Here is a 60948-nt window from a genome sequence, read left to right as displayed (position 1 = left end):
GGCAACTTGTTCGTGACTCAATCCAGTCGCGAAAATCACGTGTTTTGCACAATGAGGGTTATTTCCAGGACAGTTTCACAAACTTTTCAGTTTTCCCTCACAACTAGTGACTATTCATCTTCTTGTCCTTCTTTCCCTCTTTCAAACTCACCATGTTCACACACAAACTTTCTATATTCTTTAACTTTTCTTCACCAATCTTCAAGAAAAAGTATGGGCTCTATTAATTTCCCAATGTATTTCACGTTTCTTTCCTAAGATTTCTTGATTTGGGTTCTGTTGATGATAATTGTGAATATGTTGCTTGAATATGGGTATTTTATGGTTGGGTGAGATTGTTGTGTGGGTTGTGTTGGATATATGTTGTTACACTCTACCTTTGGTTGCACAATGTGTTATTTGTGGGACACACACATTCAGTGACATGATTGAGACCTCAAGATTTTAAGGTTTTCTTTAATATTCTTGTTTTGGGATTAACTCAATGCTAATAGAGATTGTTGTCTTATGTGGCAACTGTTGTGTTTTGCTGTACCATGATGCAGCCTAAACATGTCCCCGTTCTAAAGATCTGTTGTGAAAGGAGGCAACAGAAAAGGGAAAGAGCCTGTGATTGATGTCGATGATCTTTATCCTAGGTCAAAAAGGACTCGATCACCGACGGGAGTGTATGACCCTAACAAGTTCAAATATTTTGTTGCTTTTCAGACTTATGAGAAATTCTTTAGAGAAGGCTCACTGCTGGTTGAAAGGGCTGTTGACGAGCCGTCTCTCCTAGACACCAACATTCCTAAATGGTTTGCCACCAAGGATTGGAACTTCCTTCTCTCCAACCTTGATGATGCATATGAGAATTTGGTAAAAGAGTTTTATGCTAATGCCATTGTTGAGGGAGATGAGCTCAAATGCTGGGTTAGAGGAAAGAGTTTCTCAGTGACTCCTGTTTATCTGGCAGATATCCTATACATCAACCGGCCAATGTTCTCTAATCCACCGGTATATGATGATTTAACTCCAGATGAATATTTACTTCAGGACACTCTTGGACGAAACTTGGAATTCTCCCAAAATGGGAACTCAATCAATGTTTCCTCCCTATCTCCAGAATTAAGGGTGCTTACAATAATCATGTTCCACAATCTCTATCCAGCATGGGTACATGAATCTCGAGAGAGCTTTGTGCCTTCATGATCTGATAAGTGATGAAGAGATCGATATTTGCACTCATATCTTTCATATTTTGCGCAAAACTACTGCAAGAACTGAATCAAAGATTTGCATTCCTTTTTGCTGTCTCATCTCAAGAATATTGAAACTCAAAGGCATTCATCCATCAGTAGATGAGTCTCCCTACCCAAAGCCAAGTCCAATCAACATTCGTACGCTCAACGCTAGCATTGGTCATAGTCGGAAGGGAATCAAGACAGAAACTTCGACTTCTTATAGTGGTTTACGCTCTGGTTCATCCTCCTATGATGAGAAGTTAGACAACATTATGGCATCCCCCCACGACATAAATTCTAAGATGTCTGGACTTGCCTCTCTCTTACACCATCACAACATCCGTTGTGATACGAGTTTCACTTCTCTCCAAACTCAATTGGATTATATTCAAAGACAGTTAGAAGAAAATGAGGACTAGCTATTCCATGACAAAAAGGGGGAGATGATGATGATAAGGGGAGTAAGAGTCTCGATCAAAGGGGGAGTATTGATGTTGAAGAGTAGGAGATTGAACAGGCCTATGTTTTTTTTTTTTTTTTAACCTTAGCTTTGTAGCTCAGTACTTTTAGTTAATGTTATCCATTTCTTTTAGTACATCACTCTTGTGCCCTTGTTGAATTTTATATCGTTGATGCAATTACCTTGTGTTATTGTATCGGTTGAGTGTTGGACATGCAAATGATACTTTGCATTGAGCTTAAAAGCTTGCATGTTCGGATGTTCATTCCTTGTGTGAATGATCATTGTAGTCACTATTTATAGTAATTGCTCATTTTTGGCTAAGCCATGCTTTATTGCTGTTATTCTTTATTGCTTGATTGCATTGTGCTTGCTCCATATGCATTTCAAGTTTTCTGCTTACAATGATCGTATAGTGTTGTTGTTTTCAGGAAACACTTGTCCGTATGGTTCAAGAGCTTCACAGATTCTATAGTTAGGTGTGAGTGAGTTTTGTTCAACTGTTCCCAACTCACATGTTAAGTCTAGAGTTTGTTTTAGGGTTTTGTCACGGAATAGCCAAAGGGAGAGATTGTAAGGTTGAATTTATCCAATCATTTTGTTGGCTTTATTCCGTGCCAAATTTTCTTGTAATTCAGCATTTAGAAACCCTGTATTTAGGTGGGAATCATGTAAGGGTAGTGTGTGAGAGAGTATGAAGAAAAGCTCAAGAGTGTGCATTCAAGAAGAGCCTCGCGACTGGCTAGTCGACAGAGGAGGCACAAGTGTGAAGCATGCAGGGGGAGCTGAAGGGTCACGCCAACTGTTGCACTATAGGAAAAAACCTCCAGCTGGCCAAGCAGTTAGCTCGCGATTCAAACTCGCGACTTGTTCTAGTCGTGAGCTTGAGTCGCCAGAATGCCCTGTTTGGCTGTAACTGACTCTTCGCATTCCATACACACCATACTATAAATACTCTTATACTTATGAAATGTAGAGAGCTAACCCTAGAGAAAAACAAGATTGACTCATCCACAATCTTCATCCTTTGATTTTCCAAATTCCTCTACTTTCACCCTCTTTATTATTACATCCTTGAGAGGTACATTAGCCAAATCATTATCTCACCATACTCATATCTGTGAGGAGGAATTTTGGTACTTGGGAAGCAGTTAAGAAGGGACCAATTCATTTTGGTTGATGCAATAGGCTTATTGCGAGATTCAGTAGGCTAGAGAAGACAAGGTTTGGCATAACCCTGTTGGAGCAAGAAGCTTGGAGGGCTTAAATGCATTAGGTAGATTAGGCTTGGAGAGTCTTCTGCTATTCATGTATCCCAACTTTATTCTCTAGTGGATTATTGACCGCTTTGAGGGCGGTAGAAAGGTTTATCGTCAAGGACTTCAGTTTCCTCTTCGATAACACATCGTTGTGTTGTCTTTGTGTTTGCATCTCTCTTCCCTTAATCTTACATTTTAATTGCTGCTATGGTTGTGATTAATTTCGGTTTAGATTGTTTTACCAATTCTGATTTAGCTTATTTTCATATTCCGCACATACATTGTTTGATAATAAGCTTGTGTTGGTAATTTGTAAATTGGAGGTTTAAACGTTTATATGTGTTTTACACACTTATTGAACATTCAAGTTCTTAGTAGTAGTTATAGACTATGTGTACGTCATATTTGTCTCCTTTTTTTAGACACATGTCTCGATGTGTTATCACCCTTCCTGTTTGGAAAATTTAGACCCCGATTGATAGAATTAACAAGTTTTAAACCCAAGTTATTAATTAGATTTATTATGCATAAAACTTGTTAAAACAAACAAACATCAATATCATGTCAAAATCATATGCAGCGGAAAAGTAAATAAGACAAGATATGGTGACCTAGAAAAATCAATGAAATCAACCAGTTTCACAGTAAAACAACCTGAGGGGAAACCTTCCCGAAAAGCAATTCACTATAGTAAAGAGAAGTTTCAGATCTAGTACAAAATCTTTGTCTCTAGACTCTACAATCCTCGTAGATGAACTCACAGTAGAAACCTTCTACCGCTTCAGAACATCTGAAATCTTCAATATATGAACACCACCCTTTGATGCACGGATCCCAATACGTGACTCACTCCTTTGCACGAATCCCAGTACGTGACTCACTTACCAACTTGATAAAGAAGAATGTTGGCTACAAATTCTTCACTTCATCAACAATGAAGATCAAGAAGCACTTGGTTACAAAACCCTAAGGCGCAAAGATGCAGTAGCTTCTTTTTGAGAGAATAAAGTTTCGATCACCTTTTTCATATGTTCTCCTTGTATTCTCTTATATGACGGCCTCTAAAATAAGCTTTATATATGTCTAGGATTGTGAGAAAAGAAACCCTACACAAATACATAAACATGGGCCGAAAATTAGATCTAGAAATCTGAATTCCCGTAACCTCGATAGACACCTCGATAGATAGCAAGTGTCAAGCCTCATTAAACCTCGATAGATAGCTATCTGTCGAGCAGCTGTCGAGTAGGTGTCCGCAGGTGTCCAACATGTGTCCGGCTATCTGTCCAGCTTTAGTAAACACATTTTCTTCACCTGTTTCTTGGTCCAATTTTCATGGCTTTAATATTAAACTTGAACAACATATTCTTTGAAGTATTAAACACATCCTAAATCTATCCAAATACAAGTAAAGTGCGTTTTGTCAAAGGATTAGCCAACTACATAAAATATGTCCTTAACATTCCTTTGAATTTTAGGATAGTTACCCAATTAAATTTTAACCTACTTTTATTTTAATTTATGCTTATTTGTAATTACTTACTTAGCATATATATGGCGGTCATGTAATTTCGTATATGTTAATTATGCACCAGATTCACATGAGGCACATTATAATCCCCTTGTGTCACATGCTTGTTGTTAAACTAATTTAATACTATATATAAAAACAAAAGTATTGCCCTATGTGAAGGTCGGTTTTCGGACAGTATCCAAGGCCAAGTTTAAGCAAGGACCCTGAACCCTCTAGTTGTAGTTTGAAGGAACTGGGCTTGGTTCACCGCAGCTAAATGTGCTGTTTACAGACCAAGTGGTACACAGGGCAAGACTCCTGCAATAAGCATACACTAGCAAGCGAGAATATGTGTATCGATCAACAAGAAAACAGCAAAGGAAGACAAATGTAACAAAGAAAACACAGCAATAATTGTTCAGGATCCTCAAATCAATAGGAAATACGTCATTGGTTTTCTTAATTATGGATTACAATATGCTCACTAAGATATAATACATGGTTCAAATAAGCTCAAAAATTACAAACTTAGATGACTATCTAAATCTCTAAGACTTGCAAAGTTTGAATCCTTTTAAATCCAAGTATATACTGTAGTGGCTATTTCTGGGATACTGGGAGATATTCCTTATTTTCTATGAGTTTTACAGAGTTTTTTCTCAATGATTCTATATGATTTCCCTATTTCTGAATGCCCTTCAACGTTGGCTGTTTCTCCCTTTTATAGTGTCACTTTAGGGTTCTAGGGTACCATTGATGCTTCCCCTTTGGCTCCCTGGGTACTAGAGCCCCTTGTTTGTTCCCTATCTCCTTTTGTGGGTATCTTTTATAGGTTCCCAAGGTACCGGCCTCTTGTTCCTAAGTCGTTGCTCTTCAAGCCCTTTGGTTTTGTGCTGCATCGCTAAGTGCTTCGAGAACGATCCATCTCCCTTTCGTTCTTGGTGCCTTTTGATCCCCTTTTGAGCTGTCTTAATCCCACCTTGGCTGTGCTGCACACCCAGAGGTCCCAGGTACCCTCCGGTATCCTGGCCCAGCCCCCTTTCTTCTGGACTTTCTTTGGTTCCTCTGATTCTGGCAGGCTGACTTCTTTCCTTTTCTCCCTTTGTTTTATGGACTCTAAACCTTGCCTCTTCACGGATTCAGGGCCTCAAATCCATCATCCTTCCTTTTTTTGTAAGCCCAATCTTTCCTCAATTTTTTACTTCCCATGGGTTGGCCCAATGTGCCATTTGTTTGGGCCTTTTATCATGATTTTTTTTTAGACCTCAACACCCTACAAGGTTGCTCTATCCCGTTGGATATGTAAATATAAGAAATATTTTATTAAATTATTATTATAATTTTTTCCCATATGCATAGTGTTTTTTTTTTATTACATGCATTGTATGTGAAAGATTTGAGTGCTTCTTCTACCCTAATAATAATAATTATGTTTGTCTTTTTTATTCTTTTTATTCTCTTTCCCTCAAAATATATGAGCCATCTTTTTTACCTTAATCACTGGGGAAATTCTATGGCAACTTTGTATTAAACATTTTTGGGTAGATTACATTAAACTACCTTGAGGTTTGAGGAAATACCAAGCACATCCACAACTTATTAAAAATGGTCAATTTAATCCTTCAACGCAAATGGTTTTCATCTGCTGTTAATAACAAAGTTATCTCTCTCTCTCTCTCTCTCTCTCTCTCTCTCTCTTCTTTTCTTTTTCCTAATTATCTCACTGAACTCTCTCTCTCTCTCTCTCAATAGTTTTTCTACTTTTCTACAAATCTGACTCTCTCTCTCTCTCTCTCTCTCTCTCTCTCTCTCTCTCACACATTTTTTTTTTGCCTTTAGTTGTTTGAATCTTGCCAATGAAGGATGATGGATCTGCTTTCTCTCTTGCGGTGATGGACTAGATTTGGGTTTGGCTGACATGGGTATTAGGAGTTTGATATTTGCTTGGTGGTTGATGGCAATTTTGTGGTGGAGTTAGGACCTTGGCTGGTGTGATTGAGTTTTCTAGGGTTTCTTTGTGGAGGAGAAAAAAGCTTGTTTTTAAGGAGCTTTTTCTTTTGGTTTTCTTAGCTGCCAAACTCTACATGGAGGAGATGAGACTTTTTCCATGGTTTTTCTTTTGATTTTCTTAGCTACCAAACACAAAGTAGAAAGGAATTAGCTTTTTTTGTTAAATTTTATTTTAGGAAAAAAGAACTAAAGAAAACCACTGCTATGTTGTTGATTTTAAGAAGAAAATGGGAGGAAATTTCAGAGAATGAATCTCTTAGTCCATAAATGGACTATTCAAAATTTTAAGATTTGGATAAGCAAATAAAAAGAAAGTTGAGAGAGAGTGAGATGGTGAGATTATGAAAAAGAAAAAGAGAGATAGAGAGTCAAATCTGAGTTTCATATTTTTTTTTTTTTAGGAAAACTTTGTTATTAACGGCAAACATTAACATTGTTTGTGTTGAAGGATTAAATTGACTATTTTTAACAAGTTGTGGATATGTTTAGTATTTCCTCAAATCTTCGGGTAGTTTAGTGTAATTTACCTAAATTTTTTTGTCCCATCACAATAACATGTTTCTTCTTTATTTATTTCCATAGAGTTATGAAATGGTGCATTGAAACTCTTATTCTTCATTATTTTAAACGGATGTTTATTGTTAAAAGTTTGGTAGTTCAGCAACAATGCCTTTACAAGGAGAATTAAGATTCAAAATTTTCATCATCTATTTGTTAAAACTATCAAATTATCAAAGAAGAAGAATAATAAAGTATGCTAATTTTCCCATAAATAATGAATGGAGGAGAGAGCAGAGTTACACATATGGCATTTTTCTCCTTTGCCCTTTTAAATATATTGTCTTCACAAACACATATTTTGTGACGCTTTTTCTCCTGTTGCATTGCAAAAGACGCTATTTAAGAATACCTTGTTAACCTATCATATAGGTGAATGCTTAACAACTAATGAGTCCATAATTGTTATGAGATTTTTTTATTTTGGTGGCAACGTCTATAAGCTCCTCAAATTAAGTTATAGAATAAACATATTTTGTCTCATTTTGAATATTCTACTTTATATTTCAAATAAAATAAACCGACATTCAATCACACTTCAAATAACTCCGAAACTTGCTTAAATCATCTATAGTAATAAGTTGGGTATGTGACACACATGGTCCCAACTCTGATTCCTATCCTTATGCCCATTTGAATTATTGGGTTCCTAAAAAAGGTATAGTGGCATACAAATGTAGTCATCCATATTTGGATTGCAGCCTAATAGAATGGTTGCTCCACATGTTGGTATAACATTTTGACCAAGAAATAAACACATCATTAGTAAAACGAAAGTTTGATTATTGGCATTTTTGATTGTTAGTGCTGCTATTTCAATCATGAATTGTCTGAATAGTGCAACTAATTGGAGCCATCACTTCCTATCAAAAATTCAAATAATATCAATCAACCACAAAACTTTTGACATTGCAAAGTTGTGTTATAACAATCAATGATGTGGCACTTTCCTTGAATTAGTTGTTTATTCTTAGGAATAAAACCTGTAATTTTTATCTCCTCTTAAGGATTCATACATGTCCATTAGGTCAATTCACAAAAATTAGACTTTAACAAACACAAAAATGATAAAATTAGATGGTCATCACTTTCAACGTAGACTTTGTCAATTTAGAATCTAACAAAAAAAAAGGGGTTTAAAGGGCCCACTAAAGATGGTTTTCCTACTTTAATGTAATCATAGTAGTATCATACTGGTTGGATTAAGTGAGTCATAGTTATCTCATATCCACTAGAGTATCAGTGGGTACTAAGTTAGTGTTTCACCAATAATCCATAGGTGCTTTCCATTCAGTGAATCGAACATAAGACCTAGTGCCCACCACACCAGTTCAAAGTAAGTTCACTAACCATTGATCCATCACCTAGGTTGATGGTTAAACAAGTTTTTTCACACTTAGAAGTCCATAATCGCCAATATTGCTTGAAGGGGGGCTTATTTACTAGCATTATTCATTACCCTAAAAGGATTTTCCTCTTGGACAGGACAAAAGATTTGTATATATATATATATGTGTGTGTGAAAATGTCAAGACTTTGTAACTCAATTGATATTTGTTGATAATATCCTGAGATATTTAAGATTTAATACTTTAAATTCCCTTTTTTATCTAATTATCATATTATAAAATAAAATAAAAAAGTAGTATCATGACTAGAGGATGTGGTTGTGTTTTACCTATAAGACAAAATCCATATAACAAAGAAGTATAGTATTTCACTCTCAAAGCAAGTCATAGGCCCACAGTGATAGGCACAGTAGAGAAAGCCGCCTTCATTTAGTCAAGCAAGCAATTTGAATAAGGATTATGAATGGTCCCTTTTCTCGCCCTTACCCATTCGATTGACTATTCAGATAAAGTCAAGCTCATTGATCTGATCATAAAGATAGAATAACTGTACTTTGTGTTATGTGAATATATTATGTATATGTTGGCAAATTTCATCCATAATTTAATCTTACCTTTTCCAAAGTTTATTGAATTTAGGAATTTGAATTAAATCCTTTGTAGGCTTGTAGCCCGGGATTGAATTAAATTTGAATTTCTACTCTCAAGATAGCTATAGCCTATAGCCTATGCTTAAATATTTTAAATGTGCATTCAAGGTTAGGATCAAGTTACACGTGATTTTCTTTATTAAAAAAAAAAAAAAAGATCCAGATGATATAACTATTTATCAATGTTATACTATTTCAAAACTTTTATTATATTAATATTTGAAAAATCCATTGTTGTATTTCACATTTCCTAGATGTTGTCATGCAAGTCAAAAATTATATTAATGGGATCTTATTTATTATTTGTACTATAAACTCAAGTTTTACGTATAATTTAGAAGTGAAAAAAAAAAACTTGAAATTGTATATTTTTTAGATGAAATAGTTATTAATTTCCAATCTTCTTAGTATTTTGTAGGAATGATTGACACAAGGAGATGAAATAATCTAATACAAAGTTTTTAAGTGGTGTAACTTTAAATTAATCCCTCTCAAGCTTGTAAAATTTTCAAAATCATGTATTACATTTTCTTTTTATACTCTCAATGCTTATAAGATTTTAAGATCATTAAAGATCAACGACCATCTCACTTATAAAATTTAGTTTTTTGTATATATAAAACTATGTATAAAAGGATGAGTATATAAATAAAATTATAAAAAAATTATGAGGAAATTTGGTGTGTGCATTAAGAACATAAAAAAAACATGTAATGAAGTGATATTTTCAAAATATTAGCTTGAATTTCACCTATCTATCTACAGTTTACACACACATGACACACCCCAATAGTATGCCTGTGCAAAACACAACTCAATTAAGAATAGAAAATATTTCAATATTATTGATTAATAAAATAAATAGTAAAAAAACATTAATCCACTTTAAGAATAAGTCCAATTTTTTTGATTGAAAAACCAAAGATTATAATAAAATATAAAATAATTTATAATAAATAATGGAAATTCTAAAAACTCTGTATTAGAATTTTAATGGCATTAGTATTTTTTTTAATTTATATATTTTTGCAATAGAGTTTCTGTAGGAAAAACACAAGGAAAATACAATTTTGTATCACATACAAAATATATGCAGCGAAAAATTAACGGATCTACTTCATTCGTAATTGATAACATGCACTATGTTTCAAAATTTAAGAACAAGAGAACGTACCTTTGTGCGGTGAAATTCAAAACCAAAGATTAGAAGTACTTGGGAACACTTTTAATCTTCACTCCAATTCCACTTATGCCCAAGAAGTGTGGTCTCTCAATCAGTTTACACGTATGTGTTTAAGGAAGAATAAGAGAGTGACTTACACTCACATATACACCATTTCATCTATATAAAATTTTGTATGTTTCTTTCCTTTTATATATATATATATATATATCTGATTATCTAATGGGCTAGCTTTTTGGGCCATTTCAATTGGGTTTTAGTATATGGCTTGGAGTGGGACCAAAAGAGACAAATAAGACACTAGTTCCAATGGGTTTTGAACCTTTTTGTCAACTCTTGATAAGCCCAAAATTATCATTAATTATATTTAATACCACTATATAAATATAATTGCACTCTAGGCCTTATTAATAAATTATATCCCAAGACTATATTATACATTCAACCTCTTCATTAAAATGTTCGTAGTAATACAAAGTCATGAATGCTGACTGTCATTTTGAAGATTACTACATTTTAATCCTTGAGTACTTGGTTTAATTTTTTAAGTTATTCATCATATATTTATGAAATTCAATTTCATAAATATATACTTTAGTAACTTTTTACTAAAGTAGTTAAGTATAACATTCTGAATAACCAAATCCATTAAACTTATCTCAAGAGAATATTTTATATTCCCATTAAGAGATTATGAATTCCATCATGAGAATATATGTTCCTTCAACATTAAATGTGGCTGCCTAACATACTGAGGTTTTGATCGTGACTTTAGATCTCACTTCTGATATATCAAAGCAATCTACACTTCATGATTAGGTTCATTATTCTCTTAGGATTGAGAGTTCATGTAAATAGAAGTCGTGAAATTTATTATTTATTTGACAGTCGTTAGTAGAATAATAAATCTCATAACGGTCCAATTCAATATGTTTTAACACTTAAAACATATCAACTAGAAGTCTCTACTTCCTTGATCAAGACAAATCATCTTCATTGATATGTTATAGTATTTGCAAATGAAATGTCCAATTTCATCACCAACCACGAATTAAAATTTTGAGTTTACAAAGATTTTGTGATTTATATTTTCTGTGACTAAATCACATAAATCACATATTATGCATCTCATGGACTATATAATAATGTTCAAATATTCATGTTACCATTATTTTAGAAAATAATAAAACAACTTTATTACATAGAACATAATGTCATATGTGGCATACAATAGGATTTTAGGGCACTAATCCCAACAGTTTCACATTATTTTTAATATATAACTTGATGCAACCATAGAGTGTAAGACACAATTTGTATTATATAATATGGAATGAATTTATATCATATTATTTTTACTAAAAAGATCATGTTGGTGACAATAACTAAATAACAAATATTAGAGCAAAGGTTTTATACTTTCACATGGAGAATATATGTTTGTATGTGTTTGTTAAGTTGAATCACAATTTATGTGAATTAATTTTAAAATTAAAAATAATTTATTGAAATTGTGAATTGAAAAATTAAAATTTTATGGTCAGAATTAAAACTGTTTAAATTTTATGGTTTTATTTGGAAATATCACAAGTTATTGGAGAATTATATAATTTACCAAAATTTTTAATGAAGTTTAGGGCATGTTTGGTACATTGAATGAAGATTACAACAGAAATTGTAATTTTTATTACCGAAATTAAAATGTATTGTAATGGAACAACTAAACAAATTCATAAGTTTAGATGTGAATTGTAACATTAAAATAAAATTTAAGATTTATTTTAGGAAATATCTTACTCATTCAATTATATTTCCTTAAAAATAATATTTTTTAAATTTGAGAGAGAGATGAGGTATTTTTTATTACATTTATTTTTATAATTGTTATGTATATATAAATTTTTTATTTTATTTTGAAATATATTGATTTTAGAAATTATTGCACCTATTAAGTAATAGCTATTTAGAGAAGAATAATTATTCCTTGTCACAACGTTTGCTGATTGAAGACACAAAGAACTTGTCACAACGTTTTGAGGAATTATATTACTCTCATACAAGGAGGGAATATAATACTTTAGCTCATAGTTTGGCTAGATATGCTATAGGCATACCAGATTTTTTAGTATGGATGGAAGAAGTTCTACCACAGTTTCAAAGTGTACTTCAAGCCAATTCATTAGGCTTATTTGAATAAAAGAAGTTCCATGGCTTTCCCCTAAAAAAAAAAACTATTACATTTAAATTACCTAATAAAGTCTACCAAACACCCTTAGTCACTTGCTAACCACAAATTTTAAGAACCTAACTTTTATATACAATATATAATATGTGAGAATATAATAGTTATTCACATGTGCATTTATGTGCACATGTGAAGTTTAATCACAATTTATGTGCATTTATTTTACAATTAAAAATAACTTATTGAAAATTTGAATTAAAATGATTAAAGATTTAATGACTTGAATTAAAATTGTTTAAAATTTATGGTTTAGTTTGAAACAATCACAAATTATTGGAGAATTATATCATTTACTAAAATCTTTAAATGAAGTTTAGTCACTTTGCACAACCACAAATTTTAAGACCCAAATTTTTTATATATATATATATATATATATATATATATATATATATATATATATTATATATGAGATATTAGATAAATATAATATTTCATATATTATATGTGATTTTTTTTCAACCAAAAAAAAAAAAAAAGTACTTAAAACTAAAAGGGCTTTCCTAGATAACATGGGCTGAATTTTGTATAATGGATTACATGGTCCAGGCCCTTAGCTAATCCAAACCGGGTTTAACCCGTATTTATAATCCGAAATATTCGGAAATCGGGCCACCAAAACCGAAGATCATTTTGCTCCATTCTCCAGAGTCAGCCAGTCTTGGTCACCATGGAAATATAGCAAAAAGTCCCTCAGTTCAGTGCCAGAGGAAAAGTATGAAGAAAATGGATTCTGGGTTTCTCATATTGCTTCTGTTTTTCAATCTTCTCCTCTCCTTTTCATTTGGTAAGCTTTCTCTCTCTTTGTTTAGGACTCTTTTTCTTGTAAAGATTTTCTGTTTACTTTTTTTTTTTTTTTTGATGGGAAGATTTGCAGTTTTCTGATTCTTGATAAAACCATTTTCTTTAATTTCCATTTGGGTATTAAAACTTACATTCATAGGAGCATCAATATCTAAAAAGTTATCACTGTTTGTTGTTGTTGTTGTGGGGTTTAATGTTTTATGGATTTGGGTAAGTTTTAAATTGTTTATTCTCTGATGGGTATTGAAAATTAGGGATGGTTAGTTTAGAATATGTTGTCTTTTTTGGTGTAAGTTTACTTTACTAATGGTTGGTAGTAGAGAGAATTTTAGGAAGAAAAGAAAAGAATTGGCTTTAATAGTAAAATGTTGTGTTTTTTATGTTGTATTAGCCAAGGCTAGTACATTATTAGGGTCAGTTGAAGTGAGGATTGTGTTCTCTATGGCGATAAATTAGGAAGAATTTGAGGGTCACAATTGGGGTCTATAAAATAGTGTTGGTTGAGGAATAAAATTGTAATGAGATGGAAACCGTTTTTGTGGCATTGTGCTTTCAAAGAAAGCATATTTTCCCATATATTAGTTAGAATCTTGCAGACGTTGCTCTTTAGTTGTAGCCTTGAGGGATATGTTTTCAGAGAATTCACTATGTTGGATAGAGGTGGTAATTTGCTATGTGAATGTTTGCTGAGGTGGTAATCTTGTTTCAAGTTCTGGATTCATGTTTCAGGAAGCGATGCTTTCATGTTGTTTTAGCAACACTGGTTGCTGTTGTGAATGATTATTTTCTTTTTGAATTCATTTCCTTAGGTAAAGAAATTTAGACAAGTTTAGATGTCAAAAGCTTGTTTTTTGTGGTAACTGCTAAAGCAAGTGTGTGTGTGCATATGTAGTTTTGCTTTTTAGATACCCTTGTCTTGCTTTATGAAACTTCAACCTTCTTTCTTCAATCTTTATGTGGCACACGTGTGCCAGTGAGCAAACAGATAAACACGCACACAGGCTTGCTTCCACCAAGTTGGGATCACACCTCTCTTTCTTGTCCTTATAACCTTATGATAGGTACAATCTATCTAGCAACTAGTGGCAGCAACTTTGTCTTGAGCTCTGTTTGTGGAAATTGACTGTGGGCTTAAGTGGCATTAGGTTAACAACCCTTGAAGAGGCACACTTGTGGTTAAAGCTGAGTTAAGTGGTATGTCTATGGTGATCAGTTTGACTTCAATGCAGGCCTACAAATTGGCCTAGAAATGTGTGTTGGGCTGCCCTTTTAGTATTATAGGTTTCTCTTAAATGACCAGCAATGGAAGTGACCTTGACCTTTCATCTCCTAGTTTTTCTACTTTATCTTGTATTCTGTTGGTGTGGGTGTAATAATTTTTTGCAAATAAGTATGGGATCTGAGTGCTGCTGGGGTCAAAATCTGGATTTAATTTTTAATTATTCTTGAAGTATTAGTTGTTGGCCTAATCACTCTGGTGAAATGGGATATATAAATTTAGGGAATTCATCTTAAATGATTTTGAGTTATAGCTTCTGTTAGACAGACTAACTTTTGTCCTTTTGAAGTTAAAGTTTTTTAATAATATTTATACAAAAAGAAAAGGAAAGAAAGAAGTTGAAGTTTTTTTAATTCTGAAAAAACCAAAATGTAATTAAATTATTGAAAATTCATTAATTCTATTTCATCGTAGGTAAACCTGATGGAGTATGTGTCTCCCAAGGTGGTCGCTTTCCACGTTTCTCATCTGAAGGAAAACCTCCCAAAAAGGTAAGTAAGGGAACAAAAGATTTGACCCTTTGTAGGGTGTTCCGCAAAAAGACTTGCTGTGATGTAGCCCAGACACATCCTGCGCTTCTATCAGTTAGGAGGCTGGCTTCAACAGGAGAAGCCAGCCAAGATTGCTTGGACTTATGGGAATTATTGGAATGTTCGATCTGTGATCCACATGTTGGTGTTCAGCCTGGACCTCCTCTGATATGTGGTTCTTTTTGTGACAAAGTCTATAAGGCTTGCTCTAATGCTTACTTCTCTATGGATACAAAGACACAGGTGTGTGGATAACTCTTTCACTTCTACACTGAAAATATATCAAAAGATCAGGATTAAAGGTTCAATTGGGGTGTTATTTATCAAAAAAAGTTTCTGGATGGTATGAGATTGTGCTTGATTTGTCCACCTAAAACTGGAAGCTCTCACTTCTTTATAGCAATCTGATAAACTTACAGTTCACATTTTAAAGTTTTGGTCTGTTTGAACTGAGACTTGTTTAGGTGCCAAGAATGCTTAATGTGATAATGCTACCTATATCCGGCAGGAGTTGAGGGCTCCTGGCTTGGGTATATTAAGCTATTGTGCTTTGCATTTAATTTGTATTACTTGTGAATACGTGAACAAAAGCATGTCCTGATAAAGTTTTACCTGCCAGGTCCTAGCACCATGTGGTGTAAATGACTTTGTCTGCGGTAGGGCTTTGGAATGGGTATCAAATGGCACAGCACTATGCCATGCTGCAGGTTTTTCTGTTAACCCATCTGACAAAATGTACACTGGAACGGAAGAATCATCTTGCTATGGTGGTAAAGCCAGCCTAGATTCTGTTGCTGACTCATGGAGGGCTTCACATTCTGAGGTGCCCCATAAAGCTCAGACTTTGGGGATATTTGAAGATTTCCTGCAATGGATGAGAGAAATGCCATTTAATGAAAGAGTTTCTTGGGCAGTGGGAGGGATGGTTCTTACAGCAGGATTATTGTATATGAGGTCAGAGGACTCTCTTTCTCATCTGAGATCAGTTTTTTATTACAATATTCTTTAGAATGTGCTTGAATGTTTTTTATAGGTAGAATGTGCTGAATTTTTTGAGGCCGCTGGTTTCTTCCCCAAGCTTTTTATATCACTTTTTGTTAATTATGGTAACTCCTCTTCATGTCTTGTTCTTTTACCTACGCCCCTTTTTTTATTAAAAAGTTGCAGTGAAGGATGAAGCCAATTAGCTCTAGTTTGAATGGCTTCTCCTCCTCTAGAACGTAAGAGCAGGGTGGAGGGTGAAGTAAGTAACAGAAAAAAGATTGCAGTGAAGGGATGACGCTAAGATCAATAGTTGGTTTTGTTTGTTTGTTGTTTTCCTTCTAATAGTTTATGCTTTGAGATGGGGTTAAACTGTAATGTATAGCACATAAAATAGCGAATTCCCCCCCCCCCCCCAAGTAATTCTGCACGTGTAATTTGTTCATATCATCCTTTCAATAAGAAATTGTGGTAAGGGCTTATCAATAGCACTTCACTGTTGTTAGAAGAGCATTGATCTTTTACTTATTACTGTTAATGATCATGCAGCAAAAGGAAGAGCCATAGCCAGCGCCAGAAGCTTGCGGCTATTCAACGCACTGCAAGGAAAATAGAAGGCAAGATCAGTGACCAGAAATTGTCTAGTAACCATGGAAGTAGGAAAGGAAGTAGAAGATGACTCTTTTTGTATGTGAACATAAATAGTTTTTGGACAAATAACATGTGAATCTTCATCTTTTTTGTTTCAACTTATAATGTTGTAAGTGAATATTTTTTGTTATTTTTATTTGCTCTTCTAAAAGGTAGATTATGCCTTGGTTTTGAAGATTGATATACTTTAGATGTTTCACATCCTTGGCTCTTGTTTAGAAAGGATTTTTTGGTTATCCCTCTTACTCTTCCTTCCATAATATCACGGAAAGACAGAATAATGGGAAAGACGTTGAATGGCATTGGAGGAAATGGGTCATTCTGTTCCATTCCTATAGATGTGTTCACTGTTCAGTTCAATTTGTGTGAAACACGTCATTCCCTTAATTAATTGAGGGGAAATTATGCTTTGCTTCTATTTTATATGAATATAAATAAAAGGTCAAGTAGATAAATTAATTAATAAAAGGTCAAGGATATAATAGAGTAAAATTATATGTTTATTTCATTTGTATTCCTTTATTTATAAACCTCTAAAGACAGACATTAGAAGGATGAGATCCTAAAGCTATTCTATTTCTTTATTATTTTCCCAATCCTTTCTTTTATTAACTTACATAGCACCATACATTTTGTTAGTTTCTATTGGGGCAGAAGCCACCTGTTGTTATTCCTAGAGTTGTATTAAGAATCATTTGAGGACTTTTGGTATAGCCCAATAGAATTTACCCTATCGTCTAATGGCACCTCGTCGAGGTTTTGAGGTGAGAGAGTATTATCATTCCTTATCTTCATCTAATGGCAATGCCGTTTCCATGGAAATTAGAGCAGGATAATGTTGCCAACTATTAAGTCGTCCACGGATTAAAGGCCTCTTCAGCTATTTTTTCCCGACTTTCAAACTCATGCCTCTCTTGTGCTTGTGGAAGTGATGGGTATCGTTCTATCTCCACAGTTCAGTGCACAAGACTTAGGAATAGACCTACCATTGACATTGGTCCTCCTTAAGAGGATCCAAGTATCCAACAATATATCCTTTAAGCCATTCAAGTAGGGGCCATCTCTTGGAAGGCAATCTGGAGGGGCACAAGTACACTCCTTTGTGGATAATTGTAGAGCCTTTAAGACTTAAGCAAGGGAGTCATGACTCGTGAGTTTCATAGGCACAAGACTCTTTTTGTGCCTGTGGCCGAGGTTGAGATTCAAAGAGTCATTAAATCATTTCTGCTCTGTGCTGGTTGAGGCAATGCCTGGTATATTGTAATATTTACTTGTTTCCTCTTATTAAAATTGTTCATCTAATTGCTTCCGGTCATTTCAAAGCAGCACAACATTCAAAAGTTCCACGAGAAAATCCAAGTTTGAATTGTTCATCTAATTGCTTTCAGTCATTACAGAAGGATCACAGTCTTCAGATGTTCAATGAGAAATTCAGGTCAAAAGTTCTGTGCTTATTGAAGCAATGCCTGGTATATTGTGATATTTTTACTCGTTGCCTGTTATTTGAATTGTTCATCTGAATTGCTCCATTGAAATGAATTGCTTCCAGTCATTTCAATGCAGCACAATATTCACATGTTCCATGAGAAAATTCATGTTTAAATTGTTCATCTAACCGCTTTCAGTCATTACAAAAGGAGAAAACTCAGTCAATGCAGCACAATATTCACATCTTCCATGAGAAAATTCATGTTTAAATTGTTCATCTAACTGCTTTCAGTCATTACAAAAGGAGCACAATCTTCAGTTGTTCAATGAGAATCCTAGTCAAAAGTTCAACTAGAATTCATACATGTAATTTAACTATCTTAACAGGTTTTTGACCAATAAGGAGCCTCTTGAACAACTGAACAAACCACAAATGGTTCTAGATGTACAAATGTGCGCAACAAAAATCAAGGCAGGCGATTCTTAATCAATACTCCCAAATTGCACACTAATGCAAATACAGTGATGAAAAGGTGTTTTAAAGCAAAAATCTCTACTTCTGCACAGAAGCGAGTCTGGTTGTCAATTTACAATTTTTGTAAATATCTCCTGTGTAATCATATTATCAGCAAGATCGAATATAACAACAGCAATGCTTCTTCGCCAAACCTGTCTACTAACACATCATTCAAACGCTAACACGAAGTGAGCTTGCTGTATCACTTGCTGTGCCTCCTATTTGAACAGAAGAAATCTCCAAATAATCAGATGGTTCCAATTTTAGGTGGCTGTGCAGAAACAAGAAATAGAGATCAGAGCTTTTAGGTGCATAGTTAAGTTGTGGGGGGAGAAAAAGAGAAAAAAAAAAAAAGGAAGAAAAATCATTGACATCCAACATGCTGATGCTTTAGTATCCTATGGCTTCAATATTAGCAAAATAAAAAAAAGGTAGGAAGTATATAAATGTGCATTTACCTTTTTAAGTTTCACCATTGTATTAGACCCGCTTGCTGATGCTCTAGCCTCCTTTGGTTTCAATATCTCAAAAGAACACACTAAAGATTCATCAACACTCAATAGAGCACCTGCATTATCAAACTCTCCACCATAGTTTGGAGCTGAAAATATTGTGACCAATTTTCGTTTAGCGAAAAACTCATATCCATCCTCCACCACCTGCAATAACATTTAAAAAGTCTTAATATGGAACGTTAAATGAAGGTCAGTCTCCTTGCAGTAGATTTTGCAAATGATGGCCAAAATTCATTTTGCAAACATAAGTATACACAACTTTTTTCACAACTGTTGAGGTGATAAGTTGTCAACGATACACAATAAAGTGGTATCAGTAGTGTATCAATGTGCAAATCAATAACTTACCATCTTGACAAGTAGTAAAAAATGTTATATCCATAGCATTACTATAACGCAAAAGAACGCATATAGATACTAAGTTACTAACTACCAACCATAAACTGCAACCTATTCTGTCACATTTGTTTCATAACACTAGGACCTTTGGAATGGCGGCTAAATTTTTCACTTCTTGCAATATTTGTATTATAAATGAATCTCATATTTGATAGAAAGAAATAAAAATTACTATTAAATAAAATGATTCAACAGTAGAAATAGAATCAAACAATGTGATGTTACTATGGTACATAATTTTTTTAATTTTCCAGGTTACAGATGCTCTAAGGGTTTCTCTGGTTTAAAGTGGGATGGCTGTTTCAAAACCATAATATCCATATTCTATTTAAATATGGCATCCTTTTGGCTAAATTCTAGTGGGTAGGATCCAACTGTTAAACTTAAAGGGATTTCCTTCAAGAAGCTATATGGAAAAATAAATAAAAAATAAAAAATAAAAAATCAAGAAAAGAAGGCTTTTACTGCCTGTAGGTTTGGGCTTGCTCAAAATAAAACTGTCTTACCTGATGACCTCTACAAATGAGATCAAGGTCATTCTTGTCCAAGAACTCGGCGACCTTATCAGGTCCAAAGGTACATGAAACACCTCGATCACTCTCTGCCCATCCCAGAACATTTTGATCAGGATCAGACCATAGCAGATCACAGAGGAGACCACTATCTGGTACATCAGTAGGCCTTGAAATCTCCTTTATTTGATCCAAATTTTGCAACTCCGGAGACAGTCCCCCGTGCATACAAAGTATCTTGCCATCAATAAGTGCAGCCACAGGCAAACAGTTGAAGCAGTCGGTAAATATTTTCCATAGCCTAACATTAAACCTCCGTTTACACTCGTCATAAAACCCATAAATCCGATTGATCTTTGCGTCTTCATGGTTTCCTCTCAACATGTAGACTCTGTCAGGATATCTTATTTTGTATGCCAGGAGCAAACATATTGTCTCCAAACTTTGCTTGCCTCTATCAACATAATCCCCAAGAAAGAGGTAATTTGCATTAGGAGGGTAGCCACCATATTCAAAAAGCCTTAGTAGGTCTTGGTATTGCCCATGTATGTCACCTGTAAAAGGCCTGCAATATTAGGACCAGGGGGAGCAAGGTAGATAAATGTCAAGTAACACCAAGTGCATGCTATTTGGTTGCATTTTGTCTATGAATTCTTCCCTCCAGTTCATAAAAATGAGCTGTGAGGTAATAATCCACATCAAATGGCAAGTTGTGTACACAATTTGAATAGCAGAATACTAACACAAATATTGAACTAATAAGCTAATCCTCAAAAACAGAAACAAACACAACACAATGGTCTCTCCCCAATTCAGGAACACAAACCAGTCCTTGCAACTCACCTATAAATCCACAATCCCTTCACAATTAGAATTTCTATTGCCAAACACCACCTCAAAAGGGCACAAGACTGCCAAACCTTGATATTAACATGGTATACAAATTATCTCTAATATAAGATTCTTCCATAAAAAAAATTACATGTTCATTCAAATTATGACAAACCCACATCATTCTTATAATCATCCACAAAAAAAAAAAAAAAAAACATATGAGCACAAACCATCCTGTAATTACATAATTCCACAACATCATAAACACCATCATCATGATCAACAAAAAGGTTACAAGAGAGCTGACCGCATATGCGAACCGGGGCATGAATCTCGAGGAGATTAGGCTGTGAGAGGAAGATTTGCCTGGCGTTGACACAGAGTTGACGGATCTCCCCCTCAGATAGCTGCACCTGTTTTCCTCCTTTCCCTTCCAATAGCCTCCTTATTATATCATCCAACACACCCTTATCCATCATTCCCTCCATTGTCATCATCATCATCTCCTGCTTCAACAAGGCTAAGAGATGAAAAGGGTAGCTACCAAATTGAACTTCTTTTTGGAAAGTGGGTGAGGAATGAAAAAGCTGATCAATTGCCAAAAAAAACAGACAGAAGGAGGTCAAAGAAGAAATGGGTATTTGAGAAATTGAAACAAATCAACCAAAAAACCCAACTTTATAGATACAGGAAGAAGAAAGAGAAAAAGGGTCTACAAAGAAAACCCAAGATTTTATTGATAAGTTAAATTGAGAGAAAGGGATCAAATTGAAAACTTTACACAGAAAGAAAGAAAGAAGAAGGGTATATAGGAGAACAAAGAATAAAAAAAAAGCTAAAGTTTTTAGAGAATTTAGAGATAGAAAAGGCTGAAACTTTTTGAAAGAGAAGGAAGAAGAAAAAAAAAAAAGGTCAACAAAGAAAACCCAAGAGTTTATATGTTGGATTAGGATAGATGAAAAATCAAAGCCAACTACCAGAGAGAGAGAGAGAGAGGATATTTGTGGATTTGTGGATTTGTGAGAGAGAGATCAAAAGGAAGATATGAAGGAGCTGGTTGAGGAGGGGGAGGCAAGCAAATTAAGATGGGTATGGGTTGTCATTTTCTCTCTGAATCTTTCTCTCTCTAAACAAAGTGTTTTTTTTTTCTTTCTTTCTTTCTCTCTCTATTTTTTTTTTTTCTTTTCTTTGTGAAAAGCCAACTGCCAATTACCATTGCGGTTGAAACCTTCAAAGGTGGAGGACTAAATGGCGCGGAACAGGGGACCAGCGCATGTTAGCAAATAGAGTACATGTGGAGGTGTGGAGGTTATTTGTTTTAGTACGAGGAATGTTTATCAATCTATAATAAAAGAGTAAAAAAAATGCCTTTTTTTTTTTTTGGGGTTGTTGAAGGTTTTACTTCATTCAATCAAAGTTGTTGAGTTTTGATTCTCAAAAAAAATAAAGAAAAAAATGTTGTTGACTTTTGTTTTGTTTGTTTTTGTACAAGCCATCTTGAATATAATTCAATTGATTACAAACTGAGATCAAGCACCTTATTTATTATGATAATAAGAGTTCTTGTTTTTTTCGAAAATTCAAGTATTCAAAATTTTATAAAAAAAGAAACTAAATGTGATTGACTATTATGCTTTCATTTTATAAAACCTTTTTGAATTGGCTTCTAAGTTCTAACTGTGTTAAGCACAAATTAAACACAGATACCTAGTATATCCAAAAATGCTAAAGCTTGTCAAATTGAATTTTTTTAAAAAGAAGTTAACTGTGCTTGACTATTAAATGCATTAATTTTATAAAACCAGTTTGAATTGGCTTCTAATTGTGTAATCAAAAATTAAAACACGGATACCTATTCTATCCAAAAATACTAAAACTTGTGAAATTAGCATGAAACATAAAATGAGTTAGATTTTCATTTTGACAAATTTGATACAAACTCATAAGTATAACTCACCCTAGAAAACTAGTTTACAAGAGAAAAGTGTCTAAAAGCTTATATACATATGATTAAGCTTGCACTTAATCCATGTGGAATACTTGGATCATAACATACTATCACACTCCACAGCTGACGTCCACTTCGGCTCACTCTATCGACTCTAACCCGATGGTAGTCTTTTCACTTTATTTTTGGGAGCATCACTCACCTATTAGATATTCAATGACTTAGAGGGTGTTTGGATTGGGAGTATCTTAAAACTCAAAAATCATAACTTAAACTCATCACTCATATCTCAAAACTCTATTTCACTAAAAACCCAAAACTGAAAATTTTTGTTTGGCTCCAATATCTCAAACTCGTGCCCTACATCTCAGTACTCAACTTTTTCACTTTTTGGTGGAGCCACACAGGTCAGAAAAACAGTTTTCTCTCGCACGTGTCCTCTTCTCTCTCCTTTCACCTAAAATATTGTTTTGTTTTCCTATCTCCACACACACACTGAATGTTAGAACAAAGAGCATGGTTTTTCCCTTTTCATTTTCCTTCTCTACACTTTTGCCTCCATATCCCGAAGACCCATCGCCTACAAACAGCCAACTAGATTTTTGCTAGTGAGTTCCTTTTCCTTCTCTATTTTATGGGCTATGGTGGACGAGATTTGCTCTTCTTCCTCTATCCCAAAAGAACTCCTAAATCCCCAAATTTTGGTTGAAACCCATCTCCATCAAACCCCTTTCTCTGTTTCTTCTAGGCCAATCGTATGTAGTAGTGCCCAAACCCCATGGGTTTTTCCTTTCCTTTTCAACTGTAGGCCTTTGTTGTGTCTGATTTTCCCCTTCTTACTCTACCCCTAAAGTACCTGAAAATCAACCAGTGGGTTACTCTTCTTCCTCTGTCCCAAAAGAACTCCTAAATCCCCAAATTTTGGTTGAAACCCATCTCCATCAAACCCCTTTTTTCTATTTCTTCTAGGCCAATCGTATGTAGTAGTGCCCAAACCCCACGAGTTTTTCCTTTCCTTTTCAACTCTAGGCCTCTGTTGTGTCTGATTTTCCCCTTCTTACTCTACCCCTAAAGAACCTGAAAATCAACCAATGGGTTATCCATCTTAACAATGTAATAGGTATATTTATTCTCCCCACTCATTTATTTTCCCTCCCTACTCATCTATCGCAACCAATGAGTTGTGATCTATTAAATACAGCTGAATTGGTTGTGATCTGTTATGTTTGAATTGAAATTGTTTAGCATTCTCATATTCCAAATCATTGAATGCACTTGGGTAGAGTTCGGAGTTGATGAACTGACTGATGTCGGCGCCGGTGAAAGATGAGCTTGTCAGTGGTGCTGGGTCTTTGCTGGGATGGGTTCTTCTCTCAATAGATGTTGTCACACATGAGATTATGAGATGAACTGAACCACTGGAGTTTGATATAAATGTTGGGTCTCAGAAAAAGTCAAGGAAGTGATTTTATGTTGGTTTAGAGAGGTGGATGAGATGAGTGAATGGGGAAGTTGGGTTATGAGTAATGTCATCTGAAGGAAGAGAACAAAAAATGAGGGAAAAGGTAGCGTAGCTTAAGCCAGGGAGAAGCCAAAAAAAGAGAGTTCCAACAGTCTGAAGGTGATGTGACTACACACTACACCGGGTCCCACATAGTTGAAACTAATAACAAAAATGCCATCAAACTCAGTTTTTAAAAACTGAATACACCAGCTAACCTGTTCTCAGTTTTCATTCTTATATCTCAAAATTTTGAGAAACAAGTTTTGGAAACAAAGAATGAAAACAAAGCCAAACAAAATTTCACTCAATGGGTCCCACGAAATTTGAGTTTTGAGTTATCAATTTTGAGTTATATCACTCAAAACAACCCAATTCAAACACCCTCTTAGAAATTCATTTCAATCTAGCCTCTAGGTCGCCCCTCCAAGATCTGAACACAAAATCGCAACTTATTTGTGATCACATACTCAATGAGTTACGTCCAATTACTCGAAATGATAGTTGGCTCTAATAACAAATGATACAAACCTCTGGGTAAAACTCATCTTTAAAAACTAGCTTGCAAGAGGAATGTGTCTAATAACTTATATACACATGGTTAAATTTGCACTTAACAAAATTATTACTCAACTTCTCACCCAATGGCAAGGTGGTTTACAGGAAGATGCCACTCAGAAGGACTTATGGTCCGTTTGGATTGAGGGGGAGAGAGGGGAAGTAAAGTAGAGTAGAGTATATTTGACTCAAAATTAGGTTATTTTTAGCCAACTCTACTCTACTCCCCTCTACTCTTCCTCATTCTCCCTCAATCCAAACCGGCCCTTATATACTCTTTAACAAAAATTCCCTCAACTTACAAGCAAGGTGTTTTAAAGGGAAGGGATTGTTAGGAGTCTGTATAGCATACATAGTTTGTGCTATAGGTTCATTTTAGTGCATCTTAGCCCTTGTATCATATAATGATTAGTTAGTTACTTAGTTACTTGTATCAGATAGGGTTAGTAACTAGTAACAGTTAGTTAGTTATTGGGCAATGAGTGTGTAACTCATATCTTGTATATAGGGATTTAGAAAGGAATAAAAGAACCAAGCAGAAAATTATCCAAATTCCTATTCTTAACTCTTCCCCAATTCTTAGAGATTAACTACCCTCGAAGTAGTTTCTCTTTCCTTCTTACTCATCTTCTCTGATTAATCATGAACTTAAAAAAATATATATAAAGGATTTTGGGCCATTATTATTTGATGATTTAGAATAGAAATAATGAAAAACTTAAACGAATTTTGAAATAAGATAGGACTTATCGTCATATAAATATTTAATATTGTTATTACTAACATTAAATCAAACAAAATTTAAATACAATTTCTTAAATGTTATCTAATTAAATTCAACTATATATTTATATTAGTCAATAAGTTATACGGTTGAGTTTAACCGCCTTTGATAAAGATAATAATACTATTTAAATTGCATTCATCAATACAACCATATAATTTAATTTAATTAAAAAAAAAGACTATTTAAACTGCATTCATCAATACAACCATATAATTTAACTTTTTTTTTTAGAAACACACACACACACACACACACACACATACACACATAGGGAAAGGGGATGAGATAAGGGAATACACTTACACGCCAACATCAAAACTGCCAAAACTGTATGCGGCAGTTAGTGTCGCAAATGATAAACCTCTTCTCAATATTACACCTTACCGATGTGGGATGACTCAACAACACTGAGTATCTTTTTTTTCTTTTTTTTTAAACACACACACACACACACACACACACACACACACACACACACACACACATATATAGGGGAAGGGGGATGAGATAAGAGAATACACTTATACGCCAACACCAAAACTGCATGCGGCAGTTAGTATCGCGAAGCAAGTGATAAACCCCTTCTTAATATTACACCTTACTGATGTGGGACGACTCAACAATACTGAGTATCTTTTTTTTTTTTAGAAACACACACACACACACATATATATAGGGGAAGGGGGATGAGATAAGGGAATACACTCACATGCCAACACCAAAACTGCATGCGACAATTAGTGTCGCGGAGCAAGTGATAAACCCCCTTCTCAATATTACACCTTACCGATGTGGGACAATTCAACAACACTGAGTATCTATTTTTTGAGAAACACACACACACACACACACACACACACACACACATATTAGCCCAAATCTCCCCTTGGGTTCTTTAGAAGTGTTTATTGTGGAGAATCAAGCTCAAAATTCCAAATGTATAATGAACAAAAAGCTAATGGTGCTTTGACAAGAGAGAATCAAAATTTTAATAACAAAGGTGCAAAAAAAAAAAACATAAAAACATAATGGGTCTAAAACTTTGACCCATAGTTACCAAGAAGAGGAAATTGAGAGAGATTGTGAGGAAGAGAGGGAAGGTTTTCATGTACCCATATTTCCACCTCTAAGGTTTAGAATTGTGAGAATGTTTCCTAGCTCAGTGGGTTTTTGCTCTCAAGTTTCAGCTCTATGGGGAAAACGTGGTTTAATAGGTCTGAAACTTCGACCCACAGTCACCGAGAAGAGGAAATTGAGAGAGGTTGTGAGGAAGAGAGGGAAGGTTCCCTTGTACCCATATTTCGACCCCCAAGTTTCGAAATTGTGAGATTGTTGACTGGCTGAATGAGTTTTTGCTCTGAAGTTTCAAGTATGTGGGTAGAATGTGGTTGGTTCCTTTTTGAGTTGAAGAGAGAGTTTTATATGGAGTTTGGAGTGTTGCTAATGACTAGGTTTTGAGTAGTGGAAGAGGTTTTTATCCCTCATGATACTAATTTGGTGTTTTGGCTTAGATTGCTTTTGTTTAGGGAAGAGTTTAGCATGCTTTTAACATGATTTTGAAAATAAAGTGGCTGACTCCATTAGCTATTGTTTCCTTGTCATTGTCGGCTTTTGATAGCTACATTTGATGGCTAAAATAGGCTAGCTAATTAAGTTAGGGTCAGCTGTGTTTTGGTGTGCAAAATGGAGCTGGACTGAAAATTAGGGGCACAGTCACCCAGAGCATAAAAACTCTTTGGAGGTTGAAATTTTGGGTACAAGACCTCCTTCATGAGCTTGAGGTGCTACCAGTGTCTCTTGCCCACTTGGTAGCACACATGGGTTGGGCTCATGCAAAAGGTTCGAAAGGAACCGATCCATACCCTCCAAACCACACTCCCTCAATTTCCCCACTATGTTGCATAGGCTTTGGCCATGCTTAAAAGAATAAAAAATAATATAATACATGAATGGGACCTATAAGGAAGTCGGGCTTGGTTCAATCGGGCTTGTAGAAAATGTGTCGCGAAAATGGGTATCAACATATATATAGGGGAAGGAAGATGAGATAAGAGAATACACTCACACGCCAACACCAAAATTGCATACGGCAGTTAGTGTCGCGGAGCAAGTGATAAACCACTTCTCAATAATACACCTTACAGATGTGGGACGACTCAAAAACACTGAGTATTTTTTTTTGTTGAGAAACACACACACACACACACACACACATATATAAGGGAAATGGATGAGATAAGAGAATACATTCATATGCCAACACCATATAATTTAACTTAATTAAAAAAGTTATAGCTCGAAACTTTACATAAATTTATTCTAAAATATATCTTATTTAATTATCATAAACTTTACTAGTTGAGATAATTAGAACCTACTAGCTAACTATAGTTACTCTTTAATTTTTTTATTTTATAGAATTTCAACATATAACGTCCGTTTCTGATAATTGTGCTCTTTATTATCAGACTAAGATATCAATTGGTTTGTTGTGTAGGTGTGGATTGAACTCAAATTTTTTATTTAATCATTAAAAATTTTATCAATTGAGCTAACTTGAATTCACAACTAACCATAGTTAAATGAAAGTGATGGGAGAAATAATAAAAGCTAATAGTTTGAAGTTGGAATATGGAACAAAAAACCAGGCTTATGTTAGCAGAAGTATAGTCAAAGCTAGTGATAAAGTCCCAAAAATAAGCTAAAAAAAAAGGATTTATTTTTTGGACATCTTTTCTTAGTTGTTTGGTAATGGCCTAATGGGCAAGTATCAAAAAGAGGATGTGGACAATCAAGTCCATCTGCAAATTTTTTAGCAACTTGGGAAAAGAAAACCGCGTATTTTGAAAAGTTCCTTTTCATACGTGTATTCTCAACTGGGCTACATTATGTCCCTACCAATGAAAGAAAGAGACATTGTCAAATTGAAATAGTAGTTCACTAGGGTAGCAGATGTCATGTCTCTCTCCGCATTAATTGAGAGAAACCTTACCAACTTATCATATATATTTATATATATTTATATTAAGTATAAATTTTAAAAATTTAACCGTAAAATTATATGTTCTAATTACATTCTTAATGCTTACAAAATTTCAAGAAAATCAAAGATCATTTACTATATTATCAAATACATGTTATAATTTTAAGTTTTTGTAATCTAAAGTTGTATATAAAAAATAAGTTAATTGATCAAATAATAAGGACTGTTTGGTAGTGCATTTTGAACAACAGTTTTCAATATTCAAACAATTTTATATGCATTTATACACATTTTCACCCACGTACTTCTAAAAAATACAAACAACGTTACTTGAACAATATTACTATTACCAAACGGGTCCTAAATAATATTTAATTTAAACAAAATTTGATATACATATTAAAAATATAAGATTTATAAAATTAATAGTTAGATTTTTAAAATTTCACGTCTGAAAAAAAAAATAAAAGAAAGAAATTTAAAGAGTTTGTCGGCAAATTAGTGTGGGGTTAAATTTATCCACAGCTATGTGTTTTACTTTTTAAAAAAACTAAAGACCAATTGCAGAAGAAACCAATAAATTTTAGTGGGGTTTCATTGAACTTGGTTTTTTTATATTATATTTTTATGGATGATTGACATGGTACGTCAAAGCTCATTATTGCAGTCTGTGGTGAAGGGCATCGTGTAAGAAATTTCGTGGATCATTCTTGCAGTAATTCAAAAAGTGAATAGGTCATGTTTTTGTCATCCACTTCCAAGTGAAAACAGAACCGTATTCTTGGTCATGTTTTTAATAGTCACACAAGTACTTGGTAAATGATGTACTATTTCTCCTATATTTTTTGGTAGTAAAATATTTATTTTCATGACTCAATCATTCTTGTTGTTGTTTATCCCAAAAAAAAAAAAAAAATTCTTGTTGAAGTACAATGTCACATGTTTGATATATATATATATATATATATATATATATAGAAAGTTCTGTGAATTATTTTGTCAACTAGGAGTTTATTCTTATATAACATGTTATTAAAAAAAAAATGTAATCATAAATTAATAAAACCGCAATATGATCCTTTCAAAACAAAAAAAAAAAAAACCGCAATATGATAATCGTTTTTTTTACTTTGTGTGCGTTTTACTCTTTATGTGATTTCAACCTATGATGCATGCTGTACAATTTTCATTACTTATGACTAATAGAGCTGTAATCTGATAACGGTTTTCTACCTTGTGGGCGTTTCACTCGTTATGATGGATTTAGTTTGTAAGATAATTAGTCAAGTCAAAGTTTCACAAATATGACTTGTTTTGATATTGGCTTAATGTTGAAAATCACCAATTGATCACATATACAATTACGCAGCAACAAACTCCTCACATGATCACATGCTCGCTCCAGTGTTTGTCAATTTGAAACATGTTCAAGAGGGTGCATGACTTCATATTCTCCAATATTGAAAAATAACAATATGGTATGACAAGGGACTAACTTCTTTAAAAAAAGATTCTTCAAACCCTGTTCGAGAAAGTTTCAGTTTCAAATAAGTCAGCTTAATTATTTTTCTCAACATTCACCAATAAAAACAAGACTTGACTCGATTATGTAGCCCCTACAAAAGATTCAAAACCTTCAATGTTACTTAGAGCAAACAGCAATAACAGTCAATGTTAAAGTTTATTCTAGTCAACTTGGTAGTTGGTACAGCTTATTTAAATGGGTAAAAATGGAGGGATTAACTAAATTCCATAGACTAGATGCAAATTAAAAGTATTTGATTAGTCTCAAAACCAATAACAATTGAGTGGAATATAATGTGTTCAGGCCTTCCTACCAAAAACAAATCAACATAACCATCATTATTAAGCAGCAGGCCTTGTATACAACTAAGTTGGAAGGCTAATGATACCCTTAGAAGCTCAGTCAATGGTGCAATATTATTTGTCTATGTGTTAATTCATGATCATGCTCCACAAAAATTGGTCATAGATGTGAATGAGTTTTATTATCATCACCAGCCGCAAGCTTAACCTGCTTCTAAGTAGATGATTTGGAAAGCCAAATGAAGCTATATTGAGCATTACAAACCATGAAACCATAAGAGCCAGCTAAATCTGACGCAAGATACTCATAGAGCCTGCACTCCATAGATGTCCTAGATTAAGGCTCTGGACTAAGCACCTGGCCAGGAGAGTCAACCTCCTGAACCATATGGAAGTTGAAGATAATAAGTAATACATAAAAAATTAATTATTTTCAATGCATATACACAAATGTGCACTTGGTAAAGTTAGATGTCTATAAGAATCTATGATAATGAAATCTGATTAGTGTCAAGGTAGCAGAAAGTATTGCGAACACGTAAACAGATTTCTAAAAAGATAGGGAATTGTTTTTAGTAGTGACTTTAAAAGTTGCAAACATGGTTGATTCCACCAGCAGAAGTACTACCTCAAGCGAATAAGAATCAATTATTTTATATGGCACCTAACTAATGAACCAAAAGTCAAAGCAACAAGATAAGGTAATAAACAACCACCCAAGAGCACTAGACCACATAGAAGCTTTCATCAATAACGTAAGCTCCAATAAGGAATTGAGGAAGAGCAACAGTTATATTAAGCATGGGCTGCTATATGTTACCTATCAGCCTAGACCAGAATAAGTTCGAATTTTCCTGATTCATGTACTAAGAAATTATAGTTTTATTGAACAAGCTGCAATTTGTCAGCCTAAGTCAATTCAATGCCTGCCAGCTATAGTTTATTAAACAGTCAAAACTTACTCTTAGAGACCAACTTTCAGTCATGAATCCATGCTATTGGATTTTAGATCATTTTTTTTTAGATCAATGCAATGCTTACTTGCTAGTTTAAAATTTCAAAATTTTTTATCTAAAATAGTCTGAAAATTTTATTTTCAGAAAGAAGCCAATCTCAAATATCCGCCTTGTCATGATTCTAGGGGCAGTTCATTCCTCCACCAATGAACGATGGCTCATCTGGCATCACCCCCTTTGTCTAAAAGAGGAAGGTCTTTCAAAGACCAGGTTCAAACATGGGCATTCAGCTTGAGGTCAATTCCTCTCTATCAGGAAGGCTGAGGGCATTTACCAAATGAGAGAGAAAAAAAAATCCGGCCTAAAGATTGCTCCCAGAAATTCTTTAAGTTTCCCTGTGATTTTTAGGTTCATCATCCATTAATCATTTCATTGGGAAAAAAAATCCAAAAACTGAAATCTACATGAGAATTCTAACAGCTCACATCACAAACAAACATGTGTACTCAATTGTTTTAGGAGAGAATCTGATTACTGAGCTCTTGGTTAATGTTATTGTTTAGTTGCAAAAAATGTTGATATATTTCAGGTGATGGAGAAGTCAAGCTAAATGAATTTTGATTGGCTAGGCCAACTTAGATTTTAAGGAAAGAGAAAACACAAAGATATAAGATACATAGTTGAAACATGGCACATATAAGAGGTAATAGTTTTTTATCCTTTCCTCATTATACCATAATCTAAAGCCATCTTACTGATGTGAGGTAGAAATTTAAATAGATAGCGAACCTGGGTTGGCTGATCAAAATTTCGGCTTGCATACTTGCTCAGTTCAGTTTTATCCTTTTTTTTTTTTTTTTTGGGGATTGGGGGTTGGGGGGAAGAGATTAAATCAATTCATGGAAAAATGCAATTGAATTGAACTATTCAAGTTAAAATTGAGCTCCATGTAATCACTTATAAAGCCTAGTTTTGACCTAGTAAATTTCTAAGACTCCAGACATAGAGTAAGAAACAAAATTCTTGTCTTGCCTATGTAGCAAAGGAAAATAAAAATTACTGATGGTTGCAATAGCCCATACCTAACCCTTAGTATAACATGGGGAGGTTTCGAGTGTGTAATGCTGTGAACTGAGGTTTGGTACTGTAAAAATTGAATTATGAAAAACAAGAGGAACATGCAAATATATATATATATATATATATTTTTTTTTTTCCTCCACATTCCTTCTCAAGTAACTTATGTACATGGACTGTATTGTTAACACAGAAGTCTAAGGGCTAGTCCACTTTTATGACACCGTTCATTATTCTTACAGCTAACAACACTGTATATAGGAAGTATTACTAACAACTCATTGCAACGCAAGAAGAGCAACTGATAACAGATTTAAGAACTAAGGAAAATGATGAAAATAAGTTCCTTGTTTAAGCTTGGAAACAAGTTTTAAACAAAATACACAGGTTTGTCACCACCTAGGTATGCACATCTGCACTATACCCCAAACGATTACAATTGGGCTCTGTGTAATCACTTATAATAAGCCCAATTTGACCAGTAAACACTTAATGTGGACTCAACACATGCCCACACAATACACAAATCCAATCCACATAATTTAGGGTATCACAGGTTTTTGTGCATTAAGCATACAGACTGAGTGCTTTAAATGTAGCATACCAGAAAATGTTTTTCTGCAAATCAAATTCTAGAGCTAACCAGCAACCTAATGACCCTCCTAGATGATAGAAACAAGGAATGGGTAAGGAACGGGTTAGCTAATCACTGGAAGGGAATCATACTCCATGGTATAATTGAATTGAGCAATTTTAACTAATATTGTTACATTTTCAATCCTACCTATTGTATTCCAAATTCAGGAAAAAAATAGATGAAAGGAAAGAAAAAAATTTCATTAGCAACATGAACAAATTGCAACCAGAAACTTATAATTTAGTCTACTGCATTCCTTTTGCAATCAGAAGAAAAATCACACCAATGGGTATAAAACTACAGAAGACTACCAAAAGATTACAAACATTAATCAGAAAATTAAAACCATAAATTTCAAAACAAGTACAACTAATTTCAACTAGACAAGAAGAGCATTTGTTGTAATTTCTTTTACTTGCTCATTATCACAATCTGATCTCACCTCCTAAGCTAAGCCAAATGGTTGGATTGAGCAATGAGTACAACTGAGTGCAGGTTTTTGTTTCATTAACACCTAAGATTTAAGAATTTGATTATTGTAGACAAATATTTATGAAAAGAAAGGATCAAATTTTGTTACGCACATCAAACTGAACAGTTATAACTTAGAAGTAACCCCATCAGATCTTCATTCCAAGCTTTGTAAGCATAGAAAATGGTGCAAATGTTATTATAATTTATTTATTTTTGGGGACATTCATGATTCAACAACAAATGCACAATTATGAAGTTACAAATTCAATCAAATTGCAGTTCAATTTCCAAATCCATTATGTCATAATTTCCCCTATTTCTCACTCTTGACCATAAGCAATTTATTTAATAATTTCAATGTGGAAACACAGGGCAGAAAGGAAAACCAAAAATAAACTGATGAACCCATGAAAGATAAACAAAACACCTTTCAAATCAAAGGAAAACAACAACAATTTACCAAAATAAGCAGAACCCATTTCAATCAAATTCAAATTAAACAAATATCCATAATTTGAAAGTTCCCAATACAACATTCTCTTCCTCAAATCTTTTCAATAAGAAGAGACAAATGGGTTTGTTCTAACCTCCTTGGCCTGCACCCCATCATTGCATTTTAATCCACACCCACATTGTGGAGACTCCTCAAAGTTATCAATAGGGAAATCAGCACCTGCAATCCCAACTGAGAATCCAAGATTATCCCCAAGCCTTTGGACCTCAATAATGTCAACCCAGAAGAAAAAAAGCTTCACACTAACACCCTGCAAGCTTGTAAGCTTCCCTTTTGTTATGATCCCTTTGATGGTGGGCTGGTACTTCAACTCATATGACCCTTCAAGAGAAAAACTACAACTACCTGTAAAAAAGGCAGAGAATTTTCCTGTGGAGGTTTCAAGATCATAGCCTTGCACACCCTTTGGAAGAATACCAATGGGAAAGTTGAAACTTTGGATAACATCATAGACTGAAGGCTTTGTGGTTGTTAAGTTGGTTTCTGATGACGCTAAAGATGGTGAAGCAGTGAAAAGCAGAAAGAGACATAGAATAATTGTTAGTGAAAGTATGAATCTTTGGATGAAGAAGGAAAAACCCATCTCTGTCTCTCTCTCTTGCTCTTTCTCTGTGTGTTTCTTTGTTGCTGCCTTGTTCCGTCTGTCTTTCTGTCTCTGTCTATGTCTTCGTAGTTAAGAATTGAATGGTAGTTGAATTGTAGATTGTATAAAACTATAGTTCCCTACTTTTTTGGGAGGGTCGAAAGTGGGTTGGACTTTCTTGGATATGTTTGGATAAGATTAGACCAATGTTTAAAACCCAAACTGTAGTGGCCTGAGAAAATTGATTGGGCCTTTTAGTCAAAACTTCGACCATTGGATTGGGTGGATCAACCCATGATAATATTAACATGATGTTATAAACTTTTGGGTAAATTACAATATGATAAGCCATTGAATAAGCTTGTGCAGAATTTTTTGTCTATTTTTGCATAAAATCTACTTCTTCTATTTTATAAAATCATTTTAAAAAATATTTATATTTAGATTATCTATTTTACATTTTATTTTATTTAAATAATCAATTTTTTTTAAATCTTGAGAGAGAGAGAGAGAGAGAGAGAGAGAGAGAGAGAGATAGATGAGTGCAAGAGGTGAGAGATTTTTTTTTTTTTTTCAAATAATGTAATACAAAATGTGGCAACCATGTATTTTTACACAATTTTGCATAATCTGATATGGGTGAATTTCAGGTTTAGTTGCCTAAAATATGGTCCTTATTCTATTATACAAGTACTGATGAGAGTGCTTTAATAATTAAGAGCTTTGTAGCTCAAGTGGTTGACATCTCTTGATGTTTTTAACGAATTTATCCATGGTTCAAATTTTCTCTCCTTTACTTATCAGAGTAAAAAAAAAAAAATTATATAATTTGCCAGAAGCCTTATAGCTTAGCAACTTATTGTGTAACTATCTAAAAAAAAAAGGAAAAAAAAAAAGTTGTACAAGTGCAATTGTAATGCCTTTTATCAACTGTAAAGCTAAATAATGTCTCCCATAATTATGGGCAATGAACTTTTTGCCAAGTAAGGATTTCCATAAACTTTAATAGAGAAATTCAAATTAGATCCTTTTTTGGGGATAAATTTTGACTTTTCTTTTTTAAATTTGATGGAAATTATAATAACAAGATATAAAATGCTAATTATCATTAGTTAAGGGGAACCTTACAATTGACCCTAAATTTTTATTAGTAACTTAAATTGCAAAAGTATAATAGAAGTTAAAAGTCAAATTAGGTTCAAGTGAATGGTTAATTGGTTTTATAATAGCACCACTCACTTCATTAGTTTGTGCAGAGTAAATTTCTTCCTCCGTCATTCTCACTCTCACCATGGGTTTGTGCTGTTTAGTAGACTAGCCATTGAGCAATTCTTTTTCTACACATGTCCAACACATGGAGGTATTCTCTCTCTCTCTCTCTGCATAGCTTTCTTTTTCTTTTTCCCCAAATTCTTCATTTGTTTATTTTGGTAATTTGGCCAAATTTGGGTGTTTGTAGTTTGTACCATAAATGATAACTAGAATTTTGATTAATTTATTGACTAATTAAAATTTTTTTCCTTTATTGTGACAGTATGTTAGAAAGGATAATATAAATAATTCTAATTTTTTTAACTTTTTTTTTAAACGATGATGATGGTGAAGGCATGCCAAACAAAGTCCTTAATGTGTTCTCATATATAGTAAATCATAACTAAAATTAACTTAATGTTTTCTCATATATAGTAAATCAAAACTAAAAATTTTAACTCCTCCACAAATCCATGAATTTTTACTATGAATAGATTGTTTATATTATTAATAAAATACGTATGATAATTTGATATCACATGAACTTATTTACAAACTTATACAATTTAATATCAAGTTTATATAAGTATATTTGTAGAGAAGTATACATATAAAAATATAATATCATATATATATATATATATTTATATATATATTTAAATCGATCTTCATGTTCACGAGTTTGTTTATGTACATATTATTATGTTTGAACTTAGCTTGTTTGATAGTCAAATCGAATCTAAATTTAGGTTTGAGCTTGACTTATTTGTTAAACAAATTTATATAAATTAACACGTCTAAAGTCGAGTTCAAAATGTTTAGAGAGAGTTTAGTTTAGTTATAATACTATATTTGGCTGCTATATTATAAACACATGTCCTCTCAACTTCATGTGTGAATCGTTGATACCTATAATTTTTTTTAATAAACATATTATAAACAAATAAATGAATTTCAAGCTCGTCTTCTTCGTAGTGGCTACCACCTATATTTCTTCTTCTTAGCCACCATTTACTATCTATGACAATGGACCTCTATCTTGAAATCTTTTATGGCACTTGACTGCAGGTAGATGGCAAGAGGCACTCGTTTTGTAATTGATCCTCTAAATCGTTGGAGACTTTATTGGATGAGTTGGGGTTCCTGTATATAAAATATAACACCAGCTGAGCTGCTCCAAGAAGAAGTCCAGCCCCATTTGGTACCTGCTTAATTAGAAATCGCCCGTCATTTTACTTATACACATTTATTTGGATTATAATTTTACAATTATATATATAGGCCTAAACACACACACACATATATATATATACACATGATAATACCAGGAAGTGTCAGTTGAGTTACAAGACTCTTGACAATTCAAATACATTGTTGATTTAGAATAATTACACACATATTGGCATGCAAGTATCCATATCCAGCAGCTCTTGGTTCAGAACCTTATTGAGAAAATTAAAAGATAAAGGAAACAAGGATAAGACTGATTCCATATCTGGTCAACTTATTAAAGAGGATATATATGATGAAGGATATGGCAATTTTATTCTAGGGTGGCAATCACTTGTCAAAGAGTTGGCAAGTATATCTTATGTTCAAACTTCAAACTTATAATATTTATTAGGAGAATTCTACTACTCATATCTCATTAAAGTATAATCCATGGAAAAGGCTAATTCTATTATTTCTGTATCCCATAAATTACTATTATTGGCCATTAAAAAAAAAAACTTTTATTAGTTTGGAGTAATACGTCAATTATACTTAATTTGAGTACCTAATAGATTTTGGCAAATGTTAACAAGCACTACATGGTACTTGTTAAGGTTAAAATAATGTGGGTCTCACTTAATAAAAAATTATATGAATTAGAGAAATTATATAAATCTGACCTATATAAAGCTGGGTGGTTGACAAAAATTCTAACATAAAATGGTGTTAACATATGGTCAGTTAACCAGGGTGGTCGATACCGTACCGGTAACGGCCAGTACATACCGTACCGGCCAGTGCACCGGTACCGGTACACTTCTATTTTGTACTGAAAAAAATACCGGCCGTACCGGCCGCGTACTGGCCATACCGGCTAATTTCGGGCAATACCGGCCGATACATAATTTTTTTTTTTTTTTTTAGTTTTCTAATTTTTGAATTTTTGTAAGGGCATAATGGTAACTTATTTACATTAACTTATTAGTATTATTTGTTTTCTTAGTATGCAATGAACAACTAAGCTTTCTATTTTTTATATTGTGTTTTTTTTTCCTTTTAAGTGATACTAAAGTTTAAAATTATGAATAATTTGTTCTGAATTGAGGTAATGTTTTATGATAAACTTTTATATTTACTATAATATAAGTGCAATATTATATGCTTATAAACATGGTTCTAGAGATTTTGGTGTGTGTGTATATATATAATAGCAGTAAACCTGAAACGGTACACCAGTATTGACTGGTATCCGAAATATATCGTACCCGTGGCCAAATCGGTACGGCCTCCGGTACGGTATTGACTTCCTTGCCGTTAACACAACCCATAGTTTTTTGGGTAGAACCCTTTATGCCATGTGAACTATCTATTAGAGGAGTGAAGATAACGTACGAACTGGTCTTGGTTAATGGTTAGTAAATCGAAGTTTTGGTTTCAGACCCCATGGAACAAGGCTACTGGTTCCATGTGAACTATCTATTAGAGGAGTGAAGATAACGTACGAACTGGTCTTCGTTAATGGTTAGTAAATCGAAGTTTTGGTTTCAGACCCCATGGAACAAGGCTACTGGTTCTATCTAAGAGTAACGTGTACAGCACAATATATGTGAGACACAAATGCATATATATGCTTGATTTGAAAGAGATCCTTAACTTGTAGCAACATATAAACCATTTTCAAATCATATATTAACTACAATGATGCCGATGATGGTGGTGAAAAACTGAAGATAATGATAACTTACTCCAAGGAAGAAATCTTTCACAAGGACAGCATAAAAAGTCCAAATCCCTCCATTCAAGAAACTGAAGAAGGAGAGAAGGAAAGGCATGTACTCCACGCTTTTGGTTGTCACCACCGTTTTCTACACATTTAATTATATAAAAATACACCGATAATTTGTTAATAAAGCATCATTACAGCCAATCAATGAAGTTGGACTAACTCTTCCATCAATTTTGGGGTGGCCAAATGAGAATTAAATGAAAAACCAACACCACAAATTAACAAAGTAGTACTAACTATGAAGAAGGCTATTATTTATCCTGGAGCAAGAGAAATCTATGATAATTAACAATTGACCTATTGAGTTTCTTACCATGGCTGCAAGAGGTGAAGCATACATGACTATATTTAGGCCTGCACACAAGAATCCTATGACATCGATCTTTGTATCTCCGTGCAACAAAAAATGAGTAAGCAAAATCACTCCTGCGAGAAATCCCACATCCAAAAGTGCAACCAATGTACCAGTCTTTGCCTAAAGAAAATTATTGACGATAATAAGTATCATAACAATAAGCTTTTGGTGCATGATTATATTATATATGATGATAATAGACATTAATGTTGAGAAACTTACCCTTGCTCTTGGAGGTGAAAATACAAGGTATAAGGTAACATAAACAATCTCTACAACAACACCAAAACCATTAATAGTCGCCACAAGCAGGCTTCCAGGCTTTGTGACTCCATAATAAGTCCATAATGCTGAAGCCAGTAATGTGCAAATGTAAGGAAAACTCTCAAATTCTTCTGTTGATCGATGCTTAACAATTCGCTGAAATGTTCCTCTGCGAAAAGGACAATCTAATTACTTGTTCTTGTTTTCATGAAAAACACAAAATCTAAAGAAAGATATGTAATCAGATGAGCTTACTTACAAGGGAGAAAGAAATAGTAAGACTGAGATGATGTTGCCTGAAACAAAATGAAGAGATAATAGTTAGCCTCTATGCAGGAATTGAGAACCCTAAATGCCCACCAAAAAATATATATGGAGAATGAAATTTTGTTGTTACCTACAACTCCAACATAGAAACTTGCACTGGCCATGTCAAGGCCGCGCAAAAGAAAAAATATTTAGTAAAAAATGGGAGCTAGAGGTTTCCTTTTGGTTTAGACACAAGCTCTGTCTGACTTAGGATTTGAATTTGAAGAATAATTTGTTTGAGTCTTCCAACGTCAAGGTTATTGCTTTTTTTCTACTTTATCATAGCAGTACTCCTAAGTTTACAATTGAATAATACCAAACATTGGCAAATAGTTGAAGAAACCTTCCCATTTCACATGATTAATAAAATATTTGGTAACTTATTCTTTTTTAGGCAACATAGCATATTTTAAATTTTTAATGACTTGCTCAGCCAAAAATGGCAAGATGCAACAATGGCTCAATGGCATGCTAGTAAAATTGCTTTGACCAACAACGGGTTTGTCGTTTTACCTCTTTCTTCTTTTTTGTTCATGTTGCCAATTGATTGGTCTAATAGCTAAACATAACAAGAACAATTGAGTGTACAACTTGGGCTGATAGAGTTCTAAAAATTAGGGTAAAATTTTATGGTCATTTGTACTTGTGAATAGCATTTGTTCTAAGAAGATCGAATTTAGCAAATTAATCTTGAGTCATGCTACACGAGGAAACTCTAGACTGCCTTTCCTAGTGTGTTTCATATCTATCAATTGCAAATAAAATGCCATAGCAAGCTAATCACTTAAAAAAAAAATACATTAAAGATGTTAGGAAAAAGCAAACCTAACCCAAGATTTATGAGATGCCAACAACAAAAATAGAAGACAGAAGAGAACAATGCAGACATGAAATTAAACACTATTATACTGGTTCACCTAGAAGTAGGGTCCATGGAGATGCAGTTTTATTATAATAACTACATCAAGCGTTACAAGGATCATTAGAATACATATACACAATACTATTATTTGGGCTACATGCATATTTAAAATTAAATAATGATTTTCTAAAAAAAAAGAGAAAGAGTATAGCTGTATATGGCATCTAATGTGTTCTCTAATACCTTCAATACCCCTAATAATGATATGGAAACCAATTATTTACCTAAGGACCCTATCATGATAACTATATGATTATTCAATTGTTTCTCAAAAAAAAAAAAACTCAGTCAATTAAGTTATAAGTTTTCGATGATATTATTATTATTATTATTATTATTTGGGCTACATGCATGTTTAAAATTAAATAATGAGTATAAGGCATCTAATGTGTTCTCTAATACCTTCAATACCCCTAATAATGATATGGAAACCAATTTTTTCCTAAGGATCCTATTAATCCAATCAATATGATTGACTCAGTCAATTAAGTTATAAATTTACAATATTATTATTATTATTATTATTTGGAGTTATTTTTTTGGGTAGATTATTATTTGGAGTTAGGTAAATTGAAAAGAAAGAAAAATAGAGTTTGAAGTTTAAACCACAAATATAAAGTATCGTAAAGAATACCATTACGGCCGTTGAGCTAACGCATGAGTCTCATGTAATATATTTAAAAGCAAGGGTATTGTACATCGACCTGTGCTTATTATGCCATGTTATTTATAATTTATTCAATTCAAAAAAAAAACTTTCGCACCTTTGGCACTCCATTGTTTAACTTTATATATGTGTGTGTGTGTGGAGAATATGAACAACTTATCATGTTATTTATAATTTATTCGATTCAAAGAAAAAACTTTCGCACCTTTGGCACTCCATTGTTTAACTTAATATATATGTGTGTGTGTGGGGAGAATATGAACAACTTATTAAGCAAGTCAATGCCTTCTTCTTTACGCAATTAATCTTTTAATTGTGCATTATCTAACAAGTTGACATTATTAAAATTTTGATAGTTCCTTGGATCTTAATATTAAAAAAAATTCATTGCAAATAAAACACCATTATTTGATTTCCAGATCATTTCGTTGTCAAATATCAAAAGTTTATAAACCTGCGTAATTCAAATAGATCACGATATGCAACCTGTCACCCTTAGAAATAGTTTTCTTATATTTTGTATTGATTAAAAAATTGATAAATAAATACCTCACTTTCTCTTCTTTTATTTTCTTATTATTTAATGTCCCTCAAGATAATTGGCATGGAGCATAATGTATACAGAGAATGTGCCACTGCAAGCCCTTGACACAATGATCACTTTATAAATATTTGTAGGGTGTTGTGAGTAAGGGCTGAAATTCAAGTTTTAAGAAAGGAGTTTCACTTATATATATATATTTAGATTAAGTTAAAGTATAATTTTTATTTTGTATAAAAAAAAATGTGACCCATAAATTTGAATATATTATTACACTTAAATGTGGGATATTATACGATTTGTCTGAGAAGGATTTGATTAGATGACTATTTATATGATTTAAAGTTTTAATTTATTCGTTTTTATAAGGGTTTGATTCTATTAAACTATTCAAAATGTACGTAAAATCCAAAATCTATGGTTGAAATGTCAAACAAAAGACATTGTGGTACATGTTTTTGAGAGTGGTTGAAACCAATATAAAAAAAAGGTGTTTTCAAATTCTTAAAAAAGCGTTTACATAAAAGGAAAATAGGGCTATTTTTGTTGTTGTTGTTGAGAATATCGGATAGGACCCAAAGAAGATATTCAACATTCTTATGTTTTGTCCACTTATTTCTTTTGTTAATTATATTTCACATAATAAAATAAGAAAACCCTTCATCAGTTTGATATATAGCACCTAACTTTTGCCAGCATGTATGACGGCCATCACTTTCGTTTAAAATACTATATGCTACCTGGCTTGTTGGGTTAGAACTTAACTGTAGCCATTTTTTCTAATTAAAAAAAAAAAAAAAAACTGTTGACATTTTTCAAATCCCTGTTATCAAGATTCAGAGATTAAACTAGCATCATATGTGTAAAAAAAAAAGAAAAGAAGTTATTTTGACATATTAAAAAGTTACTTTATTTATTTTAACACACAACTTAACAGTACACTATAAATCATATCTTCTATTATTTTATTACTTTATTTAATATTCTTTTTAAAGTTTTTTGTTCTTCTTCTTCTATTTTTTATTTTTTATTATTATGATAGAAGATAGAAAGTTTGAATAATTTCCAACGGTCATAGAAAAGAGAGTGAGTTTGAATAAAAAAAAAAACCCAAATATTAATAACACATCTTGCCGTACACTATTATTATTAGAACATCACTGTAACTCATGCCAAATTTATTTGTCATTTGACACTTCCCATATTTACATCCTCATCCATTTGATAATGTTTTTCAGCATTTGAATTCTCCACCAATTTAGATTCCCTAGAATGATCACATACGCTCAACGGTCATAGAAAAGAGAGTGAGTTTGAATAAAAAAAAAACCCAAATATTAATAACACATCTTGCCGTACACTATTATTATTAGAACATCACTGTAACTCATGCCAAATTTATTTGTCATTTGACACATCCCATATTTCCATCCTCATCCATTTGATAATGTTTTTCAGCATTTGAATTCTCCACCAATTTAGATTCCCTAGAAGGATTACTTACGCTCCATTTGTTTCAATAGAAAACAGATATATATATATTTTTTTAAATATTTTTTAGTGTTTGATAGTATCGGAAAAAATGAGTCAAAGGTAAACTATTTTTAGTCAATAAAAAAGTGTGACTTATTTTAAAAGATTATTTTCTACTATTTTTTTTTTAAGAAAATAATTCTATCTTACAGCAAGCTAAATAAAGAAAATCAGAAGATTGTTTTTCATCTCATTTAAAGTTGCTATCAAATTTAGGAAAATGAGATAGTTTTATAAAAATACTATTTGAAAAATGACTTATTTTCAAAAAAATTATGATCGAAACAAATAGAGCATTAATGCAACTACAATAATGTCCTAGAAAGTAATAGTCGACGATAACCCTATTAAGGTAAGACTTATTTGCTGAATTATTATGGTTAGCTAACCTTCTTCCCCAATCTGAACAAGAACATTCCATTTTCAATAGAGAAAACTTGAACATGCATGTATTTGCTCCAAAGATTTTCAACAAGACTTATTGGGTAAGTGAAAAGGAATACATTGTTAAGGAATTGTCCCGTGACCACTTTACAATTCATTTTTTTCACCAGCATTTGGTACTTCAGAGTTCAGCCATATAACTTGTCATTTCTCTTTGATGAAAGAGATCGAGAACGCCCATCCATATACAATTGGTTCACTGTTGTGTGCATAGGGGACTCAAAGGCGTTAGATTGGGCCAGATTGTTACAATTCAAGCCAGGCCCAATCTATAGCCCAATGTCCTGTATGATTGTATCTGTCATCTTACAAATTTTTTTTTTTTTTTTCACGGCTTCGACTCACTTCACTTCTCGCGTGCACAACAGATTCATTCTAGAATTCCTTGGAAGGGTTTGAAGATCTGATCATCAAACCCTTTAAGGAAGCTAAGCCTTGTTTGTCAAAGGAGGCTGCTTAATTAGCTCAGTAGTGTAATCCAAAAGGTTACAAAATGCAACATCGAACAATTGAAAGCAAGCAAAGAGCCCAGATGTGAACAGAATTAGATTACCCCGTCTACAATATATTAAAATCATTCTCCATTATAGGATCCAAAAAAAAAAAAAAAATCACTCTCCATTAGTCCAGTTTTTCTATTTGATAATGGTTTTAAATTTAAAATGAGTTTTGAGCTTATATTTAATGTATCAACAACATGATCACATAGGTTAAAACTCTATATTTAGATGATTAACAACCATACACGGAAACTACACAGTTGACGCAGAAGCTGGCTCATCGATCCACGACGCAGTGGGAGACACTCGCTGCCGGTCAGATACATAGTTGTATTGAACTTCGGACATGTTGAAATCGTTTCTTTTTCTTTCTGCAGGGTTCTTTGGTTATTTGTAAATAGATGTTGGAAATGGTATCATTTCTCTTTTGGTTTAGGCAGAATTTTATTTAATTCAAAGAGAAAATGGTATGAAGTAGAAATAATCGTGAATTTATAAACACTCTTTCATTAACATCATCAAGTCTTATTTCCAGATATATTGAAACTACTAATGCTACAAAAAATATTAAACATCAGTAGTGGCTAATGAAAAGGTATATTCAAAGTTTATAGAGATCTCATTTAAAAGTTATAGTAATCAATTAAAATGCATCTGCTGCCATTATTTTTCCAAATGTGCACACACAAATAGGCGTGGCTACACATAACATGGTTTGATTCCTAATTCCCTACTCCATTTGACGTAGTGAAACACTTGTTCATTCATTTCAAAACATAATGCCCATTGATCTTGAAACAATGTTCGTAACTAACATATTGCAAAATGTTCGTAACTAATTAGTTAGCCTAATGTTTCTTGCATATTATTATTATTATGTAGCATTCTTATAGTTATTTCGTGTGCACTATCCTAAGACAATGCTCTTTCATGTGTAGGTAGTGCCAAGCGTGCTAAAGTGTAGACGTCGATCTTGTGAGTTACCCCAGCGTGGGCTAGACCCATGGATTGCTCGTTACATAACTGAGGCAGGTTTCGAAGGGTTATTCAAGGTTCTAGACATGGAAATTGATCACGCCCTTATCACAGCACTAGTCGAGCGTTGGCGTCAGGAGACGCACACGTTCCATTTACTGCATGGAGAGATGGGTATCACCTTACAAGATATTGAGGTCATGTTAGGGGTTCCCGTTGATGGGTTGCCCGTGACTGGGAGTGTCAAGCTGGATTGGTTTGGGTTGTGTCGTGATTTATTGGGTCATCATCCTCTAGACTTGGTATTGCATCCCTATGAAAACAAATCTATCCTTGCTGGGGTGAGATAAGAGTTAGCTGGCTGAAGCCATTGTTTGAAGGTCCCCTACCTACGGATGCTACTGACGAGGTAGTGCAGCAACATGTGCGCTATCACATACTCGTGTGATTGGGGTCCATTCTGTTTATGGACAAATCGGCAGACCGGGTGTCGGTGATGCCTGTACAGTTCCTAAACCCAATTAACGACGCGAGGAGGTATAGTTGGGGTAGTGGAGCATTAACCTGGCTATACAGGCACCTATGCATGGCATCAGAGACGAAGGCGATGCAGATTGGAGGAGCATTGATGTTGGTGTAGCTGTGGGCGTATTTGAGGTTCCCATTGATATGCCCTGTTATGAGGCTGACACAACCACCGATGGAGGCAGGTCCCCTCGCCAATCGGTATGTTATTTAGTTTGTTTAATACAATTGTCATGCCGTTTGTCATTCACCGTGCATGAGTCTATAGTTGACTTTAATAATAAATCCAAATCCATTTTGGCACTAATCTTGTTTAGCACATGATTGGTTTTGATTGACATATGATCTTCTTTATTATGTGAAAAATATATTATAATTTTGAGGTATATAATAAGAAACTCCTGCAATGTTTATAAACCCTCGCTGTGTTTTAGAACTATTTCACCTTGTGAGTTTTGTGATTAGAACCAAACCCTAAACTTTGAGATTTCCAACACATGCTTGACCAACTAAGCACACTTTGGAGCCATTCATTTCACTTTTTTGCCACCTTTTTATCACTTTAATCAAAAGCTAGGAGCTGTTTTCAAGTATTATACAGTATACATAAAGAAATTCAAGTATACTTTAGGTGGGATTTGAGATAGATTCTGTCACCCAAGGCCTTGACCAAAGCGCAACCATGATTTTCAAATTTAAACTACAAGCTTTGTACTTTACCACTTTGGCTCTCCTCTTAAGTAAGATGAATTTGTAAAAAGTTAACAACCAAGCTGCACTTAACAACTTAGGCTTTTATTAATAATAGTATTCTTGTTTGGACTAGGATATTGATTAAACGAGTTAAAAGTTCCAAGAAGACAAGAAAAAAGAGAATGAGGAGGATTTGAACAAGAAAGTTAACTTCATGAAATTATATTATTCGGGTTGATTGTACAACCTATTGAACTCATTTTCTATAATTTAATTAGGCTAGGCAGCTGATTTTTTTATGCTGTGTTTGAGTCTGTTCCTCTTTGCTCACTAAGATGACTTTACAATATAGTTTGCTAGTAATTTAAGTTAGCATAGAGAGTTAAATCAATTCTTTAAACTTTTATAGAATAAAATTGAAGTACAGTTTTTTAAGTGTTGAGTCAATTATGAAGCAGAAATAGTGCTACACCTTGTTGAGTTATATTTATTCACGTGAATACTTGCCCTTGCAAAACTCCTATATATATATATATATATATATATATATATATATATATATATATATATATATATATATATATATATATATATATATATGAGAGTTATTCTATTTTTGAACATGCATGGTGCGAAACCATAGAGTAATAATTTCAATGGTCAAAAGGCATACCTATTTTGTTATTGAAACAACTACACTCAGATAAACGTTTGCAATAAGCTTAGGTTTCCCAGAGGGTGGCTGAAAAGTCCAAGAATTAGTCACCCTGAAATTGAACTTTAACTAAAAATAAGTAGTAATCTTGTTGCTAACACCAAGCTACAGTCTTCGTCCAATTCAACCAATTAGAAATAAGTTTTAGAATTAATTTTTAATAAAAGGAAAAGAGAGGAAAATAATACTATTTCTACCATTTTGTAATCAAATTTCCAAAAATTCAAAACAAATGAACCATGTAATCGAATCTATTAAATAAGATATATAAAGCTAGGAGTGAGATATGCACCATTTTATCTTCTTGTAGTTGCAGTAAATTCACTAATAAGTTATGTTTCCTAATTCAAACTTCCTAAAAACAGAATTCAATAACTGATAAATTCACTAAACCTAAAACAAAAAGGAAGAATAAAGAGAGCCAGTATTTGGTAAATTCAAAGCGAACTTAGAAAGGAGATGCACGAATGTAAGAAAGTAGTTGTGTTAAATCCCTTTGAATCAATTGACCAGATCTTAAGATTTTTTTTTCTCAATAATATTGGTGTTATGAAGCATTTGCCTAGTGAAAAACAATTTTTTCCCCCTTCCCATTTCCCAAATAACAATATAATAAGATAAAATTAAATAAAATTTATACTTATTGTTGGGGACATATTTTTATGTAATTGGCATATCCTTTGACAAATCGCACTTTACTTGTATTTGGGAAAATCTAAGTATGTTCAAGATGATCATTACAAATGGTTAAATTGAAGACATGAAGATTACTCAAGAACTGCTCAAGAAAAGTGCAACCTACAGGTCTCGACACCTCCTCGACAGAAGCTCGATCTGTCGAGATTCATTATAGTTCAACAGATGTCTCGATCGATCGAGCTTACAGGATTCAGATTATAGCCAGCAACGTTTTTACTTTAAAAAGGCTATTTGTTTATGGGTTTGTATAATTCTTATTGGATTAGGAAAGCCCAAGGTTTGTGTAAATCTATTTGGAATAGAAAAGCCCATTAAGCTCCTATTTAAAGGAGGTGGAAAAAGAAAAACAAAACCCTAGAGAGCTTCATAAGGTTTTCTTTTTGAAACCCTATCCTCCTCCTACAGAAGAAAGAGTTCTTGCTGCGTTTCTTGTACACCTTTGGGTTTTGTGACAAAGCAAAGTCTCTTGCACCAACATTGAAGATCTTATTGGTGTTTCTATATGAAGCTGCTGCAAATCAACTACAACAATCAAAGGGTTGCTGTGGAGTTAGTCACGTACTAGGATTCGTGCAAATGAATAAGTTTCGTACTAGGATCCGCACATTAAATTGGTTAGTCACGTACTGGGAGCCATGCATTGAAAAGGAGAGATTGTCACTACAAAATAAGTCCAATTGGGTATTGGGGTAAGGGTTCAACTGTAGGTTGGTATGGGTTCAATTGTAGGTTGGTATAAGGTACTGAGATTCCTTTACTTGTAACCGCTTGTTGTGATAATAGTGGATTCTCGGGAGTGGTGACCTTAAAATCACCCGATGGGGTTTTTGCCGTGTAGGTTTTCCCCATTCGTAAACAAATCACCGTGTCATTTAATTTCTGCTGCATACTTAGTTTAATTGGTGATTTGTTTGTGCTACCACACGCTTTGCTTGCTAATTTGATTAATGCATAAACTTGGCTAATTAATCAATACATTTTTGGCCTATCACTTACATTTTAGAGAACAACTTGATTTTTTTACTCATTTTATGATTCATGTGGTTACAGAGTGAAGTGAATTACAAAAACCAGAGCCACAAACTAAGTATCATGGCCAACCTATTTTAATTAAGAAATAAACATAGTGAGTCGAAATAATTACCTATTCAGGTTTGAAAATTTTCAATAGCTTCACTAAGAAATCGTCAAATATCCAAGGAATCAGTTGCTCGCAAAAATTTTTAATAGCTTCACTAAGAAATTGTCAAATATCCAAGGAATCAGCTACATGCATAATGAAGCCATTCTTGAAAAGGACCAACTCTTCTGTTAACACCTTGTTGTAATGCCAAACTACCAGATATAAGTTTGAGAACATACAAAAATTAGCATATAAATGAAAGAAAAAAAAAAGATTTACCATTGATTTTTTTATCAGAGATCTAAATAATTGCAATATTGACTAACTTTGGAGATCACAAACTTTGGTCTATTTTTATTTTCCAAGCTTTTTCATATTCTGCACACAAATTATACTTTTAACTGAAGGAAACAAGAGGAATTTGGATAATTTATTAACAAAGAAAGCTGTATTTAAAAGAGATGTATGGAATCATTTCCCACCAATTTTTGCCTGGAATCATTCCAAAAAAGTGAGGAAAAGAACATAAAAAAAAGTTTCTAAAATTATGTTTTATCTCAATTTGGTTTACAAAAAAAATAACTATGCCTTTGATGTGAGAATTCAATTGACTCTCTTTCCTCTTTCAAATGAAAAACAATGCATAACTCTATATTTTTATTTTGTTGATTTGATCCTAACTTTGTATCCAAATATTGTGCATAAAGTAAAATTTATAACAACACTTTTGCATGTCTAAATTTAAAATCAGAAGCCATACTTTAATCTAAACTATGTTATCATTGTACAGTGAACAAAAACCAGCAATTACATAAGAACCCAAAAAACCATATCTGGATATTTTTGTTTGTTGATATAAATAGGTAGTAACAATAAAGAGTTGAAGCAAACAAAATAATAAATACCTAAATATAAAACCGCTTCCTAGAGGTTGGTTGTCAATATAAAACCGCTAAGTGACTGTATTCATTTTTGCTAAGCATTTTACTTTTATGGCAGCATTGTTGTTTGATTTTAACTAATGAGCATTCTCCGAAATTGTATGTTTACTAGATGGAAGGGGCCAAAGAGCACGACAGAGCAGGCCACACATGTGCTAGCTGCGTATCGTGTGTCACTATCGAGTATACGGGCACACTAGGTATTCTACCGCTTCAACGCATAAGGATATAATTCTCCCTAGATTTGTTTTTCAGTTGGTAGAGTTGTCAACTATTGCATGTGTATAGTCAATAGTACGTATTTGATTTGTTTTTTTGTTGACCATTTATTCAGGTTGTCTAGGAGCCGTATAGGGATGTGCTAGACTCGTTGCTCCCATATTGTATTGCTGGCCGACATATATGGAGGGCCATTGTGCCATTGATATATTTTTGGATAGAAGAGGATCATCATCCCAAAAGCGTCTTTCGTCAGTTTGGGACGAAGCAAGCGCCACAAGATCTTGTGAATACGTCAGTTAATCTCCATAGAATCTCCCTCCAAGGTAAACTAGAGAGGGATTGGGTGCAAGAACATGTTGTCTACATTGACCGATGGGCTTATAGAGGGTAACTTCTTGCGAACGCACTGACATTGGATGGGGACACGACGTACCTTGCTGCTTACATGGAGTCGTACCGAAGGATGACCAGATGGTACATTACACGAGATTCGGCGTATTGGAAAATTTAGGTAAGGCAACAATTCGATGCTTCTTTTATGGATTGACAATATACGTGTGTTGCTGTATGCATTCTAGAAACTAAGTTTTATGGAGCCATTGAATCAATATTTTGACATTCATTCTAGCGAACATTTCGTTTCTTGCCACTAGATATGCATTTTTCACAACTAATATGTACTGGTGTGCCATTTCAATAATAGTGCTATATATGAATAAGCTCATCATGCATAATCCGTTTCCAAATCGGTCATGAATTACCTGCCAAGAGATATATTCAAAAATCATACGATTTGCACTTAAATCTTTATACTTTCTCAATTCTTAAAGGCATAGTTTTGCACACTACTAAAGTAACCAGAAAAGTTCTAATGTGATTCCTTTATTTCACAGGTTGAGTCAAATGTTACATTACTATTGCAATGTGAACCAAATTCTGCAATGTAAAACCACCTAATGCGTACATTGGATCTTGTCGGAGAGTTGAGTCGAGTGGCATTGGAGAACACTCGTGCGGTGAGTGAGGTGAGCACATAAGCCGCAGGCCGTGGCGAGCGAGGTGGTGGGTCTGGAGGGCGTGGGCGTGCTGGAGGTCGTGGGCGTACGCCTACGCCCGTACGCAGTTGTGAGGTTGAGGATGAGTCGGGTAACTTCCAACTCTAATACATCCAATTCTTACTGACTTCCAATTCTAGTACTTTCAGTTGTAATTTATTTAAAGGAAGTATATTTTCATCACAACCACACATGATATCCCATTATATTGATTTCACAAATTTCAATGGCTCAAACTCCACTCTATTACCAAAACTGAAACGATTCTCACTTATCCCGGATCAAATTGACTCAATCCCTTATTGTTATCTTAATAAATACAATTGTTTTTGTACAGATGATGAGGCATTGGTGGGCGATTGGGACATGTACATGGATGGTGTCGGGCCATTGCGATGCACATCTGACGCTGCTGCCCAGCCATCCAACCCCGTTGGCCATGATGATAGTGCAGAACACACATCCCATGCTGAAGCCGACCCTCGATCCCTACTACCCACTTGGCTGTCTCCCCCATTGTTTAGAGGCTCTGCCCACGAGGATGGCTGTATATTTGTACCCACACTTGCCCAACCGACCCCACTTGTAGTTCAGGCTGAGCCCACCCAGGAACCTTCATTTCCTAACCCCGATGAACCGCCTACACAAATTGAACAAATATGGAGTGAAAATATTGAGTTGGTCCATGGGTTGTGAAGATTACTCTGCACTGACATACATACCCCTGGTTGCGGGACTAGTGACGGTAAATACCATGCATTCCCAACAAACTTCTTCCAAAGTTATTTAATTAAACAATAAGGTGAGAAGCATGCATTCATGCATTTATGTGAAAGGGAAAACAACCCAATGTACATGTATATATAGCGCAGTTGTTGATATTGTCTTCATTTAGACTTCCATCCCACCAAATGTTGCATTAATGTCAAGCTAATAGTTCATTTAGATATGCCAATGAACTAAATGCATATAATATTGTCAATAACTGTGAATTAATTGTGAATGACTACGGTTGTGTATATGGTTATTTTTTCACAAATTTTACTCTATAAAATGTACTTTTATTCCAAACAATAATTGCCTATAATATTATTAATAATAATACATATACACATACACGTACACAGTACAAAACATGGTTTATCCCTCTCTTTAAACTTTACTTTGGCTGTTAGGGAATGTGTGCATTCAAGTAATGTGCTCTGCTTTCAATTTCAGGTAAGACGAGACCGGCCAAGGCAGCTATGAGGAAACAAAAAGATCATTGAAGCTTGGCATGATGTGGAGCATATGGGGGTAAAATTCCTTCCAACACTGGTTTGGCTTATGTTTCTTTCTTACTTTGTTAGGAATTAACAACAAGGATCACCAATTCAATCTTGTTTTGCTATGTTGAAGATGGTTTTCAGTAGGTGTTCACAAGGGTTTTATGGACCAAATCATAATAGGATGAGGTCTGTTTATGGGGGTGGCAGAATTTGTATTAGGTGTTGTGGTGGGTTAAGAATTTATGAAGCTTTGTGGAACTAGAGTTTATAATTGTTGGGGAAAGGGTTAGGGTCTTGCTTTACGAATTTCTCTATTCATTGTTGGAACTAGAGTTTGTATGAGACATCAACTCTCCTTTCAGTTGCATACTTGGTCCCCCTATCAACTAACTGCATGTACACATTTAGGGGCTTGCATATGGAACTTTTGTATAGAATCCTCAGGAGTTGCCCTCTCATGTGGTTACACAAGAGGTAAAGGAATTTTGAAATGTTCATTGTCTAATCAATACAGGGCTATGGAATCTACAATGAACCTTTTTATGTTGTTATGTTTTAACTGCTCTGTAATGTAAAATAATTTTGCTTTGCAAGAATAGCATCAACTTCATTCTATATATGACATTCCTTGTCACTAATGCCTAATGGTTGTTGCTACTGTGCATGTTTTGGATGCCTTTACCTTTTTCTGGTACATCATACCCTTCTTCAACTGGATGCCACAAGTGTTGAAAGATGTTAGATTCCACAAGTGTTAAAAGATGAAAAGTATCTTTGTTTGCATGTTAAAAAAAAAAAACAAAAACAAAAACAAAAGCAAAAACAAAAAGGAAAAGAAAAGGCTCTCACCTTTAAATATGGGAATTAGATTCTGAGCATTACTGAACTGGGACTTTCTGGTCAGCCAGCATTGTCCCAGTTATGAAGAAAGGGTTTGAAAATCTCATTCCTATTCTTAATTGTTAGAGCTATGAACTTTGGGGCATGCAAATGAAGACACTTTTCATCTCATTCCTATCCTATTGTTTGCATGCAAAAAATATATGCTTCAAACATTGAAAAGGGAAAGTTCCCCACTTTTTAAAATTTTGGGTTTGCTCCTTTTGTTTTCATACCATATGTTGGTTGGTGAATCATATGTGAATGATTTTTTTTTCCTCTTTTTAATTTCCTTTGCTAAATGAATTGCTCTTTTGAGGATCTTCTTCTATCTTTTAAGGTTATATTGAATATATGTGAAGGCTATTCACATATGACTACTATTGAATATAAGTTGGTTTGGTGAGTTATTTGAAGGCTATTTAATAAAAGAAAGCATGTTGCATCAATGGGGATTTTGATAGATAAAAAGAAATAAATTGATTTGGGGTTGTTGAGAAGAAAAGGTAGGAACTCTATGGCTTTCAGGGGATGTGAGCAGTTGTAGGGAATTTCCACGAATTCCTAAACCTGTAAGAAACAAAATATAGAGAAAAACACACGCCAAAGAAAAAATAATCACATGCACAAGACAGTATTTACATGGTTCGGCAATTTGCCTACATCCACGGAGTTGCAAGGATTTCACTATTATCAGGAAAAAAATATAAAGTGCGACTACAGACTATTTTCTCTCTTAAGAACAAAAAAAAAAAAAAAAAAAAAACCCTATTCTACATCCTACGAATGGGCTACAAAAAAAAAAAAAAAAAAAAAAAAAAAAAAAAAAAAATGGGCCAAACTTTTTACCTGGGGCGTTGCCCCTGAACCCCCAAAAGGCTTGTACATAAGCGCTCCAGCTTAGGCCTATCAACCTAAGCTTCCGCTCCATGGACTAAGCCTAAAAAAATTTCCCATTAAAAAACAACTAAACATTATTCGGGTTAGGCCGAGTCGTCAATCGAATCAAACATAAATTAGACTCCACAAAGCCCAACAACACAGTATCATAAGAACAAATGGAAGAAAAGAACACACAAAGGCCAACATGCCTACTAAACATTTTTATTAATGAATTCCCTATATATGTATATATATTTTGGTTGTTTCTTGTACTAGCATTAGGACTCCTTAGTTTGATCAGTGAACTAAAAACCTAATAAAAGGCTAACCTGGATAAACAAAATAAAACCTAAAATTCTTAAAACTCTTCATAGCTTCTCAATATCCTCTGTTTGAAGTCAAATCTACATCTATTTTGCTTAGTCTTAACTGTTGAATGCCTATTTCTTTTGTTTGGCATGGCAGAAGGGTCGAACTTGTTGGTTACTGCTACATGAAAGCCAATTCATTGATCCTTGCTATCCCCCACTTTCCTAATCCTTTCCTTTATCTATTTTTTTTTTTTACTTTCTTTACAATTATAAATAAAAAAATAACTAAAAGGGACTGGGTAATTTTATGGTAACCAGCAATGGAGCTTATAATTGAAATTTCATTGAGATGTGAATACATGACAGTTAGAAGTTTCATTTTTTGTCTCCTTCTTTGAAGTTGAGAACATTGGTTTTTGTTTTTGTTTCTTTTTCTACAAAGACGTACCTTGTATAGTTTATTTTATTTTTACCATCCTTATTGAGAAAATTATTAGGTCCCTATGATATAGTGCTGTATGTTTCCTATGTTTTTTTTTTTTTCATACATGTATTTATATTTGGTGGCATATTTGCAGCCTTTTGTAGTTTCTGATGATAGTTTTCAATCCTTGAAGACCATCATGTTAGAGACTTTTTGATTTATATTTTTGAAGGTGGTGTTCATTTCTGCATTTTATGTTTGGAGATGGCTTCATTTCATACTGCAAAATCATAACAGACAAGGGGTATATTACATAAGCGTTATGGCTTTTCAAAGATATAGAGAAAGTACTTATAGGCTATCCAAAGCCAAGCACAATTACCAAAACAACCTAGCCAATGTTAACAATAATGCAAGCAAGTACAGGCTAACAACCCAAGATAGATTCCAAAATTAACTTCTAAAAGGAAACCAACAGGCTATTCAACAACATTTTGCCCATTCTCTAGTGCAAAATTGAGCCAATATCTCCCACTTTTAGCATAAAAACGCATATGGTAACAATACTAGATTCGTAAATACCACAAGCAGGAGCCATAGTTTCGCCTTCATTTTGCACTTCCTTGTCGTGTTGAATCATGAACTTCATCATCCCCCATAACATGGGCTACCACTTCATTGAGCATATTAGTACTCAAGGTTGCAATCCTCCTTGCGTGGTCACGCTCCTCAATGACAACATCTAACTAATACCTCAACAAACTACTCCTAACATCTCTATAGCAATAGCTGGTTCCTTTGCTTCAAGACGTCCCCCCTAGACTTGATGTCGACATGTTAGGAGATGTCCATGATGCGGAAGCACCATACTACACGTTCCTACCATTACGTTGTAAGAACTCCATGTATGCAGATTCTACTTCCCGTTGATCTTTGTATGACCTGTGTTTGGCGTTTGCAAATTTATGAACTTGGCTACTTGCTTTTGCCCAATTGTCGTATATGCTAGTAAGGGTGTGCAAAAAATTGAGGAACCGAACAATCCGACCAAACCGTTGCCAAAATTTCGGTTCGGTTTTGGTGCGGTTTGGTTTCGGTTTCATTTTTTAAAAACCGAAATTTTCAGTTTCGGTTTCGGTGCTGGATTTTTCACCCCGAAACCGAACCGAACCGACCGATATATATATATATATATATATATATATATATTTATTTATGTAACTTTAAAACATAACTAATCAGTGGCTTAGTGGTATGCTCCTTGTGTTTTGGCTAGCAGATCCAGAGTTTGAGCCTTCGTGTAGGGAGTGTGTTTTTTGCTATTTAATTTTTTAAAACCCTAGTACTGTAGCATGATATAAATACCCTTCTTTTCTTTAGCCGTATTCTTCTCTTTTCTTTTCTTTGTATCCCCTAATCCCTAATTCTTCTTCTCTTTTCTTTTCTTCAGCCGCCCCCTTCCCCAATTTTTTCTCCATCTTACTAATTTCTTCTCTTTTCTTTTCTTCAGCCACCCCTAATCCTCTACTCTTCTCATGTCTCTGTTGTTCTCGCTTTAGTTCAGTCGCTCCTTCCCCATCTACCTAAGCTGCCTCATTCTTTTCTTTTCTTTTCTTTTCGTTCTCTAAGTCCCATGGACCATGGCCATGCCTTTCTCTTCTCTCTGAATCACATATCTCTATACAGAGAATGAAAAATCACTGGTAGGCTCAAGCATGGTGGTAGGCTCCTGCTATGGTGCGGTAAAGTTCAATTTTTTTGTTGTTGAACAAATAGTATTGGAAGATTTAGAAGTTTGTGTAAATTGTTGAACAATTTTGGAAGTTTGTGTAAATTTTTGTTGAACAATTTTGTGTAAATTGTTGAACAAATATTATGGGAAGTTTTTCTTTCTCTGTCATTCTGATTTATTCAACAGCTCTCTCTCTGTTGCTCTATTACTTTGTTTTTTATGTGATTAAAGTTAGGGTTTTGAAAATCTCAATAACCTTCTCTTTGAAAAACCGAAAATCGACTGAAAATGAAATACACTGAAATCGATTGATTTCCAGTCATTTCGGTCGGTTTCAGTTGAGAATTTCACAAATTGAAATATTCGGTTTCGGTTGGCCATACCCATAAAAACCGACCAAAACTGAATTGACACACCCCTATATGCTAGGAGCACGACCAATGAAAACGACGTAGTATCTACCACTCTAAAAGAGGAACATACAACAGGATTGTACGTTAAAAGTGCATGAGCTGTGCAGGGGTTAGAACTTACTAAGTTTCGAATCTGAGCTACTAGATAAACATGTACCATGTCTCTTTACCAACAGGCATCGGTAGACTACAGCAACCTTGACATTGCTTTTATCAAGATCTGACAAACAGTTGCATAATCTATAATTGTACAATAGTAAATTATTTAATCACAAGTATAATACATGTGGGTATGTTACCTCTAGAATTAAAGGAGGCTGCTCTACTCCATGTCTGAATGTTTTCTTTTGCTCATACACCCCAACCAGAATGAAAGGAAGATGGCTTTTTATATAACAAGGGAATAATACTCGACTTCTTGACAGCCAAGTACACTACTCGATTTTCCATATATCGAGTTACTATGAGATTCGACCAATCGAAAAACTTCGACCCGTTGAAGACAATCCATTTCCCACAGCCTCCCTACTGGATAAACCGACTCCTGCTCGATTCATAATCAATTCCTTCGCAACTCGCCTGTGATAGAATTGAGTATGTATAACTGCTGCCCAATTGTTGTATGGTTGTGTAAATAATACTCGGCCAACTTAATGGGAGTGGCAAGAAGTGATTGCATGTATCGTGCTTGTTCGTACAACTCACACTCCACTAATAGTGACACACATACAACTAAAATATAGTTAAGGAAAATAGTTCTCCAACAAAGTCCAATTACACAACAACACGATTACTCTTCATCTGACATCTCTACGTCTGACTGATAAATAGGAGCAGTAAGAAGTGATTGCATGTATTGTGCTTGCTCGTACAACTTACATTTCACTAACTCTCGAATCTCGACTTGGGTCCAATATCGATTAAGATGTATCTTCATTCGATTATTTTCTTCTCTTATACGGTTCAATGCTCTACGAAGTTCGTTGATCGTGTCTCTTGGCATCTGCAATGCAAGTCGTCGAGGCACCGAAAACTTATAACCAACCAACTCATCATAGAACATTTCCTGTTCATGGAGTAACCAAGCCCACTCCTGCCTCATGGTATTGTGAACCCTTGCACTATTTCACAGATTCATCATGATTGGATAGCTGAACTCATCTTCCAAAACCCACCAACAACCCATAGCAGTGAACACATTGCAAAGCCTATAGATGAAAGGGTTGCCAAAACCAGACATTGACACTGAATACAATAACATCAAATGATCGAGTTAATAGTGAGCATCAACTGTTGGTAAATAATGTATATCTGCATAAGATGGTACACAACAAAGACATTCGTAAATTTGTGTACTATTATATGCTAAAAATGAAATGCTAACACTTACATTTGACTATAAACATTAGAAGTTGTTGTTAATGTCTACATGTTGTGTGCAATACATAACCTTGTTGTTAATGTCTGACAAATGATGATTATGTATGTTCAACTTTTGCAAATCTAAAGATTAACTGTTCATTAGTTTCAGCAAATCTAAAGATTTTCAATTTTTGTGAATAAAATTTACACCACCAAAGACCCAATATAACCCAATGTACACACATAACACTAATCACCCAAATTAGATTTGTTGTACATTTCTTGTAGAAAATTTAAAGATTGTCATTTTTACTAATTAAAGTTTATAACACCAAACAATTAATATAACCCCAATGTACTCACATAACACTCATTCAAGAAAATATCAAAGCACAAGTAATACAACCTATCAAATGAAAATTCTTCTCTAACAAAAACATACATCATGGATGATAAACTTTTGTAATATCTAAAACTACTCTTTACCTACACCATAAAATTCTCTATGTACTTCAAAGAAGAAAATGAGTTTCTCACCTGAGATGATAGAGAGATAACACCAACTTTCGGGAGGAAATTTTGAAAATGAGGATAAGCTGATTTGAAAATGGGGAGATTCTGTTCTGGGTACTGAGGAGGTAAGTAGTAGTATAACTCGATTATATCAGAGTCGAGGATTCATTACTAAAATTGATTTTCCCTTCATTGGGTTAAGCACACGACAAGAACACCTCACGCGTGAATAGGTAATTTAAATTCCCTCAGTAACTCGATTTCAAAAGGATCGAGTTTCTGAGTAACTCGGTTTCCCCATTGCCGAGTTTTAAACAGTAATGCGAGAATATTTTATTGCGGAAAAGCCACGGTGGTGATCCAGCGTGGCAACAGCCTGCCCAAAACAAGGCTTTCTATTAGTCGAGTTCCTTATATAACTCGGCTTTACAGTGATCGAGTGTCGAAACAGGGACATATTGCCAAATATTTTGCTCAATAGGGGCAAAAAAGTATATATATCTTGGTCGGTTCGGAAGATATCGGTTTTGGGGTTTCAAATCCATTGGCTCCATCGCACTGATGTTGACTGCCTTTCGGTCTCTGCTAGCTGGCCTTGGCTCAGTTAGCCCACCAGCAGTGCGACTACATCGACGTTGGTCGATCATGTTAGCTCCGATACTAGTTTGCACAATCCTAATTAAAAGCGGTGAAAATCCTTAAATCCCACATTGGAAGGGAAAGAGATAGTATATGAGTTTATATGCTCATGGGCTGGACATTGGCTTAGGCCTTGGCATATGTGGACTGGACCTTGTTTTGAAATTAAAATAAACTAAGAAAATAATTAAACTAAGAAAAAGTTATAATATAAAGCAATAAAGAGATTAAACAATTTAGAGAAAGGAATTAAGGTTATGGAATCCGCCTTGTTAATTCATATCAACATATATTCATGATCATTAATTTTTCCCAACCACTATATGATAATCTAGAAACCAATCTTACTATCATGGAAAATATTCTCATTAAAATCACTATTTAAATATCTAAAGCATGCTCTTCTTCGCTTCATAGGTATAAAATCAAATCATCAATTGTATCCATTGACAAGCAAATCACAAGAGATTATCCAATTCTAAAAATCAAACCATCAATTGTATCCATTGAGACAAATAAATTACAAGAGATATCCAATTTTAAAAATCAAGAAATAATAAACCAAGAACTCAATCAATTAAGATAAATCCTAAATCATGAGAAAAACATGATTGAACTCATATCTAGAATTCTACCTTAGTCAATTAATATGAAGTAAGAACAATTTAAATCATTACAGATCAACTATTGTGGGAAAAATTAAATCACATAAATACTACTAATAATTTTTAACAAGGTTTCATCATCAACCTTAATTATAAATTTAACTACTCATAGTAATTGAAAGAAAACACAAAAATAGAATACTAAACATTCAACTAGACAAATAAAATAGAGAAAGAAATAGTCACAATGCTAGAGAAAAGCCACAGAGGAAGCCACATGCGGCACTACCTCTTGCCCCAATTTTCTGTTTGGCATTCCAGCCCTAGCACTGGCCTGTTTGATTTTTGCCTTTAAGAGCTTTTAAAAAGGGCAAGGAATCCTATAAAAAGTTAAATTCCTGTTTGGAGAAAATCCTAGATTTTTTTTGCTTCACTTAACTGAC

General features: G+C 33.9%; 4 protein-coding genes across 4 annotated transcripts; 1 reads left to right on the top strand and 3 right to left on the bottom strand.

The window, feature by feature from the left end:
* Nucleotides 1-12964: 12964 nt before the first annotated feature.
* LOC142626843 (folate-binding protein 1) lies at nt 12965-16870 on the top strand. Its single transcript, XM_075800551.1, has 4 exons — nt 12965-13237; nt 14948-15306; nt 15683-16017; nt 16594-16870. Exons 1-4 carry the CDS (start codon nt 13168-13170, stop codon nt 16721-16723), a joined length of 894 nt encoding a protein of 297 aa, XP_075656666.1. The 5' UTR covers nt 12965-13167; the 3' UTR covers nt 16724-16870.
* Nucleotides 16871-18373: 1503 nt separating this feature from the next.
* LOC142628053 (serine/threonine-protein phosphatase PP1) lies at nt 18374-22119 on the bottom strand. The gene is made up of 4 exons (XM_075802005.1): nt 21208-22119; nt 20061-20620; nt 19099-19299; nt 18374-18911 (listed from the first exon to the last, which is right to left on the bottom strand). Exons 1-4 carry the CDS (start codon nt 21401-21403, stop codon nt 18888-18890), a joined length of 981 nt encoding a protein of 326 aa, XP_075658120.1. The 5' UTR covers nt 21404-22119; the 3' UTR covers nt 18374-18887.
* A 12083-nt stretch (nt 22120-34202) lies between these two features.
* On the bottom strand, nt 34203-34745 carry LOC142628432 (uncharacterized protein At5g01610-like). The gene has a single exon (XM_075802535.1). The coding sequence runs from the start codon at nt 34743-34745 to the stop codon at nt 34203-34205; it is 543 nt and encodes a 180-aa protein (XP_075658650.1).
* Nucleotides 34746-36795: 2050 nt separating this feature from the next.
* Nucleotides 36796-40158, bottom strand: LOC142629695 (bidirectional sugar transporter SWEET17-like). Its single transcript, XM_075803736.1, has 6 exons — nt 40011-40158; nt 39873-39909; nt 39572-39782; nt 39308-39469; nt 38954-39073; nt 36796-37201 (listed from the first exon to the last, which is right to left on the bottom strand). The coding sequence occupies exons 1-6, from the start codon at nt 40042-40044 to the stop codon at nt 37046-37048; spliced, it is 720 nt and encodes a 239-aa protein (XP_075659851.1). The 5' UTR covers nt 40045-40158; the 3' UTR covers nt 36796-37045.
* Between the last annotated feature and the right edge of the window lie 20790 nt (nt 40159-60948).

This window comes from Castanea sativa, chromosome 3, assembly GCF_040712315.1.
Source record: "Castanea sativa cultivar Marrone di Chiusa Pesio chromosome 3, ASM4071231v1".
NCBI classification, from domain to species: domain Eukaryota; kingdom Viridiplantae; phylum Streptophyta; class Magnoliopsida; order Fagales; family Fagaceae; genus Castanea; species Castanea sativa.
The sequence above is the reverse complement of the archived record's forward strand: the minus strand, read 5'-3'. Positions and strand labels throughout refer to the sequence as shown.

What these genes read in the sequence shown, in the direction of transcription:
- LOC142628432 (XM_075802535.1), bottom strand. Translation starts at nt 34,745, where the DNA reads ATGGGTTTTTCCTTCTTCATCCAAAGATTCATACTTTCACTAACAATT.
- LOC142629695 (XM_075803736.1), bottom strand. Translation starts at nt 40,044, where the DNA reads ATGGCCAGTGCAAGTTTCTATGTTGGAGTTGTAG. An exon ending in TTTCTATGTTGGAGTTGTAG is followed by an intron (nt 39,910 to 40,010) that starts GTAACAACAAAA and finishes ATTTTGTTTCAG; the next exon opens with GCAACATCATCTCAGTCTTA. An exon ending in TTTCACCTCCAAGAGCAAGG is followed by an intron (nt 39,470 to 39,571) that starts GTAAGTTTCTCA and finishes AATTTTCTTTAG; the next exon opens with GCAAAGACTGGTACATTGGT.
- LOC142626843 (XM_075800551.1), top strand. Translation starts at nt 13,168, where the DNA reads ATGAAGAAAATGGATTCTGGGTTTCTCATATTGCTTCTGTTTTTCAAT. An exon ending in TCTCCTCTCCTTTTCATTTG is followed by an intron (nt 13,238 to 14,947) that starts GTAAGCTTTCTC and finishes ATTTCATCGTAG; the next exon opens with GTAAACCTGATGGAGTATGT. An exon ending in GCAGGATTATTGTATATGAG is followed by an intron (nt 16,018 to 16,593) that starts GTCAGAGGACTC and finishes ATGATCATGCAG; the next exon opens with CAAAAGGAAGAGCCATAGCC.
- LOC142628053 (XM_075802005.1), bottom strand. Translation starts at nt 21,403, where the DNA reads ATGATGATGATGACAATGGAGGGAATGATGGATAAGGGTGTGTTGGAT. An exon ending in TGCCCCGGTTCGCATATGCG is followed by an intron (nt 20,621 to 21,207) that starts GTCAGCTCTCTT and finishes GGCCTTTTACAG; the next exon opens with GTGACATACATGGGCAATAC. An exon ending in TCATTTGTAGAGGTCATCAG is followed by an intron (nt 19,300 to 20,060) that starts GTAAGACAGTTT and finishes ATGTTATTGCAG; the next exon opens with GTGGTGGAGGATGGATATGA.